Raw genomic sequence first — 72,089 nt, forward strand, 5'->3', positions numbered from 1 at the left:
AAGTAAGATGTTAACAAAAGTAAATACTAATCAATCCATAGTGGATAGTGTATGATTTCTTTGAAACTACATCTGCTGTTTTATTTCAGGTGATGGTGATAAAGAACTTGTTACAGAAAAAACCATTGTGCTTGAGGACATTCACTAAGAGATAGCTTCAAAGATTAACATCAATGTAGATTATGGAGAAAAAGATGTTGAAGTTGATTTTGTTTCAAAGTCGATGAGAGGCAACAAATCAAGAATGAATGAAATGCCAGAGCTGTATCAAGTAGTGGCTGATTATTGCTTTGTGAAGTACTGTGCATTCAAAGGGTAAGTCATGAATTTTTTTAGTTTTAAAAATATTCTATCTACTGTTTATTTGAACCGATATTCTATCTACTTTATTTAATATTTAATAGGAAATTTTGCGAACAACTACCATTTAAATGACCACTTTTGAGAACAACTACCACTTAAAATTTTCTTTTAAAAAAACTACCACAAAAACACAAAAAGTTTGAGTAACACTACCACATTTATTGTCTCCGGCAAGAATCTCCGTTTTTGGGGCATATTTTATAAAATTTCCCTCAAAAAAACCCAAGTTAAATGACAATATTGCACTACATTAACCCTTAATTGGATTAAACACTTCAATTGCCCCAAATCCCCCAATTTCGTAAAAGCCCTAAATTCAATTTTTTTGACCATAAACCCTAAGTTTAAGATTGAATTGAGAAATTACATAAACTATAATGCAAAATTAAAGATAATTGGCCTATAATTGTGTTTTACTATCGAAATCTCTTGTTTTCTATACCACAATTGAATGGAATTTTAAAAACTAGGCTTTTTCAACTGGGAATTCTTGCCGGGAAATAAAATGTGGTAGTGCTACTCAAAGTTTTGGTGACTTTGTGGTAGTTTTTTTAAAAGAAAATCTTAAATGGTAGTTGTTCTCAAAAGTAGTCATTTAAATAGTAGTTTTTGGCAAAATTTCCTATTTAATATTTAATTTACTTTAAATAATATTTTATTTACTATAAACATTTGAATGTGCACAGTGAAGAACTTGTGAAATATGAAGCTCCTCTCATGATGATAAGGGATGACATAGTATCCCTAGCTCCAACAGCCCCTCCCCCCTCAAATGATAAAATCCAATGTAGTTCAATGTTGGTCATTTCTTGTAAATAATTCTCGGTTGAAAGAAGATCCATCATTATTCTTCTTTGGCATTAACCACAACGTAAGCGTTAAATTAAATGGTTAGCTAAATACATAATTAAATGTTTATGATCTAGTTAAGTAACATGTATGTTTAATGTCCTCATCAATACACATAGACCTTTAGAGCTGTCTCTCATGTCACAAGATGCTTCCCAGCTAACTGATAAAACAGATAACTAAGACATGAAGTCTCCTTCAACATACACGGCAAAATGGAATCAGGCATGGTATGGTTGGATGTGCCTCTGTGATGCAAAGGAAAAAGTTATGACAGCTCAGTTGGTATGTTTTATTATTCATGTCAATAAAACTACATTGTAGGGCATTATGATTTTTAATTTGTAGACTAATAAGTGTAATTTTAATGACAGATCTTTGTTCCAATCTATCTGAGTAACCACTATTATTTTGCGAGTGGTTTAGGGTTTAGGGTTTTAGGGTTTTTATGATGAGAAGCATAAGCCTTTCTACAGAATACTAGGATCTATTGTGGTAAGATTTTTTGATTTATCAAAAGTAAATTTATTATCAATATAAAGTAAATGACATTACTATTAAAGTAAATAAGTTTGTATTAAAAGTATACATTATAATGCCTGTAACAAATAAAATAAAATATAAAGTAAAAGATATTCTCATTAAAGTAAATCATAGGTTTTTTTAAAGTAAACTATACTATAAATTTGTTTAACTTATATATTGCTTAACAAATGTTATAGGTGGAAGAAATGTTAAACTTTCTGAAGAGAATTAATCATGAAAAAGTTGATCAAATACTGGAACATGGGTTTGATAAAATTAACTTCAAGTGGAAGACACTAATTAATACTCTTAATTGTGGTGTTTTTTAATGATCCATATGTTGTGTTTTTCTGGAGATACTTTTGATTCTGACCTTGATTTAGCAAATAGGAGAAAGGTGTATCGTGCAGAAATATGTGCTACACTTATTTTAGCAGAGATAAACACTAAGAGAAAAACATCTTGTGAAAAAAGTTTCAAGGTTTAGGGTAGTTAGGAAACTTGAGAAGGAGAAAGGGGTGGAAGATATAATATGTGTTTGTGAATTCTTGAAAAAACACAAGGAAGTAATGAAAAACATTAGCTTGAACTGTCACCAAGTGATTGAGTACTTAACAATCAATGATGATGAAAACTTTCCAAACAAGAGGTTTGTTGTGCCTCCAAAAACTCATAACTGTAGATTTCAATACCTCCGTTAACATTCTGTCATATTTTCCGTTTGTGGGTCCCACTTACTAAACTTCCCTCCCTTTATCCTTTCTTTCTCTTTGATTCTAATTGAATTCCCTCCTTTTGACCCTCTCTCTCTCTCTTTCCCTCTTTGCCCTGTTCCTCCATAATCAAAGCTCCCAACTACATGCATTTACTCCATTGTTGAATCTGAACCACAATTTCTTTCTCTCTCCACTGTCAATTGTTAGGGTTTAATCTTCTTTTTATATTTTTCACTGTACCTTCTCCAATTGACTAAGGCGTGGATTTTGACTAGAAGCACACATCAGCAACTGGGAAAGCCTAGAGCTTGGATTCATCATCTCCATTGACAGAAGTAGGAGAATCTTCTGACAACGACCAGGTATGATTCCTTCAACTTTTTGTACTGGTCCATTAATGGTTTGTTGTGCAATTTTGATGAAATGTTTGGGCATTTTTGGAAAATAATTAAGTAAACCCCAGAATACTGTGTTTGGATTAAATTATGGTTAAAGTATCAATTTTATACAAATCGATTTACAATTCATTGTTAAAGAAGCATGTGGTAGGGTATTTATGTTGTTGCACTTACTGTACTTTATGCTTAAGTGTTATGAATTAATTTAGGTTGTCACATGCTTGTTAAAGTGTTTGGTATTGTTCTTAGTTTGTAGATTACATGATTTATTACTTAATTTGTAGATTAAATCAAATGGATCAACTTGATAACACTGTTGACATTAAGCTAAGACTGTTTGGGGGTTTTGTGTTTAAGAAAAGAAAAAGATAGGGGAATGAGTATCATGTTTATGAGGCTGGTTTTGTGTATTGGAGGTTGGGTGAGCCTCTGTCCTTTATAACAGTGGGGTACTTGAGATGGTTATGTGCTGAAGGCTTTAGGGAAAAGGGGTGGGCAGTCCCTCACATTTATGTCTTATGGTACAAAGAGAAGGGACAAACATGGATGACAAGAAAAAGAAGGTTAGAGGATGATGAGGCTGTAAAGGGATTTGTTGAGGCTAAACACAAAGATGGGCACTTGGAATTGTTCAATACTGTTTCTGAACAAAACCCTGACCAAACAAATCCAATTCAGACTGAAAGCCCAAGTCAAAACCCAAACCCAAAGCTGAGCCCACCCAAAGCCATTGACAGTCTGTTTAAGGTCAACCTACCCCAATCTACAGTTACTGAAAAGTATCCAAACCCCCAATTAAAGCAAAAAGCCCTGCTAAAAACACTTTAAAAAAGCCTTGTACTTCTTTAGTAGTGAGGAGGAGCCCCAGGTGGCAACTATCTAACCCAATAGAAACTGGTACTACTGTGAGTGAGCCAATACTTAGGAGGAGTCCTAGGTTTTCTGAAGGGAGTGATAAGAGGGTGGGAGTTTCAAAGGAGAAGCTCAAACCTGGAATTAATAAAGGGAAAGGGAAGCTCATTGAAGTGGTTGGGTTAGAAAACAGGAGAGACAAATTAGAGGGGAAAGGAAAGGGTAAGTGTCAAAAGAAGCTGTTCATTGATGATGAGGAGATTGATTCTTGATCTTCAAGTGAGGATTTGAGTGATATAAATATAGATTGGAATACAAGAGAGGAGGAAGAAGGTGATTCTGAAGATGAGGGGTTGGATCAGGAAATGGAAAAGAGTTTGGCAATTGTGCAGCCTGGTGGAGTTTCAGGTCAGAGCAGTAAGCAGAAGTTGGACCAGCTTGTTAAAGATATTGGCAGCCTAAGGTTGAACTTAAGGAAGAAGACAGTGATGATGAGGAGCTGAGAAGTGAACATGGGTCTGATGAAGAGCATGATGACAGTCCATGGTTTAGATAGGAGACATATTTCAAGAAACCAATTGTGTTGGTGAAGAATCAGAAGTTCAACAACATTTTGGTGCTTAGGAAAACCCTAAGAACTCATGCAGTTGAAAATAGATTTGAGTTCTATTTCTTGCACATTAACAAGGTGAAACTAACCACTTTCTGTAGGTGGAGATGTGGTTGTGTGTGGGATTCAAAGAGGAGCAAGCTGCCTCTGTGTAATTGTAGTGAGGAAGTTAGGAGGTGCAGGTTCAAGGTGATTGCTAGGCCTCTATTCAAGAGTTGTGCTTGGCAAATTCAGGATCTTAGGTTAGAACATAATTGTATGAGGAGAAACATGAATACAAATGTGACTGCAGAGTACTTAGCCGAAAAATATGTTGAAGAGTGGAGAAGTAATCCCAATTGGAAGACTAACAGCTTTAAGGATAGAGTGTTAAGTGATTTGGGCATTAAAATTGGGTACTACAAGGCATGGCTAGCTAGAGCAAGGGCAAAATTCATGATCTATGGGTCTGCCTCTGAACAGTATGCCATAGTATGGGATTATGGGAAGGCTGTACAGTAGTATAGCCCAAGGGCTATAGTGAATGTGGTGGTTGATTAGCTGGATAGGCCAGAGCCACCTTTGTTCTTAAGGATGATGTGTGCCTGTCTCCATTGGCAAGGGGTTTGTTAAAAGGATGTATGCCACTAATAGGGGTGGATGGATGCCATTTTAAAGGCTCTTACCCTGGTCAGATTTTAGTGCATGTGGGTAAGGATGGGAACAACAATATCTATCCTTTCGCTTGGGCTACTGTGGAGGTTGAGAATAAATAAACCTGGTGTTGGTTCTTGGAATGCTTGAAGCAGAGCCTTGATGATTTAGCAATGGGAGGTGGATTACTTATATGTCAGATAGGCAGAAGGTTAGTTGAGAATCTTCTCATTTTTTCAATTTTTTTAGTTTTTTCTGATTTATGTGTCACTAACGCATTTTGATCTTGTGTGTTAGGGACTACTTGAAGCATTTGAGGAGGTGGTGCCGTTTGCTGAGAAGAGGTTTTGTGTGCGGCATATATGGGCCAATTTCAAACTGCAGTTCACAGGGTCCACATTCAAAGAACTATTTTAGAATGCTACTAGGGCCACTACTTGGGTATGAAAGGCTCTTACCCTTATTATAAAGTCTGAAATTTATTGTTGAATTATGTTCAAAATTGCTTTGGTGGTTATTTAGTTTGATTAGTTATGTCCTTGTTATTCTGGTTTTAATACTGTCCCTTAGTGTGCTAGTATATTGTGTTGGTTTGTTGAAAATTCCTTTGCTTAAGCATGCCATTGTATTGGTATATTGTAGGCTGATTTTGAAATTGCAATGTAATCCATTAGATTCCTTAGTGAGGATGCATATGAGTATCTAGCCAACATCCCTGCCTAACATTGGTCTAGGCATGCCTTTGCCACTAACTGCAAATTCAACATGCTTCTTAACAATATGTGTGAAACCTTCAATGCCTATATTAGAGAAGCTAGGGATAAACTAATCCTAACCCAAATGGAGTGGTTAAGGAGATATGCAATAAAAAGGCATAATGACAAGTGGGAGGGTGTGAAAAAGATACAAGGAAGAGTGATGCCTTATGTGAGTAAGCTGTTTGAAAAAATGGAGAGGGTGGCTAGGCATTGCATAGTACAAGTGTCAAGGGATGATACCTATGAGGTCAACCTAAATGCAGACCAAGTGACAGTTGACCTTCAAAACGGAACTTGCACATGCTATCACTGGCAATTAACTGGCCTCCCTTGTGTGCATGGGTTTTCTTGCATACTTGACAAGAGAACTGATCCAGAAGAGTATGTGGACCACTATTACACAAGGGAGATGTATATTGAGGCATATGATTTACCTTTACAACCTATGCCAGGTCCCAAGCACTGGGAAAAGGTTAAGCTAAAGGAGCCACTACCTCCACCAATGAAAGTGATGCCTGGCAGACCTAAGTTAAAAAAGAGGAAGAAGGAAAGGGGTGAGGGTGTACCTGAGCCAACAGAGGGTAGTACACAAAAAAAGGAAAAAGAGGTGCCAAAAGTGTGCTCAGTTTGGTCACTATGCCAAAACATGCTCCAATGTGCCTGGAGAATTCGCATAGTCTACTTCCCATCCTGACACAAAAGGCAAGGCTGTTTGACAAAGGAATAATCATGTCGTTGAACGACTACACCTAAATCAAATGAATTTATAACGCTCTACTGACCTAATACAAGTATAGGGTAAATAGAGGGGTTGAACCACAGGGAGGCATGCATAAACACCACATTCATTAATTAGGGTCTAAGCTATCTTGGAATAAAAGGTGTGAATAACTAAGAGATCAAACTAAGGATTAAAAAGGACTAAAGATCAATGTAACTAAACACCAAGGGGAGTGGGTAGGCGAGGATGCTATTTGATCATGCAATAACACGAAAGCAAATTGAAAGTGAACTAAGCATACATGAATATCGAAACTAAACCCAATCTAATCTCCTTCCGGAGTTAATTGGCTTCTCCTAACATAGCCTCTATGCTTCCACACTAGAACCATATATTAGGAGGTACAATCAAGAATTATCGATAGGAATGAATCTTAACTAAGTCAACTTCCGTTTCTTGTTAGCAAAGAATCACCTTTGATCAACTAACAATGTGCACTTGCAAGAAGATCAAAGAATATCAAGCATGCAAAGGTTTAATCACAAACAACTCAATCCCAACATTACAAGCATGAACAAATAGCAACTATACCATCCCCACACCCTTGGCTAGGTGACTACTCACAAATCATATTGAGGACAATATCAATCATCAAATCAATAAGCATCAACATGATCAATAAGCAAAGAAGGAAAATAGAAAAAAGCAAACAAAACTAATACAAAAGTAAAGAAAGAGAGTAAGAGATTGCTCATTAATTGAAGATGAAGATTTACAAAGATTCAAACAAGCTCCTTCTTCAATATCCAAGTTCATCAATGAAAATCCACACTTTCTCTCTCTACTAATGAAGTTTCTCTCTCTAGATTAGGGCTAACAATGTCGATAAGATGAAAATAAGCTAATCTCCTTCTAAAAGAGGAGTACGACATATATATAGGTCCACTAAGAAAAAGGAAATAAAGACTCGAATAAAAGAGAAACCCAGCGATGCGCGCCCGCACATAAACACTGCGTACCCGCACAGTCATCTCGTGCGCGCCCTCTCAGATCTCTATGTGCCCGCAGATCCGTGGGTACGGAGAAATGAGACCTATGGATGCGCGCCTTCTCTCAGCTACTGCGCGCTCGCGCATGATGAGTGCGCGCTCGCACACACGTCGCGCACGGGGCGCACAAAACTCTCTGGTTTGGCTCTGTTTCTGCTGCTATTTCGTGCGGGTCCTCACATGGCTGTGCGCTCGCATAGTTCATAGCCGCGCGGCCGCGCATATTTCGCGCACAAGGCGCGCAAATCTCTCTGCCGTGGTTCTGCTCCGGGGACTTAGCTGTGCGGGTTCTCACAGGCAAAATGGAAGAAAAGTGATCTCCTTTCAACGCCGAGATTCGTACAAAATGAAAACAAGAAAAACAGGGAGAAAGACATACAAAAGAAAGAAGAACAAAAAGGTAAGAAAAAGGGGACAAACAAGCTACAAGTAGGGGGAAAAACCCGTAGAAAGAGCTCTCAATTGTGGCATAAATGCCACTCATCAAATTCCCCCACACTTGCTTCTTGCTTGTCCTCAAGGAAAGAAAACTAAGACAAAAGACAACTCGACACGACAAACACAACATGACAAGGTTTAAGGAAATCAATCAAGTACCATGGTGGGAAATGCTCCATTTGGACTCAAACATGGGGACATTCATCAAAGAATACTTACCTTTCTCAATTCAAGAGGGAAAACACGTTTTAAGATGCTAATGGTTGAAGGAGACAAACCTAAGCTAAGCATAGAGAACTAATGATTTCATCCTCCGCCCTAGCCCCATCCAAGACGGTCCACGTTCTCTCCACTTGTTTAAATTCATCCCCTTGTTGGCTCCTCATGATTCCTCGAGGGAACCGGAAAGAAGAATAATTCTATGTGGCACAATGAGGTCATCCCGACATCTCAACTATACATACTCTCTCCATAGGGTTGAAATCTATCTCCCTCCACCGTTCTTTGACCACGCCCCTCTAAAGTCCAAGGGTCTTAACTAGGGTTGTAATGTCATGGCTAGAGGTTAAGGTTGGGAATCAATTTGAAAAATTTGGTAGAAACTCCTAAGTGAAGCATAAGAGTGGCCATCTCTCAAGAACAACATAGGAATTGAACCTAATCTCAAATTTCAACCTTCAATACAAAATACACAACAATACTACACCTCTTTTCATGTTTTTCATTCATCTCATTTTTTTTTTCTTTTTCCTTTCTTTTTTTTTTCTTTTTTCTCGGTTTTCATGAGTTTCAACTTCCTTGCTAAACCTTTTGCACACTATTTTCAAGAATAATCTTCCAAGACCTTATTTGAACCAAATTACACAACTTCCTTGCTCAAAATCAACAGTATCAAACTCGAATCTCACAAGCCGATGCTTCACTAACTACAAGGGTTGGTAGAACATAGGCCGCTAGGTTTGTAATATGGTTTAGTCAAGAAAGGGGAAATAAGGCTCAACATGGCTAGCAAGTGGGTGATTGTAAAATGAAAACCAAATTTGTAACAAAACACAAAGAAAATAAAGAAAAATGAGAAGAAATGCCCTCTTCCTCCTCTAGAGTTATATGGTCACGATCTTGAGAGCTAGATACCAACACAAGGATTAAGACACGCATAGTTAAGGATCCAAAATGCCGCTCACAAAGATGATGGAGGCTTGAACAAATGACGCTCACACGGGATAAAAATAAGCAGCCTAGCCTGTCCTCCACCAACCCGAGGCACCGCCTTTTGGGCGGCTTACAAATACCAACCAAGGGAATCCTATTCACTACGGAGTGCAACACCATCTTACCACTTTCCCGTGAACTAGGGGTTCAAACGTCCTCAAAAGTTCTAAACCGGGCTACCTTAGCTTATAATGTGTCTAATTCAACCCTAAGCACTCTCTAACCGTGTAGACCCTCATCAACTAGGAAGGTAAGCATTCAAAATATGTCATCAAGAAAGCATACAAATCCACGTGTCCAAATGAATGAGGAAATTCACATTAAAAATTTTCACTTGTCATAGTCATGATTGTCACACAAAAGAACAAAGAAAAGCAACACAAAAGGAAGAGGAAGAAATAAAAAAGGATCATAAAAGAGGCATGTAAATCAAATAAATCCCAATCGTCATACAATGATCGTTGATAACAACATCAACGATCCCAGGTTCCTTAGAACCAAATCAAACAACCTCGAACCATTCAACTCCTTCCTAGTCTAACCTAAACTATGCAACCAATCAAAATATTTAAAGAGTTGAGAAGGATTTTTTGTCACCCAATAACGCTTAGAAATCGCAAGTCCACAATCATGAAGCTCCATTGCTTGGAAAAACTTGGGAAATGCGCCAATAAGCCCTACAAAATGTCAAAATCCAAAACAACTCGGAAAATATTTGGTTAGTAGCAAGAGAAATATATACAAATAATTAACAAGAAAACAAAATAAAATAAGAAACTACTAAAGAAAAGGAACAAAGAAAAGAAGAAAAGGTTTGGATTAAGAGGGAATTTGGATTTTCGAAAATGGGAGCCAAAACAACACAAGGTTATCATAAAAAGCGTCATCATTCTATTGAGAAGAGGGGAAGAAAGCTTCCAAAAAGACGCCTATTGGCCATGAATGCGCCCCATAAGAACAAAGCCCTTGAATAAAACAATGAATAAGCACCACCCCACACTTGAATGGAAAACCGTTCTCAGTTTGAGCAAAGTGGAAAATGGGGTGGGAGGAAGGGCTAAATCTCGGCCCGAGGGCCCTAGTCCTCCATGTGGGAACTAGAGCCCTCTCCATACGGACGCCACTCATAGTCGACGTCGATAGGAGGGCCATGGGGGTCCCATCCACCGGTTTAGCCCGGTGGAAAACCACGGTTCCGGTACAAATCTTGTTGATAGTCCGGAAGAGGGTCAAAGGGGGGCATCTCAAGCGGCTCTGATGTGTACATGGGGTACTTAGGATCCCCACGGTAATTACATCCCCCCAGTGCCTTGTAATCATACCCCTTAGAGGTGGGGTAGTTCACATGGGGGGCCCCTTGAGATGAAGGCACGGGCCAATAAGGCCAAACCGGTTGACGGGGAGTCCCGTCAGCATGCGGTTCCTCGTGACAAGGAACCGGCCCCTGTTGGGGCGGAAAGTACGAATAGTTCACTGGAGGGTCAAAATGCCCTTGGTTTACATGCCAATCATAAATGTTGGCATTGTAAATCGAGTGACCATCGGCGACTTCCGTCAACCAGTTTACTTGCATGGTCAAGTTTTGGAAAGCACGTTCATAATTGAAAGAGGAGGAATAAGAAGCCATACCTCCCTCGCTAAAGGAGGGGACGTGCAAACCTTGTTGAGACCCTTCCCCATAATGGAAACCTTGTTGAAAACCTTGTTGTTGAAAACCTTGATGTTGTTGTTGTTGGTGAAATTGTTGTTGTTGTTCTTGAATGATCACATTCTGCTCACCTCCTAGAGCGTTGGGCAAAACACCATTATCTTTAGGAATCTTCTAAACATTCCTAGCATTCCGCTCCAAAGATGTGCGGCTAGGGAAAGGTAGAATGTAATGGTGCTCACGCTCGACGCACCAATCATGGAAGTTGTTGACATCATCGGTTGGTTGAATGAAGACCGACATCCTCATGTACAAGATGTCCACAAATAGATCCTTGTCCCTCCCAATTCTAGTACAAAATGGGAAGAAACGCTCACCCCTAGCTTAGAAGCTATCCTTGTAATCATTCCACCAAGAGCGATCTCTCCCGTCTTGTTACCCGACTTTATGGCCTCGCAACATAACACAAACCAATACCCCATGTTGAGCCGCCCTCTCAACTCCTCCTTAGTGGCGATCCAAAGAGTGAAGAGCTCCTCATGTGAGAGCTTGCTCAAGTCTTGTTTACTGAATACTGCAAACCCCAAGAGGCGGTGAAGAATGCGGAGTACCGGGTGGATGATTTGGCTTGCCACCAAATACCGAGTACTGAACTCAACCATGTCGGTAATTGTTTGCTACCAACGGAATGCATCATACTCGAGAAAGAGTTCGGTGGATGGGGCAAGGAGATCGGCATCGGGGTTGAAGTCCAAAAGTTCATTGAGACGTCTTAGAGACATCTCATGGCGGGTGTTGAAAAGCTGGAAGGAGATTTGGAACTCATTGTTCCCAAGGGGTTCCTTCTCAAAGGAGGCGAGGAACTCATAAGTGGGCTCTTTGAAGGTTGGATGTTCGTGTATGATGAACTCACTCATCCCAAGATTATCTAGAAGGGACCAAAGGTCCTCATCTATACCAAGCGTTGATAGTAGTGCCTAGTTGGGTTTAGCTTGCGCTTGATAAGGGTTTGGTGGATGGGTGAGTGGTGTCGGTTGAAGAATTTCAAGGTGGGAAGAGTTGTTTGATTTTGGTTTTGATTTTGAGAGGAGGTTTGGGGTTCCTCATTTGTTATTCGGGGTTCCTTCCGGCTCCTTCTCCTATTCATCTTAACCAATTCAATTCAAATACCAAAAACACCAAAGAAGTGATCCAACACTCAAGAATACCCAAACTTTACCCACAACAACAACAACAATTGAAGCTTCGACTTAGTGATCTGAAAAGAGGTTAGTAACAACAACCTTCCACAAGAAAAATAGCTCAAGAAGAACAACAAGTATCAACAACAATTCTCAATATCAAGTTGGCAATTACTAAATCACAAAGAGCAATTACTAAGCAATTCTCAATATCAAGTATCAAGAATTCTTAATACTCAACAATTCTCAATTTCAACAATTCTCAATATCACAAGTATCACCAATTCTCAATACTCAATATCAAGTTAACAATTACTAAGAAAATTGCATAATCACAACAATTTCAACAACAATTCTCAATAATCACAAAGAAATACACATCAAATCCCACAATTACTAGCAAAACTATCCTAAATCACAAAAATTCATCTAAGCTAAACCATGCTTAACAATCCTAAAACTTAGCATAATCTAGTAAATTTAAGCCACAAAGTAACAAAGTGTAGGATTATACCACAATTGAAGAGCTTGAACGCCACCAAGAGCACCCACGGACCACCTCTTCGACCACCAACAAGTAGCCCCGAAATAGGTGAAAATTGGGTGTTTTGGAGAGAGAAAGTGATGAATTTTGTGAGGAAAGTGAGGAAATGTAAGGGATTTGATGGAAAATCAAGGTGAGAAGTGAGTTGTGAAGGGATTTGAGGAGTTAGGGCTTGAGTTTGTGAGGAGAAAGATAGAGAATCGTGGAGATGGAGGTTGAAATGGGGATGGAATCGGGGGAAAAAGAAGTTAAATCCCCCGATAACCATGATCTGCGCGCCCGCGCAGGTATATTGCGCGCATGCGCAAGTGCTCTGTGCGCCCGCACAGATAACACACACATGTCGCGCAAAACCTTCTGCCAAATTCCGAATTTTGGCCTTAATTCTGTGCGGGTTCTCCCAAGCCTGCGCGCCCGCACAGATGTCGCGCACAGGGCGCGCATAACTTTCTGCCACTTTCTGCAATTTGAACTTCTCCTGTGTGCGGGTTCTCCCCGGCAACGGCGCCAATTTGACAAAGGAATAATCGTGTCGTTGAACGACTACACCTAAATCAAATGAATTTATAACGCTCTACTGACCTAATACAAGTATAGGGTAAATAGAGGGGTCGAACCACAAGGAGATATGCAGAAACACCGCATTCATTACTTAGGGTCTAAGCTATCTCGGAATAAAAGGTGTGAATAACTAAGAGATCAAACTAAGGATTAAAAAGGACTAAAGATCAATGTAACTAAACACCAAGGGAAGTGGGTAGGCGAGGATGCTATTTGATCATGCAATTACACGAAAGCAAATTGAAAGTGAACTAAGCATACATGAATATTGAAACTAAACCCAATCTAATCTCCTTCCGGAGTTAATTGGCTTCTCCTAACATAGCCTCTATGCTTCCACATTAGAACCATATATTAGGAGGTATAATCAAGAATTATCGATAGGAATGAATCTTAACTAAGTCAACTTCCGTTTCTTGTTAACAAAGAATCACCTTTGATCAACTAACAATGTGCACTTGCAAGAAGATCAAAGAATATCAAGCATGCAAAGGTTTAGTCACAAACAACGCAATCCCAATATTACAAGCATGAACAAATAGCAACTATACCATCCCCACACCCTTGGCTAGGTGACTACTCACAAATCATATTGAAGACAATATCAATCATCAAATAAATAAGTATCAACATGATCAATAAGCAAAGAAGGAAAATAAAAAAAAAAGCAAACAAAACTAAATACAAAAGTAAAGAAAGAGAGTAAGAAATTGCTCATTAATTGAAGATGAAGATTTACAAAGATTCAAACAAGCTCCTTCTTCAATATCCAAGTTCATCAATGACAATCCACACGTTCTCTCTCTACTAACGAAGTTTCTCTCTTTAGATTAGGGCTAACAATGTTGATAAGATGAAAATAAGCTAATCTCCTTCTAAAAGAGGAGTACGACATATATATAGGTCCTCTAAGAAAAAGGAAATAAAGACTCGAATAAAAGAGAAACCCAGCGGTGCGCGCCCGCACATAAACACTGCGCGCCAGCACAGTCATCTTGCGCGCGCCATCTCAGATCTCTGCGCGCCCGCAGATCCGTGGGTACGGAGAAATGAGACCCATGGATGCGCGCCTTCTCTCAGCTACTGCACGCTCGCGCATTATGAGTGTGCGCCAGCACACACGTCGCGCACGGGGCACGCAAAACTCTCTGCTTTGGCTCTGTTTCTGCTGCTATTCCGTGCGGGTTCTCACAGGGCTGCGCGCCCGCACAGTTCATAGGCGCACGCCTGCGCATATGTCGCGCACAAGGCGCGCAAATCTCTCTGCCTTTGTTCTGCTCCGGGGACTTAGCTGCGCGGGTTCTCACAGGCAAAATGGAAGAAAAGTGATCTCCTTTCAACGCCGAGATTCGTACAAAACGAAAACAAGAAAAACAGGGAGAAAGGCATACAAAAGAAAGATGAACAAAAAGGTATGAAAAAGGGGACAAACAAGCTACAAGTAGGGGGAAAAACCCATAGAAAGAGCTCTCAATCGTGGCATAAATGCCACTCATCACTGTTGTGAACACACCATGGGTAGTAGAACAAAAGAGAATAAAAGCAGCAAGGGCTTTAAACAAGGCCAGTTTTGAACATATTCCATGTTCATATGCAGCGAAAGATGATTTGGTTCTTTTTTTAATTGTTGTGACTTTTTTTATGTGTGCCGACTACTCCTGGTGCATCAGCAGGTCCGAACAGCATTGCAAATAAAAAATTCCCACAAGAGGAGGCTAAGAAGAAAGCTATAGCAGCTGCAGCAAAAGCTGCATATCAAAGGCAGCAGCATCAGAGGGAGCAACAACAGCAGCATCTCATGGGGCAGTAGGACCATCTCAGGGAGCTTAGGGTTGCAATAGCATCATCACATAGACCAAACACAAGGTCTAAAAAGTCTGCAGGTGCAGAGCCATACATGTGCAGCCAGGCATCAACAACTACTACAGCAAAGAAAACCACAGCAGCCAGGACAAGCAAGAAAGAAAAAAGTGTTCAGTTAGAACATTGTTAGGTGTGTTCATTTGACAGCAAACAATATGTATTTGGAACCTGTGTATTTTGTGTGTTCAACATATGTATTAGTACTCACTTTTTGTGCTAAGTCACCTTTTGATGAACATATATGTATATAAATATATAACATATCAATGTAATTCAGTACACAAATCAGTCAAGGTTTTCAAATGCAATAATGTTTGAAATTGATAATTTCATTGATTGTGACCAAGTTCACTTGAAAACAGAAGCAACTAACATTAAAAACATTACATCACCATACTTGTGCAGAATGTCCTGGATTCCCTCAAACTCCCCTAAATCAGTTTAATTACTACACTAATTCCTAAAACCATAACAACTACACTAAATGCAACTAATACAACCAAGTAAACTCTGTCAGAAGTGCCATTGCTGCCTGTCATCTTCTTCCTGTCACCAGAAAAGGCCTTGCAATTAGTCTTCAATGTGTCCACTTCATTAAGAAAACACCTCCTTTGCCCAACCAGATCATCAACCTCCCTTTGTAAAGAATTCATCTCAGCTTTCATCAACTTCTTGTCAAGGAACAGCTGGTTGATCACATCTCTTTGCCAATCAGTTTGTTCTGAGTCAACCCATTCAAAACATTTGCATCCCATTGTCTCAGTGTTTGGACCCAAAATTTGCAAGCCTTGCACTTGCGCCCTGGATTGTCCCTTGTCCAAGATGTCAGCCTTACAAGTGGCAATCCACAGTTACACTTCTTCAGTTTAGAGGGAGATTCAGTATTCTAGGACATTTTTACTCCTGCAAATAGCAAAAAAAAAGGGGGGGGCATTAGACACAACAACTACAACAGCAAGACCAGTTACCCACACCAAGCTCACACTAACCTTGTCAAACTGGTGGTTGACCACCAAAATAAGGATAGCCAGGGGGTGGCCAATTCCCATTTTGTTTCTGCCTATACTCCCACATACAGTCTGCCAAGAACCCCGGATCATCAGTGGTGCCAACATGAATGGTGCAGATGTCCTTATTAGGTAGCCTCCTAATCATTTTGAACACATCACCATCATCTTCTAAATCCCTATATTTCCCTTTATAAATATACTGAAATTAGGGAAACAAGATACCTATAGATCCTTCTACTAGATCATCTATTTCACGCAGACGGTATTCAAACTATAGGCATTCATCCATCAAGTTGTCTTTACCTATTTCTAATTCAATGTCAATAACTACCCTCAAGTACTTATATCTGAAAACCACCCTATTCTTAGCCATTCTGCAATAAAATTAAAACAAACATGCAATAAAAAGGCCCAATTTCCGATAAATTACATAATTCAATTTAACGCACAGTTTGCAGTACAATTCACAATTTCATAACATATGAACAACAGTTATAACACAATTTAACACAATTTACCTCAATTCAACTTCAAATTTAGCATTTGAATACAAAATTCCTGAAAGTTGACCTCTTTTTTTTCGCCTCCAACAATGCTTCATAAACGCATCTATAATCTTCGCAAAACCTTCGCAAATTCAACAATGAACTAGAACCCTAACATTAATTCAATTCCTTTCCAAGAATTTCACTGTTTTAATTCCAAATTTTAAACACAATCAAATGGGGAAAAAAAGAAGAACAAAGTCGTTATATAAAAGTGGGGAATTAACCCACTAGCCGTTACAGTGGAACCCACAAATGGAAAATATGACAGAATGTTAACGGAGGTACTGAAATCTACAGTTATGAGTTTTTGGAGGTACCAATTTAAAAAAAAAAATTAAATGGGTACGAATTGTAATTATCCCTATATTTGAGTTACCAAAATCCAATTCTTCCTTAAATAAATATTTGAAATAATCTTGGGATTTTTTTTGCAGGATGCTTTAACTATGTCTTTGAATGCTTAAGGAAAATAGGGAGTAACAAGTCTGCAAAAACTATAGATTGATTGGAGCAATTCACAACCATTGGACTTGAATGTAGCTCAATGTGCAAGACATAGATAAATATTTAAAGTAGAAAAATATATGTTTAAAGTAATAAAATAAAACAGATTTTGTAGACACCCATTTGTGTCTCCCCAAAACCAAACCCAGTGATGAATGCCTTTCGCGTCGAATCGTGATCGAATGAAGTGAAAGTGTGAAAGGTCAAGTATTGCATTTAGTTTTTTTATTAAAATCATTCTTTCTGTTTTCGAAAATTAACTCTATTTTATGAAAATAGCCAATACAGTTTAGTTTTGTTCATTATAAGGGTCAATAATATTGTAGTTGGATGGGGATCGCAATGAGCTTTCCAACGATATACTATAAGCCCAAGCCCGGTTTGATCCTCACATGCGGCCCAATGATCTAGAGGAGGGCCTAATGTCAATTATCATTCCTAGAGCTATTAGGATTGATTATAGCCTTCTAGAACTCTGTAGAAGGTTCTCTTAAATCCTAATAGAATAAGGATTGGTAATTGTGTTTTTATTAGTTTTACTTGGAATAAAATATTGTTTTATGTAAAATTACGTTTTTAGCCTTCGTACGGACCCTACGGATCAATTTTGATTGACAAGTGGACTCCGTGTTGAAAGCGCGTGAAAATCCAAGCTGTCGCCAAACGAAAGGCTTGTCGCCACGTGACAAGTTAGTTTTCTGGTGAAAGCGTGGAGTTTTATTCCTTATCAAAATCTACCTATTTTTCGGACTATTTTCCTATAAATAGGGTCCCTGGACCTCCGTTTTCAATAAACCAATTCTCATTAAGAATTCTTCTCTTCTCTCTTGAGCAATACATGCTTTCTTTCTCTCTCTTTCTAAAGTAGCTTTTCACAAACACAATACCGCATTCACAGGATCTGGAAACACCTAGCCAAGTTCGGAGTTGCTTTCGCCCTAGACGTGAAAGGTTTATACTTTTCTAAGGGTTTGGTCTCAAATCCAATCTAAACTTTTTAACTCTTTCTTTCAATTCTTTAATTTAATTCTTTGATTTTATTATTTTCATTGAAGTTTACTAACGCGTGTATTTTGTTATTAGAAAGAGGTACGAGGCTTCAAAGTAAGTAATTAGCTTACTCCCTATTTTATTTCAATGTACAAAGCATGTTTAGATTTGATAAATTCCTAGTATCATGTTAGGATGTTGTTATTGCTTCCTAGTATCATGTTAGGATGTTATTATTGCTTCCTAGTATCATGTTAGAATGTTATTATTGCTTTCTAGTATCATGTTTAGGGTGCCTCTTATTATTTCTAATATCATGTTAGTATCATGTTAGGGTTAAAGCTTTGATCTTTGATGTATAGTGACATGCTAGGATTTGTTATTAATCTTGTTAGTATCATGCCTAGGATCTTGCTATTGTATTTATGCTTTATTATTAACATGATTATTATTATCATTATTATTATTATTATGATTGTTATGATTATGTTTATTAAATATTATGTTGGTTGATATTTATTATTGTTAATGCTTGATCACGCCTTTTATGCATGTCTAAAGGCAATTTGTACTTTGAATCACGCTTAATAAGATAATTAATAATTTGGTTTAGGCTAATATGATTTTAGTTCAAGTGATCGCCAATAATAGTTTTATTTGTGCATTGATATTTAAATAACATAGATAAACAGGTTTAAGGCTAATATAATGTTTGCATTTTAGTCAAAAAGCGCACATGAATACGAGTAGAATAAAGTAGAGGCCTATTTTATAGGGCGGGTTCTCTCTTTTGTAGATTGGATTCGTACCCTCATCCCCGAACCTTATTTGGTTCTAGACCTTTTGGAGTTGACGATCTCATGGATCGTTAAGGGGTGTAACCTTCACTCTGTGAACGGTTTACAAGTTCCTAAAAGTTGTTGGCGACTCTTTTGCTCTTGTTTCTTTCCCTTTGGACGCCACCATACGTAAGTGTAGGATCACAGTGGGGTTCAAGCTTAGGGTTAGTGCTTGAAATATTCCCTGCAGTTTTTGGCGACTCCACTAGGGAGGAATTCTATTTTAATTCCTAAAATTTATTTTGGCAATGATTTAGAATGAGCAGATGAGACTCGAAAAGTTCTAAGTTTTCATGTGAATAATTTGACTAACATTATTGTCATATGCATAAAAAAGGACCTCATTGGATAGACCATCCGAAATGAGTCAAAGACATAGGATTTTTACACGTAGGAAATTTGAGAAATATCTTTCACAACTAGAATCGAAATAGTACTGCAAAAACTGGAAAATTCTAAGAACACAAAAAGCTGTTGAGGCATGTAGGAACTAGCCTCAGAAAACAGGGCTTGTCGCCTGTAAAGTGCTTCTGTCGTTTAGCGACAGGGGTACTTTTGCGGCGACAGTCCCTGTAGTCTGGCACCAATTTCTTCCAATACTGAGCCAGAAGTCTGCCTACTTGTTTTGACTAGTTCTAGCACCGTTGGCTCGATTCTACTTCCTGATTGAGTTTTTCTCACTTTTCTGAAACCCATATGTGTTCTATATATGGCCATAACCCTCTGGTGGTTCACGCTCCATCTACCCAATCGAACACTCCTGGTAACGACGGGTACATCCGAGTTTGTGAATCCACCAAACCGTGGAAGCAAGTTTTTAACTTGCGGGGTCCCATCCATACGCGCCAACCCTTCCAGAGGTAAGGCTTCCGCGCGATGCATCCAGACTCATAAACATGGACCCTCTTTGACTAACCCATATCCTTGAACTTTAGAGAATTAGAGCCATGGTTAGGTTGCAAACTCATTGCATCATATCGTAACTACTTGACTACTTGTGCATTCTTTGCTTGTGCATAAATTATATGTGGTAACCGTTTGGTTTGACTTGTGATCATAAGTATGCTTAAATAAACTAACCAATGACTAAAGGACTTTGTTTGATTAATTGATTAATTAAATTTAAACTAATGAATATGCCTTAAATCGAGTCATAGTTCCTTTTAGTCAACCCGGATTTTTATTCCCGTATACTGCACAAGCGTCAACTTGTTTTGGTCATAGCCAGAGTTCTAAGAAAAACTATGAGTCATACAACCTATGGATATGTAGCCCCGAGTTTTATCTTTAATTTGGCGTTGGTTTCATCCCAATCAGATTCACAGATCAAAATTTATGACTAAAATACCATAGAATGTCTAGTTTAATGCATATACGTGAGGTCTTAGCTTAGTCTCTGCTTGAGTCTAGTCACATAGTCTAGCCACATGGTCATGACACAAGTCTCAACATGTCACCTACACTCACTAATCGTATCACACACTTTGTGAATATGGTACCATGACCATGTTCTAGGTTCATGCATGAGTCGTTTTTCCGTCATTTGCGTTAAGGGTAGAAATGGCAATGGATCGGATTTGGATCGGGTGGAGCTTCACCCGCATCCATCCATTATCCTAATTGCTCCATCCACATCCATCCGTCATCCGCTTCACCCATCATCCATATCCGTTCGTCCATCATCCGCGGATGAAACGGGTGGAGCGGATGACAAATGGATGAGTACTAAAATGAAAAAAAAAAACTCACATAAACTTTAATTTTCGTTTATTTATATAATAACTTTTTTATTTTATTAATAAAAAAGAAATAATAACAACATATTGTTTGAAAAATTAATTTGCAACAAAAAAAGACAAGTAATTTTCTTGCACATTCTATATTTTATTAGTAAAATTCTTTGATTAATAATTTAATATATCTTAAACAGGTGGGTGGATGGTTAGCGGGTGAAAAAAATACCATCCACATCCGATCCGATCCATCATCCGCTTCATCCGTCATCCGCTTCTCATCCATTTAATTCGGGTTTTCGTCCATTTATTTTATGCGGGTGGAGCGGGTTAGTGGATATCCACTTAATATTGCCATCCCTAGTTGAGGGTCTATCCCATTCCTATTCTCTTCCATATTCTCTTCCTACCCATTGCATGTTGAATAGAGCTTGAGTCAAACTAATTTCCCTTTCCACAGTACTTGGTCAAGGAGAGAAGAGCATTTAACCAAGACAACATTTTTGATAAAACAACTCTAATAATGGCTAGTAAAGAAGAAATCTTTTTAAGTAATAACGCGTCAAGTCTGAAAGAGGACGTTCATGAACTATGGAACACTATTGTCATACTTATGGGTGCGATAGAAGGACTAGCAGACTGGATAACAGGCGTTGAACAAAGTTCTCATTGTCAACACAACTTGAATACTTTCAAAACCATCTATGACATAGGTACAGACATCGAAGATGACCTTGCAAAACCAAAAGCAACTAACAATAGTAACAACAATGGCTGGACAGGAAAGAAGAACGACAATCCTTCTTCTTCCGAAAACACCTACTCTAGTAACAACGTTGGTTCCTTTGACCATAACTGTGTCTTAGCCATGGATAATCGAGGACTTCAAAAGCAACTAAGAAAGGATTTCACCCCTATTGGGATTAGCTACGACGCTGATTTCGATCAACTCCATGCCGAGGGACTCATTACTCCCGTTGGACCTATCCAAGATCCCCCACCTAAGAAGAAATTGCCTAGTTGGAGCCAGAATGCACATTCCAAGTACCATCAAGGTAGAGGCCATACTACTGAGAGCTGTTGGAAGCTAAAGGAGGCAATCCAATATCTAATTGATAATAATAAGCTTTCAATACCTCTAGTTGGCAAGAAAACCGAGTGATGATAAGGCACAAGACAAGAGGCGAGCATTAACGATAAGATTTTGTGACCTCTTTTCTATTTTCTTTTTTATTCCTTTCCCCAATAAGTCTAGCAATAGGCACCTTTTTTTATCCTTAGACTTTATTTTGTAGGTTTTTACTTTTTCTCTTTTAATAAATGAGCATTTTATTTCTTTCATATGATCATTTCATTGCATTGCAAAAAAAAAAAAAAAAAAATGCCGAATTAAGCACAAGGTATACCCATGATTAGAGGCACCCCTTGTAACCATATCATATCACCATTCACCCTTCAAATATACAATCTTTTCTTCATACTCCACTTTGAGCCTCGTTTAACGATAGACCTTTCTTTTTTCAACCTACATCTACCTAACCTTGGGATAGGGATGGTGTGCAACTTATGCAAGTTCGAAGAATAAAAGCTTGAGTAATTCAAAAGATTAAAGATGGAAAAATATAGAAATAATAAAAGTGTACAGAAAGGGCAAGTGTTCCAATGTCTTTGATATGAAAATATCTTTGATAAGAACATGTCTCAGATTGCGTTTCTTATCGAGTGCTCGGTATCGTGCCTGAGAAACATGAATGCCAAGTGAGTGATAGACCGCATGATCGGGATCGCCCACACTTATAAAAATAGAAATGCAAAAGCAAAAGAGAGAAGAAAAAATAAACAAAAAAAAGAGAAAAGAGAGCTCAAAAGAGTAAAAGGCCTCAAGCATAAAAATATAAAGATTCAAAAGCAAGGTTGCACACCTAGGGGGCTTATCTAGGGTCTTGAGCCTTTATTCCCTTCTTCTCTAACCTTTATCCTAACCACGTTATAACCCTTAAAAATACCATTTTGAGGTATACATACAATTGTGCGAGGTTCGGCTAGAGCTACGTTCGGCCTGATTCCTAAAGGATACGTAGGCAACCTCACATTGAGGTGCGGCCGTAATAAAAATGCATTCATATTCACATTCACACACTCACACCATGATCATATCAAGGGATCTCCGATGCTCATCCTTGTCTACTTAGAGCTAGACTTGGGGGCTTGATCCCTACATCATTAGTCTACCTAGCCTAAGAGTCACCATCATTTGACTCTTCTCAAAATAATATTTTTTCCATACACTTAGCCTTTGCAGCCTAACCTAGTGTCACTTGCAAACACTGCACAGATACATGACCAAATGATACTTCCCTTAGGAACCCTTTGTCATGAAATCTTAACACAGCATTGAAGCATACATGCCTTGTCAAAATCACTCATAACTCATCATTAGATCACGAAGTATGAAGTGCTTAGCCTCTGTGCCTAAGTTACCCAAATACTTTCATCATTGAGTCAACAATTGAGATAGCTTAGGAGGAATTAATCCTTGCACCTTTAGTTACAACGTCGACGTATACACTTAACTAAGATCATTCAACATGCACCCTTAAACATTCACTTTGATTCTTTTTCGGGTCTTTCTTTTTCGGGAGTAGTCGGTACCCTCCACAAAAATGACGGAAAATTTTTGCTTTTCTACATTTTTCGAGTCATATGGCAAAATCACAACACAATGCACACACGAGTCACACGTAGTGAGTCATCAATAAATCAAGTTTACACTGTGAGTCATGTCAAGTCATATGTGTCAAACGCTTTAAGTCGAGTCATGTCAAGTCAATGAGTCAAGCAACATTAAGTCTTAGGTCAACCCTAAGATAACTAAAATATGACCAAAGTCCTACAGTCCAAATATAAATGCAGGTATACTAGGATGAGTAACCTTTACAAAAGATTTGAAGCAAAAAAAAAGGACCCAAGCAGCTTAGCAAATCAACTAGAGTTGGCCCGATTGTAGTTGGATTGACGATCGGCCTGACGATAATCAAGCAACAATGGGTCATAATTGCGAATTTCCCAAGATAGAAGATCTCTACGGAAATTAATTTTGACTCGATAAAACCTTAAAGGATAAGGTTTACCACAGAATTTCAAGGTATAGGAAGCTATCACTTCCAAAGAACAAGCAAGCAAGAACATTCCTGAATTTTTGAAAGTTCGGAGTGAAACCGGGCAATGAATAGCAGCAGCAGCGGAAAAATGAAGAAGAAAGGGTGGTATTTTAAAAACCTGACCCTCTCGCCAAACGACAAGGCTGTCGCTTGGCGACAAAGCCTGTCGCCTGGCGACAAGCAGAAAGCGCGGCGCCAAGCGTTTCTGGCTAGCGCTGGAGCGGCGATAGGTCACGTGACCCCATAATATGGGTATGCGGACCTCGTGCAGCAGTGTGGGTTCCTTGGTACGCCAGTTAGCCCATATAAGCAATTGAGATTAGTAATCGATTTGATTACAATCACCTTTAGTGATCGACCTGATAAAAGATCGTCTCACTTAGCTTAAAGCGCCTAAACATTGGTTCATTGCAAAGGCACCAACATAATGGTTCATAAATAGTAGAAGCACAAACATAATGGTTCACAAGCAGCGAAAGCGTGCCGACGTGCTGGCGTAGCAGAATCAATGTTCAAGTGAACTTTAAAGGATTGACAAGCGTTGATCTTCGGTAATTTTCTTCAGAATATTATCACAACAAACTGAAGATGGCTGCAAGCGGTGTTATCTTCGACAGCGTTCCCTAGGTTGTGGAGACTTGTCACAAACAACTGAATATGGTTTCAACGAAGTTATCTTCGATCATGTTCCCTGGCTTGCGGAAGATGGTCACAAAGCGGTAGAAGGTAGTTTCAAGCGAAGTTATCTTCGATCATGTTCCCTGACTTGCGGAGGATGATCATAAAGCGATAGAAGGGAGTTTCAAGAGAAGTTATCTTCGATCATGTGCCCTAGCTTGAGGAAAATGGTCATAAAGCGGAAGAGGATCGTTTCAAGCAAAGCAATCTTTGATTGTGTTCCCTAGCTTGCGGAAGATTATCACATTGAAAATTGGAGGCATTTACAAGCATAGCAGTCTTCAGGCGGGATGGTGTTCTCTAGCTTGTGGAAGGTCGTCAAAACAAAATGCAGCAACAAATTGGTTACCCAGAGACGTGTGCTCGACAGTGCAAGATATGCGTTTCTTAAACTCTCTTTATCTGTTTAACTAACGCTAGTTTGCATGTATTAGCGTTACATGAATGATTCGGGATCGTAGAACGTTCTGAATCATTCTCCGTCCCTATCGATACTTTGACTTTTGTTTTTGAAACATGCGTTTCTCCAAACTCAGTCAAAGTGGGGGCATCTGTAGACACCCATTTGTGTCTCCCCAAAACCAAACCCAGTGATGAATGCCTTTCGCGTCGAATCATAATTGAATGAAGTGAAAGTGTGAAAGGTCAAGTATTGCAGTTAGATTTTTTATTAAATTCTTTCTTTCTGTTTTCGAAAACCAACTCTATTTTATAAAATAGCCAATCCAATTTATTTTTGTTCATGATAAGGGTCTAATAATATTGTAGCTGGATGGGGCTCGCAAAGAGCTTTCCGACGATATATTATAAGCCCAATTCTGATGAATATTGAGGAAGTTATGGCCAAAATACTAAACTGGGCCCGGTTTCATCCTCACATGCGGCCCAATGATCTAGAGGAGGGCCTAATGTCAATTATCATTCCTAGAGCTATTAGGATTGATTATAGCCATCTAGAACTCTGTAGAAGGTTCTCTTAAATCCTAATAGAATAAGGATTGGTAATTGTGTTTTTATTAGTTTTACTTGGAATAAAATATTGTTTTATGTAAAATTACGTTTTTAGCCTTCGTACGGACCTTACGGATCAATTTTGATTGACAAGTGGACTCCGTGTTGAAAGCGCGTGAAAATCCAAGCTGTCGCCAAACGACAGGCTTGTCGCCACGTGACAAGTTAGTTTTCTGGTGAAAGCGTGGAGTTTTATTCCTTATCAAAATCTACCTATTTTTCGGACTATTTTCCTATAAATAGGGTCCCTGGACCTCCGTTTTCAATAAACCAATTCTCATTAAGAATTTTTCTCTTCTCTCTTGAGCAATACATGCTTTCTTTCTCTCTCTTTCTAAACTAGCTTTTCACAAACATAATACCGCATTCACAAGATCTAGAAACACCTAGCCAAGTTCGAAGTTGTCTTCGCCCTAGACGTGAAAGGTTTATACTTTTCTAAGGGTTTGGTCCCAATCCAATCTAAACTTCATAATTCTCTCTTTCAATTCTTTAATTTAATTCTTTGATTATTATTTTCATTTTTTTTTTTGAGAAATGATTATTATTTTCATTGAAGTTTACTAACGCGTGTATTTTGTTATCAGAAAGAGGTACGAGGCTTCAAAGTAAGTAATTAGCTTACTCCCTATTTTATTTCAATGTAAAAAGCATGTTTAGATTTGATAAATTCCTAGTATCATGTTAGGATGTTATTATTGCTTCCTAGTATCATGTTAGGATGTTATTATTGCTTCCTTGTATAATGTTAGGATGTTATTATTGCTTTCTAGTATCATGTTTAGGGTGCCTCTTATTATTTCTTATATCATGTTAGTATCATGTTAGGGTTAAAGCTTTGATCTTTGATGTATAGTGACATGTTAGGATTTGTTATTAATCTTGTTAGTATCATGCCTAGGATCTTGCTATTGTATTTATGCTTTATTATTAACATGATTATTATTATGATTAATATTATTATGATTGTTATGATTATGATTATTAAATATTATGTTGCTTGATATTTATTATTGTTATTGCTTGATTACGCCTTTTATGCATGCATGTCTAAAGGGAATTTGTACTTTGAATCACGCTTAATAAGATAATTATTAATTTGGTTTAGGTTAATAAGATTTTAATTCAAGTGATCGCCAATAATAGTTTTATTTGTGCATTAATATTCAACCAACATAGATAAACAGGTTCAGGGCTAATATAATGTTTGCATGTTAGTCAAAAAGAGCACATGAATACGAGCAGAATAAAGTAAAGGCCTATTTTATAGGGCGGGTTCTCTCTTTTGTAGATTGGATTCGTACCCTCATCCCCGAACCCTATTTAGTTCTAGACGTTTTGGAGTTGACGATCTCATGGATCGTTAAGGGGTGTAACCTTTACCCTGTGAACGGTTTACAAGTTCCTAAAACTTGTTGGCGATTCTTTTGCTCTTGTTTCTTTCCCTTTGGACGCCAACACACGTAAGTGTATGATCACAGTGGGGTTCAAGCTTGGGGTTAGTGCTTGATATATTCCCTACAGCTTTAACGTAAATATGTGTAAAAAAAATTAGTGCAGGTACTTATACCTCCGAAGAAGGAAGATCATAATTTTCTTGCTGTCATAAACTTCAAAGATGAAACAATTGATCATTTAGACAACACTTTATACGAGACTAGTGAAGAATATGAGCCTCTACAGAGTTTTATCTAAGAAACGGTATAGCATCAATAGATAACAAAGTGTCTTTAGATTCATTTTTCAATGTATCATATTATATTAATATTCATTCTATTGCAGATCATACAAATGCAAAAGTTGTTTAAAAAAAGAAAGCATCCAAAGGAAAATGATATGTTGTCCTACAAGCTGAGAATAATTGAACTTCCATTCCAAAAAGAAAGAGAAGAAAATTACTCAGGAAGCTATCTAATGCTGCACATGAAGGTGTATGATGGTGTTAATGGATAGGATTGGGAACCATAAAAGAGATAAATTACCATACTTATTTTTGAAGTCCTTAAATTCTGTAAGTTATCTGGATTAATTACTTAATGCATAATTTATTTAAACTTAAATCAAAGCCGATCATTAAATTGTTATGAATCCTTAACATTAAAAGAAAAGCTTCAAAAACTCTAGACTAGGAGAAATCATTCCCTGGATCCTCAATGCGTAAATGGAAAATAAATTGAAAACTTTATTTTTCATTGGCCAGAATAAATGATTGACAATATAATTAACATTAACAAAGAAAATAAGTAGTATTTAATCACTTAAAAAAAATGAAAACTCATTATTCATTCACATATTTTAACCATCTATAGTGATTTATATATATGAGTAAAAATATGTTCATGTAAGATGTTATTTCAAAAATTAAACTTTTTTTCATGTATACATATATAATAAAATATATTTAAAGTTAAAATTAAACTTCTTTTAATGTATACATATATAATAAATACATTTAAAGTTAAAATTCTACGTGGTAAGCATTATCGGACTGCAAAAAATATAAATTGAATGTCATAAAGTAGAATAATAGTCGAAAACAAATATACATATGAATGGTTGGTTGTACCAAATTCCACAAAATTAAATTAATAAGTATATACAATGAGCGATAACCAGCATCCCCCAAACCCCCCTGAATTGCTTGACCAACTGGTCAGATCCAACAAAAAGCCAAAGAGAAAAATTACACAATACATTTTTGATAGAAATGGTAATGCTATGGCTGACATGGAGGTTGAAGGAATGGGCAATAACCCCACTTCAAATGGTGAATTACAGGCTGCTGGGGCGGGTTTTTCCCATCAACAGCCTCCTCTGAATGGTGTTGGACATAAGTCCTTCAAGGATTTATTGAGAGATACCCAAATTGCTTCCCAGGCTGAATTGGAAATTCAATTTGAAGGAGAGGAGGATGATGTTTCGGATGATGATGAGGCACCAGAAGGGATTGAAGACAGTGATAGATGCCCTATCATTCTTCTTACTAAGGAGGAGAAGAGAGCTATGAGGAAACCTTGGAGGAACACCCTAATTATAAGAATGTTTGATGGCAGTCTTGGTTACATGGGGTTGATGAAAAGATTGAAAAGAAAATGGCAGTTGAAGGGTGAATTAATCCTCACAGATATAGGCTGCAAATATTTCATAGCGAGGTTTAATAATGTGGATGACTACAATTATGTGCTTACTCAAGGACCATGGCTAATAGATGATAAATATCTCACTATTAGAAAATGGACACCAAACTTCATCCCGGAAGAAGCATCCATTAGTGTCTTGACTGTCTGGGTTCGAATTCCGAATCTATCAGTTGAGTATTTTGACAAGGAATTCCTGAAAAAAATTGGAGCAAAGATTGGCAAAGTCATAAGGGTTGACAAATCGACAGCATATGCTGAAAGTGGACAATTCACTCGACTGAGTGTTGAGATAGACCTCTCGAAACCCCTGCTTTCCAAGTTTTGGTTGAAAGGCAAGATATGGAGAGTGCAATATGAAGGCATAAAAATGTTATGTTATAAATGTGGTATGCTCGGCCATGTTGAAGACCAATGTGCATCGAGGCAGCCTTCGGATACTATGATAATTGACAATGTTAATGGTCAGTTAGATGGGGTAGAGCAGCAACATATTGAAGCTAAAGCTAGACCAGAGGAGGTGGACGAATATGGGGATTGGATGTTAGTCAAGAAACCGGGTCGAAAGAGAAACCCGAGAGTGGAAAAACCAGGGTCGGGTATGGGTAAGGATGGTCAAAACCCGGCAAAAAATCAGAGTCAACCCCTTTCAAAAAATGTTACCAAAGTAGCTAATTCTATCGATGGAAGGAAATCTAATTTCGAGATTCTGGCCTCGATGAATGCGGAAGAGGATCAAAATTTGGAGGAATCAATGGGAAAAGATAATTATGCCTTTGCTATAAATTTGGGAAGTGACCAAACTAACAAGGATTTGAATTTATCTATCTCAAATAATGAGAATAATATCCCCACCATAAATCTTGGAGATCAATCCCAAAATTTTTCTAAGAATATTTCCTTTAATTTTGGGAAAAAAGATCAGGAAGTTAGAGGAGGTGGGAAATTTGTTTACAAGAAAAAAGATTCTTCTAAATCACATAAGGCAAGCTCCCAGTCAAACGTGCCTTTGACCCCAATCACTAATATGCTCAACCAAAAAGAACCAAGTCAAAGCCCACAAATTGCCATATCTGAGGGTAAAGAAAACTCGCAAACAATTTTTTCTGAAGCCAACACACAAAAAGAAACAGAGGAAATTCCAGAGGTTGTAGTAGTAAGTTCGAATGATGTCACACAGAAGGAACTCACACATGTTTCCCCCACCTTCGGATGTTATCCAACTAATGGTTCCGACGGACAAGACATTATTCGTGGGACAACCAATGGAGAGACCATATTTGGTCATTGCCGACCCCCTGACGAATGTGTTGGAGGTGAGACTCGAGTCTTGGGAGGAACCGATCCCGGAGCCAATGGAGTTGGTGGTCTACCTTCAGATCCCCAATGAAGTAAGCAGATTATTGAGATTAATCTCAAGTGCATATGTAAGTTCATTACCTTCTACTCCAAGTTTAATGGAAGATACCATGCCTAATTTAGCTCCAAACTCTCTGCCTATTTCATTCATGATTTGGAATGTTCAAGGGGCGGGTAGTCGTGCTTTTATTAGCTCTTTAAAAGAAGTAATTAGGAATAATAAGCCTACAGTTTTTGCTCTTGTTGAAACACATATGGGGGGACAACAAGCTGAAAAAATTGCTAATATTTGTAATTATAATGGTCACACACGAGTAGATGCTCAAGGGTTCAGTGGAGGCATATGGATTTATTGGAAGCAAGACCTTGTGACTGTCGAGCCTATCATTAAGCATAATCAGTTTATTACCATGGATATCAAACGTATAGGTGAGGAACCTTGGTACTTCACGGCCGTTTATGCTAGCCCCAACCCTATGAAAAGACATGATTTATGGAATGAATTAAGGGATTTTGCTTCGTCTCATAATAAACCTTGGATGATTGCCGGAGATTTCAATGATACTCGCTTCTCTCATGAGCGTAGCACAAGTAGCCCTGAGACTTCTAGAAGGGCGAACCGATTTAATGAATGGGTGGAGAGTATGGAACTTCTTGAAATTGAGTTTAGTGGTCCTAATCATACATGGTCTAGGGGAAATTCTATGGATACCTACACTAGTGCAAGGCTCGATAGAGCTTTATGTAATGGGGATTGGAGTCTACGGTTTGCAAATGCTGCGGCAAAAAATCTCCCTGCCATTTCTTCTGATCATTGCCCGATTATTATATCTCCAAATGGTTTTGTTCCTATAGGCTCGGTGAATAAACCGTTCAAATTTCAGGCGGCTTGGCTTACCCATGAGCACTTTCGTGAGTTTATTGAGGAAAAATGGTGCAAAGCTACGCCTCTTGTCCCACAATTACAGAAAATGTCAAAGGAACTTCAAACATGGAATAAGGAGGTGTTCCATAATATTTTAAAAAAAAAGAGAAATCTCCTTGCTCGTATATCAGGTGTCCAACGCTGCCTCTCTGAGCAAAAATCTCGTGATTTAATAAAGCTTGAGTCCAAGCTCCGTAAGGAATTAGATGAGATACTTGAACAAGAGGAGTTGTTGTGGTATCAAAAATCCAGAATTGAGTGGATTAGGGAAGGGGATCGAAATACTTCCTTTTTTCACCTAAGCACAATTGCTAGACGTTGGAGAAATAATATTACGGCTATTAAAGATCAACCGAATGGTGTTTGGCTCTATGATAAGCAGCAAATCCAAGAAAATATTGTTTCCTACTTCAAGACTTTATTCGAAGATGAAGATCAAGAGATTATTGGGCAGCTGCCTTCGGATGTGTTCCCTGAATTTACAACTAGAGATTGGGATTTACTCTCGAGACCTTTTGCTAGATGTGAAGTTGAGAAAGTGGTGTTTGAAATGGGTGCTATGAAAGCCCCGGGTCCGGATGGCTTCCAAGCTCTTTTTTACCAAAAACATTGGGACATCGTGGCGGATAATGTGTATAAAGTAGCTCTTGATGCTTTGAATGGTAAGGGACTCCCGGAAAATTTGAATGACACCTTCATTGTTCTCATTCCAAAAGTGGACAAACCGGAGCTAGCAATGCAATTCCGACCTATTAGCCTTTGTAATGTGGCCTACAAAATTATTACGAAGACGATCGTAAATAGGATCAAACCTATGATGCCCCACTTAACTTCTTGTACTCAAACAAGTTTCGTGCCGGGAAGACAAATAACTGACAATATTGTTATAGTACAAGAAGTGATTCATACTATGAGGAACAAGCAAGGAGGGAAAGGGCTTATGGCTATTAAAATTGATTTTGAAAAAGCTTATGACCGTCTTAAGTGGGATTTTATTAGGGACACTTTGTATGATATTCGGTTCCCCCCTCTCATCATAGACTTGATTATGGAATGTATTACTACTTCAACAATGCAAGTGCTTTGGAATGGTGAACCGACCCAATCTTTCAAGCCGGGCCGTGGTATCCGCCAAGGTGACCCTTTGTCACCTTATATTTTTGTGCTATGCATGGAGAAATTAAATCAGCTCATTGAGGAGACCATAATTCAAAATCTTTGGAAGCCTATTTATGCAAGTCGAAATGGACCAAAGCTATCAAATTTATGCTTTGCTGACGATATTATTTTGTTCGCTGAAGCTACTGTTGATCAAGCCATGGTGATACAAGATTGTTTGGCTCGATTTTGCACAAATTCTGGTCAGAAAGTCAGCTACTCAATGTCTCGTGTATATTTCTCTAATAATATGCACACACAAGATACGGCTGGTATATGTCATGCTCTGGGAATCGATGAAACTGACGATCTAGGGACATATCTTGGAATGGCAACACTCACTAGCAGAGTCACTCGAGACACTTTCGCTCATCTATGTGAAAAGATTGATCGTCGCCTTGCGGGATGGAAATCAAAGTATATTTCTTTAGCGGGAAGAATCACTTTGGCCAAGACAACACTCACCACTATGAGTTCGTATGCTATGCAAACAGCCAAGATCCCTCGTTCAATTTGTGACGATATTGACAAACGCACAAGGCGTTTTATTTGGGGAGGTGATGAGGAGAAGAGACGAATTCACTTGCTATCTTGGGATTGCCTTCAACAACCTAAGGAAAAGGGTGGATTAGGAATAAGATCAGCTCGACAAACCAATGCTGCTTTTTTGACAAAATTGGGTTGGCGTGTACTCACGGAACCAAATGCTCTATGGTCTCGTGTACTAAGGGCAAAATATTGTAAGGGCCGTTGTGATATTGACATGTTTGAGCCAAAGACGAATATGTCAAATGTTTGGAGGGGCATCTCGGAGAATGCGAAGCTTATTTGTGAAGGGTCGAGGGTGGCTGTTAGTAATGGTGCTACAACCCTTTTCTAGGATCACAATTGGGCCTTAAACAAGCCATTGCGAGCTGTTACTATTAGGGACATTCCAGAGCAGTTGGATGGTGCGATTGTTGAGGAGTTATGGGACATCGAGACTGGATGGAAGTGGGACTTAATTGCCGAGCTGCTTCCTGGTGATATCCTAAGACTCATTGAGGCTCATGCCTTGAGAAAGGATCTAACTACAGGGGATCTCTTGTACTGGGGTAGCTCTAAGCAGGGAAAATTTACTATAAAATCTGCTATGCAAATCATTCGAAAAGAAGATGAAATAGGACATGACAACACTTGGAAATTAATCTGGAAAATTAAAGTTCAACAACGAGCAAAGGTTTTCTTGTGGCTAGTCATGCACGATAGGATTATGACAAATGCAAATAGAGTGAAGAGAAGTCTGACCAATAGCCCGTGGTGTCCAAATTGTAACACTCAGGAAGAAACAACTCTTCATGCCCTTCGAGACTGCAGAACAGCTAGAGAAATTTGGAGACAGATTGGAGGCCCTGCAGCAGCTCTTAGCTTTTTTACAGGAACTTTGCAGCAGTGGATTGCTCGAAACATTAAAGTTCAAATAAAAAATGATCGCTCACCTGAAATCTGGCCAACTTATTTTACAATTTCAATTTGGTGGATTTGGAGACGGCGAAATAATGTTGTATTTGGCAAAGCTGATGAAAATCCAATTGATGTGGGTCAATTTTTGCTTACTAAATTCGAGGAAGTATGGAAGGTGTTAGGTGATGGGCAGAGCAGTTCTCAAGCACCAAGAGCTAGACAGGAAATGCTTATCAGGTGGCTGGCTCCTGCTGTAGGATGGCTAGCCTTGAATACTGATGGAGCAGCCAAAGGCTCTCCAGGACCAGCATGTGGAGGGGGTCTGATCAGGGATGCAACTGGGAGGATGCTTCATGCTTATGCAATAAAAATAGGGGTGTGTGATGCTTTCATGGCAGAACTCAAGGCAGTAGAGTATTGGGTAGAGCTGGCTAGACGCATGAGAGCAGCAAAACTGCAGCTACAAATTGACAGTCAGTGTGTAATAGCAGCTCTGACTAATCAAGAAATTAATAGAGGACAAGGATATCATATCATCCAAAGATGCAAGCAGCTGATTGATGAAGGTTCGTGGCAAGTGCAAGTTATTCATGTGTATCGAGAAGCAAATAGGGCGGCGGACTGGTTAGCAAATCATGGAGTCGACCAGAACAACAACATTGAGTTGATTCAATTCCCTCCTATCGAATTAGGACGTATTTTACATGAGGATAGTGTAGGGGTGGCTTTGCCACGTTTAATTTCTGTTTAGTTTTTTATTTTCTCGGGGCTTGCAGCTCCTCATTCGCACCAAAAAAAAAAAAAAAAAAAAAAAAAAAAAAAAAAAAAAAAACATATGAATGGTTGTCATCAACATGGGAATGTTGCAACTTAATTGATACACGCTAAAACAAATTTATAGGCAATAAAATAGACAACGCGTGCACCCCTATATTGTAGCTATAAGTTGAAACTTCGAAATATTAGGAAATTACAGTACAGGAAAAAGATGAACATTTAAATAAACACCCACTAAATATAGGCTTATACCTACCCATCAACCAATTTTTTTGGTATGCGTACACTTAGGGGATAGCTTCCACAAATGAAATTAATGGAAATAAATTATGGATTTTGGTTTCAAGGACAATGGTTTACAGAAAGGAAGGAGTGTAAGGAAAACATCTTCAAATCCCATCAAATTAATACTAGCCTCTGCAAGGAGGCAGTACCTCCATCTTGAATAAAAAATTAATAAAATAAATATATAATAACTTTTTAGAATTTTATTTAAATAAAAACCCCTCTAACCAAGGCTCTTCGCATTAACAATAATATTATTGGAACTATAAAGATTGCCCCATGGACAAAGATGGTTGTTACACGAAGATAGTCTTCTCCGTGGCTCTTTTAGGTATGTTCATTGTCATAGCGGAGGCCAAGGGAGGAGGTGGTGTGAAGGATGGAGATGGTATAAGCGTTATTCCAGCACCTGATGAAAAAACTTTTAATTTAGTAGATTATGATGCCACGGGTGATGGAGAAACAGATGATGTAGAGGTAAATTTATATTTTCGGTGGATCATTATACATGGATTACAAAAAAATAAAAACAAAAATGTTGAACATCAACTAAAATGTTAATAATTTATAAATAGCAAACTATGAAAGTTCAAATATTGAGATTAAAATTATTTGAAATTATAAAGTTGCCATAAGCATAAGTAATTAATTCTCTTATTCTATGGGAAAATGATTGTGTAATATTGATCTTATTTATGCATACTATGATCTTATTCCATGTATTAAAATCACATTAAACTAAAATCTCCAATTCACTTATTATCTAGGAATTTGTAAAATCATAGAGAAATTTGTAGTGCATTGTAGTTTATACTATATATGAAAATAATTATATAAATATATAACATTATTATCTTAGATTAGTTTCTTAGAATATTTAGAATTTTCTGAAGATAATGACAAATTAATTTTATTGTATTTTTTTTTTTTTACTTTTAAGATGTATAAAATGCAAGTACTTATAAATTATTTTCAAACACAATAATTCTAATAATTTCATTTTGTCCAATATATGAGCTTATTAGGAAAACAATTCACTCTCTTGTTTCAAAATGCCTTCTTGATGTCATACAATATTTATAGTAAAACTTATGTGTTATTTTTGCTTTTTTTTTTTCTGCAAAAAATCTAGTAGTTCACCTTCCCAATTGGTAGAAATACTATAAAATGTCTCGATATGGACTTAAATCTTGAGAAATAGAATAGACAAAACCTTCTATATATAATGAAGTCATTATCACAGGCCTTCATGGGAGCATTTAGGGCAGCATGTGATCATCCTGGTAAGGCAAGATTCTTAATTCCTCGAGGACAATTTGCTGTTTCACAAGCAGTATTTGCAGGACCATGTAAAGGTCCTGGCCCTATAGTTGTGCAAATTACAGGAAATGTGAAGGCAATACCTGATATTTCAATGTACCCTGAACCTGAATGGCTGATCTTTGAGCGTATTAATGGTTTAGTGATTTTTGGTGGGGGTACTATTGACGGCCAAGGTGCACAAATGTGGAAATATGCTGACTGTAATCAAAATTCTAATTGTGCACGCCTTCCTTCTGTAAGTAAACTGTGATTTTCTCTTTTCATCCCAATAAATTTTTGTACCATAGTTAAATTACGGAGTATTAATCTAATAAAACTTGAAAAATCATACATTCCGTTTATATGTCCATGTGATAATGCCAAATTGATTTATATAGGTAAAGATATAAATATAAATGTAATATTTGTCTTCATACATTATTAATAATAATGTAATATGTTATCTAAATAAAAAAATGAAGGTGGAATTGAGGGTATCATTTTTAATGTAATACAAATGATAAATTTTTTAAATAAAATTAAATGGTTTTTAAAGTATATATAAAATGGTTGGTTACAAGTAATTAATTAAATTGAATCTTTTATTCCCATGTTTAAGAAATTATATACTTCCTTTATCTATAAGGCCTATAGAGTTTTTGAGATCTTAGTTTTTCCATTGTTATCTACATACTTGCTTTGCATGCGTTCATTTCTTAAAATCCTTTCTACTCTTCTCTATTTAATTTTTGTCAAAGGGATAATGCTTGTTATCCCAATTTGCCCATTAGGTATCTTATCTTACTCATATATTTTTCTAAAAAGTAAATACATTGATTCAAGCATACTATATATTAAAATAATAAATAAATAAATGCTTCCTCTGTTACAAAACATCTGTGATATTATGACTTTTTCATAATTTGCATACACAGCTCTTGAGCATATGCTTTTGTCTCCAAAACTATCTATATTCCATTTTAGTTGACATGTTTTGGCTTTCATCATTATTCACATAAATTATTTTGACTTTATTTTATGATTAATTCTTAATAAAAATAAAACTTTTTTTTTGGAATAGTTAATAAAAATAAAACTAGTGTAGTAAAGTCTTGTTTAATTTGTCTCTACTTCTATTGTTCAAATATCAAGATTTTTTTATAAAAATATTTGATGTACATAATTGAAGATATTATTTGAAGTTATTCATTGACAAACACGCCAAAATGAAATATATCAACTAATGTGAAACGAAATAAGTATTAAAAACAACATTTATTAAATACAATATTGTTGAATTAATTTAATTTTATGTTTTCATAATATCTGATTTAATTGTTTTAATTTGAAATTGGAATTTTATCAAAAATTGTTATATGTTTGTGTTTGACATGTGTGTAAAAGTCAAATTATTGAATTTGAACGAAAAATATGCAGATTCTTACAAAAAGTATTTCATAATATTTTCCTCCTTATGTTTTTTTATTATGTAAATAGGTAAGGGTATTTAATGTAAACAGTTAAAGTGTTACTTCAAAATTGTTTAAATCCTTAAATTATAAAAGGAATAATTGGTTGTATTAATGTAAATATGGGTCATTTGCAAACTATATAGTCCCAACTTTGGGGGTACTGACTTTTATCAGGCGTTATCGGTTATCGAACCTGTAATAGCATGTCATTTTCCACGTATCAACACTCTATATGTCCAAAACATAAAAAATAATAATAATATTAAAAAAAAACCCCAGCCAAACACCCCCAACCGTCGATTTTCCACCCAATCCATGACGTTGGCTGGCCACTCTCACTACTATCCCCCCCTGTGTCGGTTTCCCCCCTCTCCCTGCACCGGTGCTACGACTTACCCCCACGGCCCACATCTCCTTCTTCGACACTTCCCAACAATCGAAACTCCCTAAACCCACCTCCAACACTCCACTCCCTCCACATCGAAACTCCCTTTAAATTACCTCCCTCACCATCGAAAACCTCCAAACACCCCTCCCTGACCATCGAAAACCCTAGCCGCTAGGGTTTCGGGATGAGGGAAGGGCAGTTTCGAGTTTTTGGGAGTTGGGGTTGGGTTTCCTTGGTGGTTGCGTAGGGGATGGAAGTGGGTTTTGGTTCTTGGGATAGGGTTTGGGTTTGGGTTGGGTGGCTCATCGGGATAAGGTAGGTCGCCAGTTGAGGGTGGTGGTGGTTGCGAGCTGGGAGGGTGGAGTTTTTCGGTAGCTAGGAAAGGGATAGGAGGTTTTTTTTTTTTTTTTTTTTTTTTGTAAAAAAAGAATTTTTATTTTTTTGGCCATTTAAATGTTGACATGTGGCAATATATAAAAAAAGGGTTCACCTTTCTTTAGGTCACCGGTCATTTGAACATGATACAGGTCAATACCCCCTAAAGTTGGGATTATTCAGGTATAACCAATAGTTGAGATTAATTAAAGTAAATGGCCCAAAGTTGGGATTAATAATACTAAATTTTTCAATTATAAAATGGAAGGGTTATCAAAGGCCTACTATTTTATCTAATTCATAATTCCCTATTTTTAATTTTTCTTATTTTATCTTTTATAATAATTGAATTTATATAATAAACATGTTTTAATCTGTAGCAAAATTTCTTCTTCATTTTTGATTTTGTAGTCAATTGTTCTTAAAGGTGTTACAAATGCATCCATTAGAAGGATTACAAGCTTAAACCCTATGGGATTCCACTTCTTCATCACCACAAGCAAGAATATTAGATTACAAAGGCTTCATATTACAGCTCCAGAAGACAGTCCAAATACTGATGGTATCCACATCAGCTCTTCAGACCAAGTGAGGGTCTCACGATCGCGTATTGAGACGGGTGATGATTGCATTGGTATTCTCCAAGGATCAACTCGACTTTCCATCAACAAAGTAACATGTGGTCCCGGCCATGGCATCAGGTATAGTTTTATGCAATTTCTATTTCAAATATAGAAGGTATAGTTTTTTTCTTCATACTTCCGTTATTTTCATCTATTTCTTAAAGTTTCTCTAACTAAAAGTTTTCTCAACACCTCATTGTTCAATGCACTTAAAAACACATTATTCTCCCATCTAATCCCCTTCTTCTTTAGTTTTTGATGTTAGACTTAATCAGAAAAAGTTTAATATATTAGACAACGTGAAAGATTTAAATATTCCTCCCATTTCTTATTGATCTTCTGGTATTGTATTTTCGGTGTTTCAAAAAGTTCTTGATTTGAATCTTTTTTCTTTTAAGTATTTTTTTCCAAATTTACCCTCAAACTACAATCAAATTTCCCATTGTACTCCAATAAATGTCATGTGTTTCCATTCATTTGTATATTTTTTCATTGATATTGTTATTAATGATGCTAAGTTGCACATTCCACTCCACTTACCCATATCATATAATTCATCCACATCTCACTGATTTCTCCATAACTCACTATGTCTCTACATTACCTTTGAATTTCTTCATCTTCTTCCTCTTTTAAAGGAGTGAAGAACCCCAAAAAATAATGGTCTCTCTCTCCTCAAATCTAGGGTCAATCATGGTGTTTTTTCTCTGAAATTTTCATTTTTTTTACGCCTCACATAACACCATCTAACAAAAGTCGTTTATCAACTTGTTGATGACTTTCTTCTCCTCATTCATATACTCTATGATATGGATATCTCAAGACTCACAAGGCTCACAAGCTATAATAATATTGGATCTTCAAATTTTAGCAAGAACTAAAGAATTTACTTGAAAATTAAATGGATAGTATTGTAATTCTTGTAAGAGCAGAAGGTCTCTTCCTAGTAGTAACTAGAAGATAATCACAAGATGTAACAAGTGATGTTTTTTTATTAACAATTAAACAATGCAAGCAACACTCAAAAGACTCATTCACAAAACAAAGTACACCAAAAAAAACTTTATTGATATGTGTAGGGAATATTTCAAGCATTACCTTAAACTTGAACCCCACTGTGATCATACACTTAAGCATGCATGGTGGCGTTCAAAGGGAAGGAAACAAGAGCAAAAGAGTCGCCAACAAGTTTTAGGAACTTGTAAACCGTTCACAGGGTGAAGGTTACACCCCTTAACGATTCATGAGATCGTCAACTCCAATAGGTTTAGAACCAATCAGGATTCGGGGATGAGGGTACAAATCCAATCTAAAAGAGAAAGAACCCACCCTATAAAATAGGCATCTACTTTATTCTACTCGTATTCATGTGCGCTTTCTTACTAACATACAATCATTAGGTTAACCCTAAACCTGTTTAATCTATGTTGGTTGAATGTTAATGCACAAATAAATCTATTATTGGCGAACACTTGAATTAAAATCATATTAGCCTAAACCAAATTATTAATTATCTTATTAGGCGTGATTACAAATACAAATTTCCTTTAAAAATGCATAAAAGACGTGATCAAGCAATAACATTAATATATATCAAGCAACATAATATTAATCATAATAATCATCTACATCATCATAATATAATCATAATCATAATACTGCATAATAAAGCTTGATAATAATAGCAAGACCCATATTAATCATAATAATCATCTTCATCATCATAATATAATCATAATCATCATAATGCATAATAAAGCTTGATAATAATAGCAAGACCTTAGGCATGATACTAACATGATTAATAACAAATCCTAGCATGTCACTAAACAATAAAGATCAAAGCTTTAAACCTAACGTGATACTAACATGATATTGGAAAGAATAAAAGGCACCTTAAACATAATACTAGAAAGCATTAAATAACATCCTAACATGATACTAGGAATTAATAAATGATAAACATGATTTCTACAAGAATTGAGCAATAAGATTACATACTTTGATGCCTCGTGCCACTTTCTAATAACAAAATAGACAAGTTAGTAAACTTCAATGAAATAATAAATCAAACAATTAAATTAAATAATTGAAATAAAGAGTTAAAAAGTTTAGACTGAATTTGGGACCAAACCCTCAGAAGGTATCAACCTTTCACGTCTAGGGCGAAGGCAACTTTGAACTTGGCTAGGTGTTTCTAGATCTTGTGAATGCAGAATTATGTTTGCAAAAGGGTTGGTTTAGAAAGAGAGAGAGAGAATCAAGAAATTCTTGATGAGAGTTGATCGAAAACAGAGGTCTAGGACCCTATTTATAGGTTAATAGTCCAGAATCCGATAGAAAATAGTCAGAATTCGAAGAGGAATAAAACTCCACTTCGTCGCCAACAACAAGCTTTGTCGCCAGGCGACAAAATCGTCGCAAGGCGACAAAATCGTCGCAAGGCGACAGGTTTTGTCGAGAGGCGACAAAACTGTCATCTTGCGACGAAAGTGATTTTCAACGCGCTTTCAGTACGGAGTCCCCTTATTAATAAAATTGAGTCGTAAAGTCCGTACGAAGGCTAAAATCGTATTTTCATATAAAACGTTATTTTATTCCAAGTAAAACTCGTATACATAATTATCAACCCTAATCCTTCTAGATGATTCTAGAAGACTATAATCAATCTTAGTAGCTTTAGGAATAATAATAGGCCCTCCCCTATATTATTGGGTCGTATGTAAGGATCAAACCGGGCCCAATTTAGTATTTTGGTCATAACTTCCTCATTATTCATCGGAATTGGGCTTATACTCTATTGTTGCAAAGCTCTTTTTGAGCCATATCCAACTACACTAGTATTGGACCCTTGTCATGGATCAAACTAAACTGGATAGGCTATTTTCATAAAATAGAGTTGGTTTTCGAAAACAGAAAAAAAAAATATTTTTAATAAAAACTAACCGCATCACTAGACTTTTCACACTTTCACTTCATTCGATTATGATTTGTCGCGAAAGGTATTCATCACTAGGTTTGGTTTGGGGAGACACAAATGGGTGTCTACAATATGCATCCATATATATAGGGTGAACTATACAAAGATAAGATAGACTGGAAACTATAATCATAATCCTAAGATAAGATAGAAAACTAAGAACCCTAATCTTAATTATCTCTTAAACATATTTGTAACCAACTAATAACCCTATCTTAAAACCTAAATGCAGGAAAAACCTTTTAACTGAAAGGTAAAAACTCATAGGCAAAAAAACTTATTAATTAATGATAATTAACTTAAGGATAGTGTCGGTTCTCAAAAATTCCATGAATCTTCAAGATTTGCAAGAAAAACGAAAAATTCCTTACAATACAAACAATTGAAGATTATAAGAGTCTTCAGGAAAACCGATATTGGATAATTGCTCCCGCATTACTCTCGCTTCAAATTTTTGAAGATCGAGCCAAAGGATTAACACAGTAATTTTGTTAAACTTGGCCTAAAAAATCTTTGGTTGGGTGTGTTTCCTTTGAACACATTTTCTTTATCTAAATTTCAAAAATTTTGAAAATTTATTGTATGAATATAAAGTGACAATTATCTTTCTATATTTTGGTGTTTACATTTGAAAATCTTCAAATACCTTTTCTCTCTCCTCCAACCTTGAAAATTTTAAGAAGTTTTGGTTTTTAGATTTTTTTTATTCGTATTTGTTGGAGTAATCTGTGTGATCTAATCCCATTGGTTGAATAAGTATATTCTTTAATATATATGATTGGCCAATAACATTAACATGCTAAAGATTGAGTTTAAAATTGTAAAGTCTCTTTGTAGAATCAGGCAAAGGGTGTTAGTAATGATTATATATCCCTACCTTATAAAAAGTAGAAACATACTCTTATGAATAGTGTAATGCCAATTATACCCTTCAAAATGTGTATTTACATACATACCCTCATTAATACGTAGATGCTATTTTAATGAATAGTGTTTAGACAACTATACCCTCTAAAATATTTATGTACTTTTATGCTTTCATAAATGTTAGTTGTCTTGAACATTTATACCACCTAAATATAGTTGATTACATATTTTCTCTTATTGTTTTTTTTTTAAGGAAAAATTTCTCTTATTGTTAATTTAACTAATTTTGTGATTTAAAAGCCAAACCAAAAAAACCTTCAAGATATGGCTAGCTATGACGCGCGCATCGCGCGCGTTAGCTGCCCTAGTAGGAAAAAAAAGCGAACAATATATAAAAGAGCTAGCTCAAAAAAATATGTATTTCATTTTCTGCTTAATTGAGTAACATCCCTTTCCTTAGTTCACATAAAAGATTCCAAATAGGAAGATCAATAAGGAATAGAAGGAGTACTAATTAATTAATAATACAAGCTTGAGAATGCATATTCTAACTGTATAGTTTTATTGGTGATTATCCCTTCAAATAAGACTCACTCAACCTATGCAAATTGAAAACTAATACCAAGTTATCAACAAAATCTTTTACAAATACTTGCACTTAATTCACTAATCCTTATTATAAACTTCTTCATAATTTCACAAAGGTCTATGAAGTACCAAAACAATTTTTACAATGAGTGGAGTTTCTTAAAAACCCAAACTTGACTTACAAATCCCTTCCTCACTATTTCTACATCATTATCTAGCATAAACCAAAGTGCATATGTCAAGTTTTTCTTAGGGGCTACATCTTTATATATATCTCAAAGTAGTTAATACCCTTAATCTTGTTTTACTTCCAACTTAAAAGTTTAGAAAAGTAGTTAATTTTGAGAAAGATTAATCTCCTTTGCAAAACATTATTAGGTCACCAACAACTTTTTAATGATTAAGCTTGAGATAAACACAATGGTATAAGTTATATTTCTAGCTATTCACTAATTTTAATTAAAACTTTGCTAAAAACTCCAGAGATTTCACATATTATAGAGGAAAGAAGAGGTGTCCTTAATTTTTTTAATCTAAACCTCATGCAAAATTAAATTTATATAAAATGTAGTTGTGGTATAAGGCGTGACCTATCCAACATTTTTTCATTTTATAAATTCAAGATTATCATTAGTTCAAAAACTCTAAATCGACAATACCAATAAAATTCATCAAATACATCTTTATAAGAAGCTTATAACTAAAATTTTTATTCTTGTAATGATTGATGGTGTCTTGAAAAACATAATATCCATTATAATTAACCAATAAGCAACAAAGACACATTGATTTGTGACAATAAAATTTACGAATGACTTATCCAAGCATATGATACAAAAGTGTGGACATTCATTTGTCGATCATATTCCAACCAATAGTTAGTCTTAAATAAGATATACTATTTAAGGCAGTCACATTAAGGATTGGAAGATAAAAAGCATGTAGCATTAATTTCCTCTAAATATAATTCTTCTAATACATAAAGTATGTAACACAAGTTAAGAAATAAAGTTCTTGATGATGACTTTTAACAAGCTTATAAAATTTTACCAATGCAATCATCGTAACTAATCACCTGAAATTGAGGATAAACCCGTATAAATATGCATTTTGATAATGAACCATGACAATCCATGTGAAAAATTTTCATGTTCACATTCTGCTTAACTATATAATAAGCTAGTCTTGTTAATTTTTGTGATACTTATTAATGAATAAAAACATCCATCGTTGATGCATCCAAATATGTCATTTATTGGCCCTTATAGTATGATTATTCAATAGACAGTACTACTTAGATACTCCCTTCGTGTTTTTTTAAGTGATACATTTTCCATTTTCGGCCGTGTTTTTTTAAGTGATACATTTCCCTTTTTGGCAAAACAATACATTAAAATATTATATCTCTCTCCTCTCATGGTCCCCACCCAAACCCACTACTACTTTTTTATTATATCTTTCCACTCACATATATTACTTTTCAATAAAATATTAACTCCACTATCTTTCTTTAACAATTTTTTAATACTCCACTACCCCACTTACCTCTTATTTTATTTAAGTCAATTAAATTGCCTAAAACTATGTGCCGGTCAATATGTATCACTTAAAAAAACACGGAGAGAGTATACTAACTTAATAGAAGTAACAAAGCATTTAGTAGATATTTCTCATTTTTATCAATATACTTGAAATATGCTTTCAAGTATTGATAGTTAGTTCAACCACTCTTTCATTTTAGTAAAACAAGGATATGCATAAAGTTATCCTTGACAAATTGACAACTAAATTTAATCTCAACCTCCTTTCAATCTCACTAAATAATTTTTCCTTCATATGTTTCAAAGCTTTAATTATTTAATACACAACATATGTGCTAGATTTTGATACACACGTATCATTACCTCTTCTAGTCCTCTAACATTTCAGATTACACAACATACTGAAGAGATAAAAAATAAAGTAGGGAAATTCTCTTTGGTAAGACTATACTTTTTAATTTTCTCAGTGGTGATTTGTGAAAAATCTTATTATCATTGGTAAACTTGAACTTTTTATAATTTTTCCATGGTGAACTTAATGAAACAATTTAGTTAATTCTTAACCATATTTAACATTTTTTTAATAAAATTCCTAAAATATCCTCACTTAATACACTAAAATCCTTAAAATGTCCTCACTCAAACCCAATATGTTATCATCAAAATCATCATCTTCATCCTCCTCTCTTTCTTCCTCCTACCAACACCGAATAGCCATCATCTTCATCATCAACACACTCTCCTACAACCAATACCGAACAGCCACCGCAATTAATTAACCACCTACCACACCTTGTTCCATGCCACTTTTGCCACGCCACCAAACCACCCTCACTCCCGACACCTCCACCCCCTCCCTTTCTTGCATTTCACATAATTTCTTATTCAATTGTGTAGCTTAGGGTTATAATCGCTTAAAAATTTGCAATTTGGCTTGATATATGTTTGTATGTTTTGATGATGGTGAAGTGAGAGGAAGGACCGAAGGAGAGAGGGTAGAGAAAAGGTCGTCGGCGACTGGCTGGGGATTTCGTGAGGGGGGAAATGTTGTTAGGGTATTCGGGGGGAGAGGGAGGTGGATTTTGGGGAAGGGGGTGCTAGTTCAGGGGGATGTGCGCAACAGAACAGGTGATGTTGGCGCACCGGCGAGGACTAGGCGCCGGCATAGGTTGGAGCAGCTGGAGTGATGGCAGCCTGGTGGCCCAGGAAAATGGGGTGACTTTTTTAAATAGAAAATTATTTCCAAATCATTCGAATGTAAAAAAGGCTTCAAAAAATATTTTAAATGCAAAAAAAAAATAAAAAAAAGTTAACAACAGTTAAATATTTAGTTAAAATTTATCATTAATGTTATAGCTGACTTAATATAAAAAGTTCAAGTTTACCAATGATAATAAGATTTTTCGCAATTTACCACCGAGAAAATTAAAAACTAGGGTGTTACCAAAGAGAATTTCCTAAAAAAGTATAATCTATTTCTGATATCGACATATAAATGATTAATTTAAGAAATTTTAGGGAAAATCATCAACAAACGAATTTATAACTACCTTGTCAAATTTTCATAAGATTTTGAACCACCATTTAGGCTCAAAAAAATTAGAATCACAAGTTTTTACAATTAAAAAATTTCAAAGATCATTAGATACCGCATTATTATTATTCTATCACACCAACCCAACATTACAACCAATGGTAACAAATCCATTATCATTCATATGTTGTACCCACAATCTATTATCTTTTAGACTATAAATTAAGAGTTAGATAATTCAGGGTTTTTCACCATATGCCTCTTAATTTTTTATTTATTCACCATATACCCCTAAAATTTTTTAAATTCATTATATACCATGAGTTTTCACAAAATAACATCATATACCCTTAATGACTAATGATTGTTAATTTCGTAAATCATTAGGATTACGTTAATTATGAATCGAAATCACCCACATTCCTTTTTTCCCACCCCCAAAAAAACCACCCTAAATTTTCTTCTCATCCTCAAAATCAATCATACGAATATGCTTATTGAGATTTGGAGTGGTTTTAGGGGATGGAGAAAGGAGACAAGAGGTTTTGGGGTTGAAGGGAGAGATCTAAGGTGGTTTCAATGAATAATTAACCAAATTCTACTCATCTTATTTTCTTTAGGAGAATATGGTGAATTTTTATAAATTTTCATGGGTATAAGATAAAAAAACGTAGATAATTTAATAATAAAAATATTAGGATTGGTGTGCGCATGAACTATTTGAAAACTAACAAGCAACATATAATTATATATACATACATACATACATACATACATACATATACATATGTGTGTGTGTACATATATATATATATACACATATATATACATATATATGTATATATATGTATATATATATATATATGTATATATATATATATATATATATATATATGTATATATATATATATATATATATATATATATATATATATATGTTGGAGTTGGTAATGCAACCGGAGATATTTGTTCTCATTTGGTTGTAGACTCGTTTCGCAACAATTGATACATGGTCGTGTGTCTAATAGTACACGATCGTGTGATGGCTCTTGCATATGAACCTGACTACACGATCGTGTGTTCTGTCCTACACGACCGTGTGATAGCTCTTACATGTAAACCCAACTACACGGCCGTGTGTTCTTCCCTACACGACCGTGTACTTTTGCGGAAAAGATTTTACCACACGGTCGTGTACCCTCACCTACACGACCGTGTACGACAGCATCAAAGAGGAAGTTTATATTTATTAGGTTTCTTTTGAAGACCTTATAAATATACTACTACTACTTTTCCTTATTCATATATACGTTAATTTCATTATTGAAATACCCTAAACACAAAAACACAAACCTACCCTTTGAGATCTGAACAGTTCTTGAGCAATTCCACGCTTCGGGTTCGGGTACACGAATTACGAAGGAGAGTTGTGTTAAACTTGGGGGGCGTGCGTCATCAGGAAACCTGTACCGGTGGTGGCGTATTTCGCTTCTAAGGCAATGGATTTTGTTCCACGGCGCAACTGTGAGTTTGAGATCTTCGATCAAGTATTTTTTTCCCTTTCATCTTCTCTATTCTGTCATTGGAATCAACAGGTATTTTACCAACAATTTAGAAGCGAAATAGTATTAATTATTATACTGTTGATTCCTGGATTATTCAATTATATATATCGTTTGATCGGGATCGTCGTATGAAATTCATCCACATTATTCGAATTTCAAGAACCCTATTTTATGGGGATTATTTCTTAATCGGCAGTTTGTGAAATCTGTTTACGTAGTTGATCGATTGACTTTCTTAAGAAATTAAGTTCGATCAAACAATTTAATTAAACCAATCTATTAATGTCCCTGTGTTGGAGATCAAGGTGGGTCTTGGTTTATCAAAAAATATTAATCTTATTGTGATTGTGGGACAAGGAATTAAAGGAACGTTAATCCTCTATCTTCCAAGGCTTGTAGACTAGCTGCCTTATTATTTAATTCCTAGCAAAAGGATTTTTAATGGATGGGTAAATGTCAGAGAATGAGTACAACTAATGTACAAAGATCAAAATTCTCTATAATGTAAAGATGGAGTACCAGAGTGGTATTATGGTGGCCAATAGTTAATTTAAGTCAACTGAGATAAAGCACATCAGATAAAGTGGTCGGCCATGGGAGCATGATTCAGGTTCATTGATTGTCTATGCCGTCTATCGACGAGTATGTGGCAGCGAGATCGATTAAGCCTCGTAGCTGTACAAGCATTGTACAACAATGAAAGTCACAACTCGAAGGAGTCGATCATGCTCGACATACCAGGGAAGTTCCTTCTCAGTATATTAATGTTTCAATTTCTAACTTTACATAATATTGGTGTCTATTATTATGTGCCCCTGTTTTATATGCATAAGTTTATTATTATGAGCTATTACAATGCAATGTGGGGATGAGATGAGTTAGTTCTTGAGACTAACTAGTAAGTTAGTTGTACTCTTGTTGCTGAGTGGTATTGAGGAGGAAGGTCTCCGAAAGTAACGTTTATCTGTGGCCTTTTGCTTGTTGGTTTGCGAATAATTTATCTCTGCTAATGTATGTTTGTCCAATGATAATTTACTTATGCTCATGGACTTTAATGTGTTTTGTCCTAGTAGATTAGGGATGATATGTGTTCTATCTTACGATAGTGTGTTGTTGACCTTATTCCTAATCATGGACAATGTTTTGTTGAGCACGGAGTATGTGATAAGCTTGTAAGTGTCCCTTTTTAGATTAAAAGGGGATTTAGAATTATTGTTTCTTTTAATTCTTGTGATCTTATATTAGCTTTGTTCACGAACTTGAAATGTATTTAATTTGCTAGAGGTGTAGCAATTATTTTTCTTGTTGATGGTCTAGATGAGACCAGGTTGATTTCCGTGCTTATTAGCAGAATGAAAAAGGCTTGACGTAGCAAAGCCAGAATGGTCGTGCAAGTTTAAAGTGTAAGTGCCCCACATGAGGTAAGGATGGGAATTAACCTTCCATATGTCTTTAATATCTATTAATATTCTGTGAATGTTAGTATTGTGGGGGGTTACAGATATGTTTCAATTGTTTATTGGCCTGGTGTGTAGTAAGTAATTCACCCAAGTATATGGATGTTACTCCCTATTTTGTTACCCGAGTCATGTTTATTGTCATGTGGTATATGTGATGTGGGGGTTTCCAATTATGAAGAATTGATTTCTATATGTGTTTCACGTAAAGCATGAACGCTTGTGGGACTGTGGGTGATGTGTTTGCTGAATATCTGCTACGTTTATCATGCATGACCGTGATATGTTCAAACCTGTGAAATGTCTCAAGTATATGTTTTCCTATGACATGGCATGTTAGTTTTGCTCATTCATAGAATTTGTTCTTGCTTCCTAAGCTTTATTATGCCAGTAAAGTCGATGAGTTCATCACCTAAGGTGTATTTGATTAAAGCTTGAACTAGTTTTGTATCATCTTGATTTCACTTTCTTGATCGAAAGTTGTATGTAGATGGTTGGTCGTGTGGTATGTTTTCATGTAGTGGTGGATAAACAATCCTGAAAACCATATGAATACGCCTTGATTAACTAGTTGTGGAAAGAAGCATGTTAATGCGAGTTTGCGCTCCTTTGAGTTTATATGCTTGAGAAGAATATATCTTGCCTTGCTATTAGAAATCCATCTGTTGTAAGTATCTTTCAAGGTGAGTTGAAAGGAGGTTGATTGGAAATGAGCTGAAGGTAAGATACTGTGATGTCAGGATTTATACTGTAAGTTTGGTGCTGACCCATCTTTGTGACTCACATGGTTTGTTCTAAGCTTGTCTGTTTTGCAGTAAGGTTGCTTAAGCTTCCTAGCATGATTGATTGTAAATCAAGGGTGTGTATTTAAAACGCATGAACAGGGGACAACTTAGAAGATGAGGTATTTTTACTCATGATGTTATATCCTTTGTGATATGTATGGTGAGTGGGGGTTAGATTTGAGTACCCTAACTTGTTATGTTAAGTTTTTCTTGGCATGTGTGTTGAATTTCTTGATGCATGTGTGATGTTACTATGGTTCGCATTGATAGAGTTCATATGCTAGAATGATCATAAGTTGTTAACTTCACATGCATGTTGTTTATTGAGATAAAGATGTATATGTGTCTCAAAGCCAAGAAACAAATACAAGATTATGAGATAAGCAGAATGGTTCTAGGCAGTATGCCAATGAACTAATAAAGGTACGCATTAATCTCATTTTTGTGATGTAGAGAAAGTATTTTGGTAAATTATATTTATCATGCTTAAGCCAGAGTTATTTTTATGATTTTCCCTTGATGTTTGATTCAAGTGTGCAAATGTTTTGCAATCTATATGATGAATACAATTATTCTTGACGTGAAGTGGTTTTGTTGTGAACTATATTGTTCATTCAGTTTGTCAAAAGAGAAAAATTACTCAATTATTGCTTGAGTTTCAATTAGTACAGGGATGAAGGTTAAAGTGAGAAAGATTCTCAAGTACCTGTCCAGTAAGTTCTAAGAGATGATGATTGAATGAACAACGATGATTAGTTGAACCTCTTCAGTGTATGGTTTTTACATGATGAAAGGTGATGCTCTATTTCTAGTGAGCTGCAAAACAAATTGGTGTACACTATCCATTATGAAGCAAAGTTTCATAAGATTGGATGACGTGTGTCAAGAAAATGATTGTTGCAAAAAGTAATCTCTGGAAGTTTGTCCATTGTGGGGGTAAGTTAATCCTCATGTATGTTCTCTACATTATTTTTCACAAGTGTCTATGTGTGTTGTCAGGAACTACAGATGTAGTGACAGAGTTAGACAAATCTTGTGGAGGTGATACTCATATTAGAGTATGTGAAAGCAAAGAAGAATCAAGCAGGTCCTTATACAAGGATGAAGCACAGGTAAGTGCTTGATTGTCTAAGGGAATATAGTTAAGATCCTGTGGGGTATTTTAAATTATTCCAGAGACAAAGATTTAAAAAGATGAGTCTACGTTTGGAAGTGATCTGGCTTGATAACCCTCTAATTTATATGGTTATGAGATGCTTTGGTAGACTTGTTGCTTGATGTTTACAGGTTGAGCTTTAAGTGCTCTTAATATGTCCATAACCCAGGTTGGGTAGTCAATTGAGACAACTTACATGGACACACCGAAGTGATTTAATTTGTTGAAATTTTGTTCATCTAAATGGGTCTAGAGCCTTGTTTTGGTTGATTCATTGTTGGATTTACACCATTTATGTTTGTTGAATCTATAACTCTTTTTAGTGGTTTGTTGACCAGGTAGATTCAGTAAGGTTGAGCGTAGCTCTTAATGTCATTTGTCCAGTTATTCTTTGAGCAGGGATTGATGATGGTTCTTAAGTGGATTTAAGACCATTAGCCCAGTGGCTCTTAGAGTAGGATTGATAATGACACCGAACGTGGAAGGTTGAGCATTGCTTGCTCTTAATACTACTAGCCCAGTTGCTTGAGAGTAGGGAACGATAGTGATCCTTAAATGACTTAGAATCACTAGCCCAGTTACTACTCAAGTAGGGAATGATAGTGGTACCGAATGACTGAGGTTGGGAGTATCCCTTAATGCATCTAGCCTAAGAGCTCATTGAGTAGTGGATTGATAGATGCACCGTCGAGTTGATAGGGTTGAACTTTACGTTCTTAATGTTCTTATTCCATTGCACAAAGAATCTTGGGTTTGCAAGGTGCTTGAATGTGTTTTAAGCCTGCAGGGAAAGACCCTAGATGTGTTGGGAATGTGTATTTTATACACAGAAGGAACACCTACGTGAGTACGAGGGGTGGCCTCCTTCAAGGGAAAATTGTGGTGTAGTTTTCCTGAAGTACTCATGAGAGCCCAAGGTGTTGGCCAAGACTGGCGGAGTTGCTCAAGTTCAAAAGGTGAAGTATGTGATACATGTTCCTTCCTCGCTCCTGGGAGTTCAAACCTTTGGATACTCACCAGAAGAGTGTTGAATACCTGTGTCACTAAGGCATTAGTTCAAACCTTATGGATACTAGTGCTTAAGTACCTAACCTTTCATTTTACTGTTCAGATTTCATGATCTCATGTCCGTTTGCATTAGTGGGGGATTGTTGGAGTTGGTAATGCAACCGGAGATATTTGTTCTCATTTGGTTGTAGACTCGTTTCGCAACAATTGATACATGGTCGTGTGTCTAATAGTACACGATCGTGTGATGGCTCTTGCATATGAACCTGACTACACGATCGTGTGTTCTGTCCTACACGACCGTGTGATAGCTCTTACATGTAAACCCAACTACACGGCCGTGTGTTCTTCCCTACACGACCGTGTACTTTTGCGGAAAAGATTTTACCACACGGTCGTGTACCCTCACCTACACGACCGTGTACGACAGCATCAAAGAGGAAGTTTATATTTATTAGGTTTCTTTTGAAGACCTTATAAATATACTACTACTACTTTTCCTTATTCATATATACGTTAATTTCATTATTGAAATACCCTAAACACAAAAACACAAACCTACCCTTTGAGATCTGAACAGTTCTTGAGCAATTCCACGCTTCGGGTTCGGGTACACGAATTACGAAGGAGAGTTGTGTTAAACTTGGGGGGCGTGCGTCATCAGGAAACCTGTACCGGTGGTGGCGTATTTCGCTTCTAAGGCAGTGGATTTTGTTCCACGGCGCAACTGTGAGTTTGAGATCTTCGATCAAGTATTTTTTTCCCTTTCATCTTCTCTATTCTGTCATTGGAATCAACAGGTATTTTACCAACAATATATGTATAAATACATATATATATATAGTTATATATATATAGTTATATATATATATAGTTATATGTATATATATATATAACTATATATATATATATAACTATATATATATATATATATATATATATATATATATATATATATATATATATATATATATATATATATATATGTATATATATATAACTATATATATATATGTATATATACATATATAACTATATATATATAACTATATATATAACTATATATATAACTATATATATATATATATATATAACTATATATATATATAACTATATATATATATGTATATATATATATATATGTATATATATATATATATATATATATACATATATATATATAGTTATATATATATAACTATATATATATATATATATATATATATATATATATATATATATAACTATATATATATATGTATATATATATATATATATATATATATATATATATATATATATATATATATATATATATATATATATATATATATATATATATATATATATATATGTGAGCACATTGGTAACTAAATTAACAAATTTTTCCCTAATAACGAGTGTAATTAGAAACCGAACTTTGGCCACCAATATAATAGTCACATAGGCCAAGTAAACTCTTATTACAAAAACAACCAATTCAAGTAAAATCACATATTAAGGATTATATTTATTATTTAGATTTTTAGTGGTAATTTAATTAACAATCATTTTTTATTCCACAATTCATGGATAGAGAAACTGTATAACACAATTCAAAATAGATTTCTACGCAATATAAACTATATATTCAATGTGGAATAGAAAATAATTAAAATTTAAGGTTCGTTAGAGAAAACTGTTAGATCTACTAAATAATAGATGTTGGTTGACTTGGTTCACTTCATAAAAAAATTGGGTAAACATAAAGAGATAGTGTAAGGTTAGGAAGAGAAAAGGTAAGATGAATAACATATGTACTTTCTAAAAAAGAGTAGTAAATGGAAATGTGTGCGGGTTAAAGGTGTAACATACTAGTTTTATTTAGAGCACTCTCATTAATGGTAAAAATATGCCCATGAGGAGAAATTCCTGGTAAAAACCAAAAACATGCATCCCACTCAAGAGCAAAAAGATTAAAAAAAATGTCGATGAGGAAAATCAGAATTGGCCATAGCCATGACACTTTTAAAATGCTACAGTATTAGTGGAGCCCACTAAATAAATCTAAAAGCAACTAATTTAACCAATTTAACATATTTAAAAATAAAAATAAAAAATTACAAACGTTCATAATTTATTTTTCTCTATTATTAAATACCCATTTTGCTATATTTTTATACACTTTGAAAATCATATTTTTCTACTAAATTTTGTTATTATTAAAACTATTATTATTATTGTTAGTAAGTATCCTATTGTTACTTTATATAAATAATATTATTAATTATAATAATAATAGTAATTGGAGAGTATGGTGTGGGTTTTTTTAGCCCATGATTTTGTGAGGATTTGTTAAAATAAAATGCTCATGAGAAAACGTGGAAATAAAAAGTGGAGGGAGAAAGTGGGTAAAGAGAGAATTAAATCTTGTTTTTTTTTACCACGAGTAAGAGCGGTCTTAGATAGAGGACGGGTGCAAATAAATTGTATAAAAAAAAGTGAGTAAGAGAAAATATAATTAAAGGAAAAATGCATTATTGGGACAAATAACATAATTGGGAAGTCAATTGTACGTAGAAGGTTGGTGAAAATAAACTACTCTGAATTTCACATATGTAAATTGACAATTCCCAAAATAAAGCTTTGCATATATATAGTAAATTCTCAATTCTATAGCCTATAAGGCCTAATTTTTTTTTTTTGACAAGATATTTACTTATTCAAAGTTGTTTAAAAGCTAAAATAAATAATAATTTGGATTACATAATAACATAGTGGCAGAGTAAGAACTTTTTTTTTAAGAGGGCCAAACATAATATGTATAGTATATATCGTGCAAAAAAACTAATATTAGAGTATATTGATAATGACAAGAAATTATGAGACCAAAAAGAAAAAGTATTACCGAGCGCTTTCGAATTTAGGAGCTATAAAATGAACTCAATTTTACCCAACACGAACTAAGCTAAAATCATCTAATAGAAAATTTAACAAATAACCAACATCAAGGGGAAGCCAAGTTCCACCCCAACCCCCTTTGATTCTGCTAATTGTAACATGATTATATATATTTTCTCAGTAACAATTTTTTTTTTTCATCTATTGAATTTGACAAAAAAAAATTCCATTTAAGTTGAAATTAGATTTCTATGAATAGTTTTAACTTTATAGCTATATCACATGTGTTTTACAAAAAAGAGAGCGCAATGTATATTATGTTAACCTATTTTTTTTTTTAAAAAAAAAAAGAAATTCAATTCTTCCATCCAGTAATTGTCTCAAAACTTATTAGTGCATAAATCTTTAAGAAATAAGTTGTATGTGGTCAAATTAACTATCGTTATTTTACTAAATTAAATTTGATAGGAGTTAGTAAGATATATCTACATTTGTATTGATATTAATTGAAAAGTAGGTTTGAAAAGGGATGGTGGTTTTAATAGAAAGAAAAATGTAATAATTAAAATCTCGTGTCACTTTGTTATATTAAAAAAATTTGTTTAAATTATCCTAAAACTTAATATGTACTCATTCAAAGAGATATAAGATATGTCAATTAATGCTACACAAATTAATATCTTTAGAATATCTTTTGTGCTATCATTTCTAATATATGTACTTTCTTTTTTCCAAATTAGTTGTCATAAATTGAATTTTGACTAGATTATTAAACTCTACATAGTCATATGATATCTTATTAATCTTCTCTCAGAATATATATATATATATATATATATATATATATATATATATATATATATATATATATATATATAGTAAGCTTTGCTAATGATCATTTAAGTAAAAAAGATGACTTACCATTTTAGTATTGTACATAATGTTAAATTAGCTTTTAGTAATTTGTATTTTGAACAAGACTGAAATAAAAAATTGTAATAAGTACTAAACCTTTAAGTCCAAAGTTTTTTTTTTTTTTTTTTTTTTTTTTTTTTTTTTTTTTTTTTTATCCATGTTAGGCGACTGGTTTATCATATCCTTCCTTTAATATTTGTTAAATAGGTTATTTGAACAGACTTTTGAAATTTTGACTCCTTTTCAAATCCTAATACATTCGATCTCATGCCTTAAGTTGTAGATTAATCATATATCGAAAAACATTATTTAACATATTATTATGAGATATATTTTTTCAATGGAAAGTTTAACATACGTTTATTAAATTTTAGCGTTGGTAGTCTTGGCAAGTATGAAAATGAAGAGGACGTAAAAGGCGTCCAAGTAAAAAACTGCACGCTTCGTGGCACAACCAATGGTATTAGGATAAAAACTTTTCCTTTCAAGCCTAATGTCATTCCAATCAAGGCTTTTGGATTCCTTTTCAAGGACATTGTTATGGAAAGTGTTCAAAATCCAATTATTATAGATCAAGAGTATTGTGGAGGAGGCCATTCTTGTGTGAATGGGGTAAGAATAAATATTTATCAACTATTGATATTTATCTCTTCAATTTTAAAAATTAGAAACATTATCAAAGTATATAATTAAGTAAAGTTTTATTATTAATATAACTAATACCCCTAGCTCCATAATAATTTTCTAAATTAAGGTTGGAAAAAACTACAAAGTAGTTACTTAATACAATAACAAAACTATTGAAAGAATATAAATAAAAATCAACATTACCTTATGATTTTTAACAATTAGTTAAAATGTACATTGATCATCTTAATTATGTTGTACAGCCATCCAAAATAAGGCTTAGTGATATCTTCTTCCACAACATAGGAGGATCAACAACTTCAGCTCAAGCTATTAACATCAAGTGTAGCTCTGCGGTACCATGTCAGAATGTCCATCTCCACAACATTAATTTGATTGGTTTAAAGGGACCATTGTCTGCTTCATGCATTAATGCTAAGATAAACTTCTTTGGACTACAAGTACCAGCTTTGAAGTGTTAAGTTTGATTAACTATATTTTTATATTTAATTTTTTATTCAATTACTTGATTTGATTGATGTTCAAGATGCCGGAATAGAAGTTCAAATTTTAGTAATTTTGAAAAAAAAAACATATTTCCCTAGCTATATATTATCCTTCGAATTCTAATCTACAGTACAAAATCATTAATCATGCCTGTAATTGAATTGAAATTATTTACTTGATTTAAAATCATGTATCCCTGTAGACACCCAATTGTGTCTCCCCAAAACCAAACTCAGTAATGAATACCTTTCACGTCGAAACATAAGCGAACGAAGTGAAAGTGTGAAAAGTCTAGTGTTACGGTTAATTTTTTTTGTTAAAATCTTTCTTTTTGTTTTAAAAAACATGCTCTATTTTATAAAAGCTTCCAATCTAGTTTAGTTTGGTCCATGATAAGGTTCAATAATGATGTAGTTGGATGGGGCTTGAAAAGACCTTCCCAACGATATATTATAAGCCCAATTCCGATGAATAATGAGGAAGTTATGGCCAAAATACTAAACTGGGCCCAAACCGGATTTTACCTACGACTCAATGATCATGAAGAGGGTCCAAAGGTTTGATCCTATTCCTAAAATAATTAGGATTGATTAGAATCTTCTATAAGTTTCTAAAAGATCTTAATTATCCTTTTTTGAAAAGATAACATCATAGAATTTGATTTAAATATAAACTTTCCTGTTTATAAAAACTTTCCTTTTTTAAAGTCCTAATTCTATTCGAATTTAAACATGTTCAAAGACAGTCAGATTTTATTTTCTTGCCTCATATTTTTTTATCCAAATTTTATATGATTGGATAGATCTTGAAATTATCTTTTCAATGATATATTATAATATTAATTCCGAGCTATAACGAAAAAGATATGAAAGAAATACGAAACTCTATTCAAAACTGACACCCTTTCACTATTTCGGCTATATCTTTTTATCTACAAAATATTTTAATCTGATTCTGATTACATTGGAAAGTAGACTTCAAGATCTTTCCAACTACATATTATATGACTTATTTGGACTTTTGGATCAAAAGTTATGATAAAAACATAATCCGCAAAAACTGTCTTTGTCGCCAAACGACAGACTTGTTGCCACACGACAAGGCTTGTCGCCTGGCGACGAGATGAATTTCTGGCGACAAGGTCGGTTTTTTGACGACAGCGTGAAGTTTTATTCCTTATCAAATTCTATGCTTTTCCGGATTGTTTTCTTATAAATTTGGTCCTCGACCTCCGTTTTCAAGCATCAACAATCACCTAATTCTCTCTATTCTCTCTATTCTCTCTCTAAGCAATATAGCTTATTCTTTCCCTCTTGTTTTTCTAAACTAGCTTTTTACAAACACAATACCGCATTCATAAGTTCTTGAAACACCTAGCCAATTTCGAAGTTGCCTTCGTCCTAGACGTGCAAGGTTTATAATTTCTGAGGGTTTGGTCCCAAATCCAGTCTAAACTTTTTAACTCTTTCTTTCAATTCTTTAATTTAATTCTTTGATTTAATTATTCTCATTGAAGTTTACTAACTCGTGTATTTTGTTATTAGAAAGAGGTACGAGGCATCAAAGTATGTGATCTTATTGCTTTATTCTTGTAGAAAGCATGCTTATATTGTTTTAATTCCTAGTATCATGTTAAGATGTTATTATTGCTTCCTAGTATCATGTTTAGGGTGCCTCTTATTATTTCTAATATCATAATATCATGTTAGTACCATGTTAGGTTTAAAGCTTTGATCTCTATTGTTTAGTGACATGCTAGGATTTGTTATTAATCTTGTTAGTATCATGCCTGGGATCTTGCTATTATTATTAGGCTTTAATTTTAATATGATGATTTACATGATTTTGATTATTATTATTATTATGATTATCATGTTGCTTGATTTATATATTATTGTTATTGCTTGATCACGCCTTTTATGCATGTTTAAAGGGAATTTGTATTTGAAATCACGCTTAATAAGATAATTAATAATTTTGGTTTAGGCTAATATGATTTTAATTCAAGTGATCGCTAATAATAGTTTTGTTTGTGCATTAATATTCAACCAACATAGATAAACAGGTTCAGGGTTAATATAATGTTTGCATGTTAGTCAAAAAGCGCACATGAATACGAGTAGAATAAAGTAGAGGCCTATTTTATAGGGCGGGTCCCTTCTTTTGTAGATTGGATTCGTACCCTCATCCCCGAACCCTGTTTGGTTCAAGACCTTATGGAGTTGACGATCTCCTGGATCGTTTAAGGGGTGTAAGCTTCACCTCGTGTTTGGTTTACAAGTTCCTAAAACTTGTTGGCGACTCTTTTGCTCTCTTTTCTTTCCCTTTGGACGCCACCATACTTAAGTGTATGACCACAGTGGGGTTCAAGCTTGGGGTTATGGTGCTTGAAATATTCCCTCATCCCTAACTAATAACACTCGATGACATAACAAATTATCTTAATTGGTTCAAGAGGTGAGGAAGGAAACTCGTTTGATGCGTTATCCAAAGCTATTTCTTAATAAATAATAATGCAAGTTAAATTTGACTCATAATAATCCAAATTCAAGTAGATTAGATTTTTTGATTATCATCATTACAATTTATAACCATTTTATCAAATTCAAACATTCCACTTGTTTTTCCAAGATTTCCAATAATGAACCTTTTACAATCAAGAATAAATGTGTATATAACTCCAATATTGATTTCAAATATTTTCAATAAAAAATCTTATTCAATCAAGTATAAATGTGTATATAACTCCAATAATGTACTGATGGTCAATTCTAGTGCAACACGTATTAAATTGCTCATATAGTCATATTGACATGAATGATGAGCAAAGTTTATAAATTCAATATATGCTCATTTCTACATATAGAAAACATCACAAAACAACAAAATAGATTTTCCTTGTCATTGTGCTTATTTACAAAAAATGAGAAAAAATTAAGACAACACAACCACTAATTTCAATAAGAATTACATATGTAAACCATACAACTTAACACAAATCGAAACCATAAATATATTAATAATGAGCAATGCTTTTTGTACGATCAACAAATATAACAATATTAAGCATAAGACACTACATAAAACAATAACAAAATCTAGGATAATACCTTATTATATAGGATTCTAACTTTGTTCCCTTCAACTTGATTTAGGTACTTTTTTGCAATTTACATGACCTCCAACGGCATCACTACTGGCAATCATATTATCACTTGCTAATTATAAAATTGGAAAAAAAAATGTGTATTTAGATATGTAAACTGAAAAAAACACAAGTAAAACTAAGACTTAACAAATAATTATAATATACTTGTTAATTTTTTTTTTTTTTTAAAAAAAAAAAAACTCTCTCAAATCACAAACCACTATACATTATACAACCTAGGGTATTTTTATTGAAACAAACAACAAATTACACAAAATTATAATCAAATAACACAAAATTTTCTCAAAAACAGTAAATGCAACAATTAGGGTTAACAAAAACGAAATCATATATATGAAAATTAATACCTTTCTAATGAAAGTTAGAAGCTGAGAAAATGTTTTAGGAAAAATTGAAAAGAATAATCTCACCTTTGCTTAACCTTTTGAAAACAGGCAAACCTTTGCATATTTTGGGATTAAACCTACCTTTCATCCCTATTTTCTCATAACAAGCGCTTAACCGTTTTTAAAGTTGGTGACCTAATTTAGAAGGTGACATGCCAAGTGTCACCTTCTCATTGCTCCTTTTTACTTTTAATTTGTTAAAAATTAAAAAAATTAATTAAAACAATTTTTATTTTTTTTAAAAGCCACCCCCACCTATCAACCACCTCTCATTGACCCCGAAACCACATATACCCACCCCTACCACCACCGCCTCGCCACCTTACTTTGGGGTTTGGTGAGTCCGACTCACCGCGGAAACAACCCCACCCGAGGAACCACTCGCAATAATTAAAATCATAAAGCATAAATAATCACAAAGAAAAGATAACGAATCTTACCCTCGAAGCGAGCTTCTCCCAAAACCCGGGGCTCTTACTTGAAAGCTACGAGCACGTCAAGCGCCGCGCCTCCGACGGTATCCACCCACAAAAGGGCGAACACAACTTTAAGGTCTACTACCTTGGGGTTAGCAAGGTTCGACCAAAACCCGAGTGTTATATGAGTTTAAGAGCTTTCCCAAAAATTATGGAATGCTCTTTTTAACTCACACTCAAGCACTTTACTCCAAATCCCAAGGTTGGTATTTATAGAGGAAAGTATGAGTGGGAATTTCTATCCCATCAATGTGGGATCATGAAATTCCTCAAATTAATTTAAAGCTAAATTTAATTAAAATTGCAAACTAATAATAAATCTACAAGTGGCATTACCATGTGAGATGGGTTGGTGAGGACCACATGGAGAGTAGGGGACCATACTTGCTCCCCACTCAATACTCTCCTTGTGCCACATGTCCTCACTTACTTACTCCCATTTTCCATACTTCCCCTTAACCCACGGCCCTATGGCCCGAGCCAAGCCACGAGCCAAGCCCAAGCCCAGCCCGCACCCAGCCCGCACCTAGCCTGCACCCAGCCCGCACCCAGTTGCTGGCGCGGTGCGGCTGCTGCTGTGGCGCGGTGCGGCTGCTGCTGTGGCGCGGTGCGGCTGCGGCTGTGGCGCGGTGCGGCTGCTGCTGTGCCTAGCCGCGGCTGGCCGTGGCTGCTAGCACGGTGCGCTAGCTCGCACCAGCCAGCCATGGCTCGGCTTGGTGCTTGCTAGCCACCTTTGCTAGGACATTTTGCCCCTAGCATTCGGATGCTCGGGGCACTCTGATGCTAGGGGTATTTTTGGGAATATGGTCGATTTATTATTATTTTGCGCGTCTCGTCTTTTATTATTTTGACTCGACTTCCGACGATCGGTTTTGACGCTCTAAGCTCGAATTACCGACGTCTAAATATTTAACACTCGGGCAACGAATTAATTTCTTCCGAATTAATTCGTTGAGTTGGTTCGCATATATTTGCTTGGGTGTGACCCGAAGGTTTCAGTCAAGATTAAGCTGTAATATTAATTATATTAATATTACTGATCAGAAGCGGCCTCCACCCAGGCATTCCGATCACTTGACCTTATTGAATATATTAGCTATCTAATAATTCTGAACCCGCTATCAGAATAATACACTTGTTCGAAGGACACCATTCCTTTCAATCTCCCACTTTCCTTCCGGACAAGTGTGCATTTAGTGTATAGCCCTTATCCTATGTCTCTTCATGAACTATAGAGTAAGATTACTAGTCATCTCTGTTACGTCCAGAAGTGTTTCTCGAAAACCGAGTTTGACTGTCAATAAGCAGATGATCTCTAAAATCCATTTGAGCACGACCATGCATTTTTCACAGTCTCGCTCTTCGAGAGGCCTTGTAAACAACAAGACATGTTCCCTATTGTTAGTAGGGGGACATTTCCAGTCTTGTAATGTAGCTTCTCTTACTAAGAGGACTCACCGCCTGATATCTGTCTTTATAATCCCCAATTACGGCAGATGTTTGGCGGATACCAAAGCGGACCAGTACTCAAACAAGAGATCTCCCACTACTCATGGTCAAAGGAAAAGAGTTTCGATAGTAATAATGAGAAAATACTTATGACGATTTTTAAATCTCTTAAAGTATCCTCATAGGTCGATCTAGTATGGTTCTAAACCAATACCTGTGCAAATGATTTATACCCTCATAGCACAAGAAACAGTGCTACAAATCATACTACACACTAATCTTTGATGGTCATCATTCGTCCATAAAATATGACCTTGATTAGGGATAATTTTTGATTAAAATATTCAATGTTCACTTAATAGGTGTTTCTTTATCCAAGCCATTGACTTGATACCCTATTTTGAATATTTATCAAAATCGAATGGACTCATTATTTAATTCTAAACCACAATTAAATAGTTTTGTGGAATATTTAATTAGAAATATTTTATTCCACTATGAAACTTCACAATGTTTCATCTTATGATAAATGGTTTTTCCCAAATGTTTTGAGAGTAGTAATCTTCATAAAACATTCATAGAAATCACACTCATATTTGATATGCTTGATTTCTTTCATGCAATTATGAATGTTTTCGTTCACTTATTGCATAGGTTTAGTTATAATTACTTTGCAAACCTTAGCATCTTCATTATCCACCATTTCCATAATAAGATGATAAAATTTTGAGAGTGTTAATGGATTACATGTGATTCAGGATTTATTGTCCAAGCAATGGCTCCCACTCATTTTCATGATTTGAGACATTCTACTTGACAACCTACAATCATTAATGTTCAACAACGAACCTTTCCATTTAACATCTATCTTATTATTGCCTTTAAGGCAACAATATTCTCAACATATATTTTAGTAGACTCCTCGATGATGCCTTGCTTGAGTTGTACTCCAAGCGACTCACAACGATTTGGGATACCCTAATCACTTGTGATCATGGAAATTTTCCTTAGATTCCCGCACATCATATATGGATGCACATCCATGTTACCATTCTCAAGCCACAACGCTTCTTGCCTCGTGCTTATAAATGGTTTCCTTGCTAAGGATCTAATCCTTGTTAAGGTTTGTTCTTGCAACATCAAAACTCAAATTATATTTGTTTCCATGCGTCAAGAACTTCATCCTACTACTTATCTAAGTTCTATGGATGTTCTTGACTATAATCTAATGATCTAATACTTAGATTAATGTCGATTGCTATTATATACGTACTTCACATGCTCTAAGCATGTAAGTCATCTGACGATTCCATATCATAGCCTTACATGATGGATTTAATTCTAGAATGATTCTCAATTTTATTCCATCCATGTGACCTTAGCTCATACAGTTACACTGAGTCTTGCCAAATTGTTCGCTATATGATATGATTGAAAGTCTCTTACTAGAGTCTTTCTTGTTTGATTTAGTACTTAGCCTAGCTTATACTTAGTTTAAACATTTACTTAGCTTCATACATATGGGTCGAAAGCCTTTCAAAGTCCTTCATGTTTAACATGGTAATTTCCTTTACTCATTTAAACATTTTAATTAAGTCTATACCATAGAACTTAATTCCCAACATGTACTAAGTATCGTCTTTAGCTCGGTCCATTGTCAAAAATACTTTCAAATCTAAGCATTTAGCATTTGATAGTTGTTTCACAATAGAGTTCGTAAACATCTTGTTGGACCATTACTTTTGCTCCCACTAAACTTCTTGTTCATCAGAATTTCTATGTTTCTCCATAAGTCAATCCTCTTATTAACTTTATGAGAAAACACGTTCCAATTCCTTCATGCAATGCTTCCTTTAATCCCATGACGGATTCCATGCGCTTGCTTTCAAATCTAGCATTATTTAGATTTTCAAAACCCTTAGACTATTTCATAGTCACTTTCGAAATTCCATTTTGGGAAGGCGGTTTTGGTATCTATTTTGCCATATTTCATATGCGCAATTTTGCTAGATCAATCACGAAAAGACTTGAGCATTCCGATTGGTGAATGGGATTTTATTAAAATCAACTCCTTGAAATTAATTATATCCTTTTCAACCAACCTAGCTATGTATGCATATACATTTCCACATTTGTCAGTTTTCTCCTTGAAAACTTATTTGCAATCGATGGGTCTTTCACCTTTCATGCAGATTAATCAAGTTTCAAACATGATTTTCAAACATGGAGTCTATTTCGGATTTTCATGGCTTTTAACCATTATTCGGAATTTGGATTTGTCGTAGCTATCTTACAAGACATTATTCCTTTACTATCTAATAGTAAATAGTATGCTTGTAAGTCATAGGTTTGTTTCTAACTTAATAGAAAATTTATAGGATTCAATCCAAGCCTTTGGTGAATTCTATACCTATACGGGGAAATTGCATCAAACACTGAGTTTTAAGGTGCTTTCAAAGCCCTTTCATTATGTTGATCTTACTCCAACATCTTTAATGTTTTGTGAGTAATGAATTCTCTTTTAAGGCACTTGTAAAGTCCTTTTGAGTATTCTTGATCAAACATTCTCATGAAGTCCTTTAAGGTCTTCTGAGATTCTCAGTTCTAGTTTGTTGCTAAGCTCGATGGTCATCGAGTTCATTTTCCTCCTACTTGTCGTTTTTGAAACGTGTTACTTGAATGCTTACAAAGAGACATGTATATTGTCTTTGGGTAAAAGTTCGTTGTGAAACAAACAGTTAGCTCCTACTTGAGCTATCTTAGTCTTTATTGAGCCATTGAGCTCCCACTGAGTCACCTAGCTCCCACTGAGCCACTTTGCTCCCACTGAGCTAGTGAACTCCCACTTAGACTAAGAGCCTTAGACATATACTTGAAAAGACTTTTAGAAGTTATTTCTATCCATAACTAAATATGGCGTCCTTTCTTAGCTTCGACATTTTGTTTAGTGTAACATTAGTCATTTGTGAAAATCTTTAAGAACTTTATAGGAAGGGTTGTGAACCATCATCGTTCGAGTCATTTTCAAATGACACCGAGGTCTCTGTGAAGACACACCATGTTCTTTGTGAAGTTATTTATGAAAATTTCCATTCATAACTTTGAGATAGTCACGCTTGGCACAAGCAAACATCGCTCGATCTAATCTAGACGTTTTGATATCTTGCCAAGTCGATTCTGTACTTCACTGAACTCTTGAGCTACTCAAGTCAAGTTTGTTCACATTTGATGAATATAGCCATATCCTTTCAAATTCTTTGTGAAACGTTGAAGTAATTGTATATACCAAGAACAATAGCTCTCTGTTTTGTCGGTTTCAACAAGTAAGACTTTCTTGTCTTAGAACGATTCCAATTCGAGCAACTATCAAGAGCCTATCTAATAGAGCCTTGAGTACGTTCTTGTCGATGTGACATTTCTAAAGATGTTTGGAACGCAAATCAAGCCCATGACTTGAACTTAGTGAGTTTATCATGTTAGAGAAATGTTTGTTTATAATCAAGCATTCTTAACTCAACGCTTGGATAACCATCCCATTCAAATAAATCTAGCAACTATTGCTCATTACTTTGAATGTGAGTCTTTCCGTGTGTAAACAGATCAATTGCTGATTATGGAACATAATAACCATTACTTGTTCCAGCCTTTGGCTTAAAAGGTCTTTAAACAAAACATACGACCTTACAACTGATGTAGCTCTTCTTGCTTCATTCTAAGCTTGTAAGTCGATAACTTAGCTTAACTTCAATAGTTTGAGGTCACTATCATAGTGGAACACTCAAGCAGTATCCGATACTTGTGAAGATAACGAATTGCTAAGTAAACTACAATAACATGAACTCATGAGTTGAAATGAAATCTAATTCCTTTTCTTCGTTCCTTCTTTCCTATATTTCTTATCATACAATATCTCATAATCTTACTTGAAGAATAATTTCTTTAAGTACCTTGACTCTTATACTTTGTTAGGCATAATCAAGCACCTAGTGCGCCGTAAAACAAAGTTCCATCTTTTCCATTAATTCTTACTCAAATTACATCAATGAGTCCTACTCAATTATGTATGATGCGAAAAGATACGTTGGTTGTCAAACATTGACAATCTTGAGTTTGCAACTCAATACCTCATGTTTTATCAAAACTACCTAGTATTTTGAATACATGATGTCCAACCGTCCTTTCGGACTTAGTTATAAAAGTCATTTATGAGAATTGTATTTTAGAAATGCTTTTCCTGTCTTTGAGAACTATTCTCAAGGATTTCCTTTACCAATCATGGAAACAATATTATTTGATTTAGAGTACTATGAATATAAGTGCAAAGTATAACCATTTATCAAGAATATAATAAGTTTGAAATTTAATAGCATTCATGCAAACTTCAATCTTATTAAACGTCTTATTTACGCATAAAAATTGTCCCTATTTGGCAAAAATAAGGCGATTCCAAGATCTGAAGAAACAAAGAGTGGTTAAGCATGCTTTGGCTTGTCTTAAACACTCAATCTTCTAGGGTAAGCATTGCCTTGCTAATGGCTCTAAGCCACTCTTGGTTAGACAATCGTCGCATCTAATGCATCTTTGACGATGTATATCTTTTGCCACGGTATGTGAGGACTCCTCACTCATACCGATTAGTTAAACCAAAACCAACGTGCACACCCGGTGCGCCTTATGCCCCTTAGAGAAGTGATGGCACCTCGCTTTGGCGTAGCCTACCATCACCATCGTCCGGTTAGTAAGTGTTGTTTTGGAAAGGCAAGTTTGACTCAATATTATTAAGGACCTAGGATTTCTATGTTGGTTGATTTAAGTGAACTTAACTAATCATCGCAACATCAAGAAAACCTAAACATGCATCTAACGAATAATTCACACATATATATAAGCATAAAATATAAAGCGAAATTATAGATGCATTTTGGCAACTAGCATGACCCCTTGAAATCTTCATATCTTTAAAAGGTCTTCATTTGCAATTCAAGGCTTTGTCTTCCAAGATACGCCGTCTTCAAGACTTAACCAAACTATGCAAAAACTAGTGTCTACAACTAGAAATAATCTAAATATTAAAGTACAAAAATACTTAACGGTGCGTAGACCGTATTTAGATTTACAAAAATACATAACGGCACATAGTCCGTATTTTCTATCCTAGTCGGGTCCCACTAGTTGCCATTTCATAAAACCTGTGAGAGAGAATATATATATTCCATTCATCCATTCACTATTGTGAATGGCCCATGCAATTTACAAAATTAAAACAAGTAAAATGCATTTAAACAATGCGCGCACTAGTAACTAATCTAGGTGGTTAATCCGATTAACACGCCTAATTAAAACTAGTCAAAGTTGTTTAACCGATTATATAATTTACGTCATTAATAATTGAAGCTCCCACTAAATTCCGCATTTCACTTAATTAATCTAATTAATTAAGTCGATAGCACCCAAACTTGTCAAAATGAAATTTTGTCAATGCCGCTCAAAACCGAGGCCTAGCCTCCCAAAATTTTAATTAAAATAAGCAAAATTAATTAAAATAAATAAAACGGCAAAATAATTAACATCAAGCCTACTACGGCTAGTCACCTCACCGCACCAAGCATACGCACACGCCAAAACCACGAACACACGGCCCACGGCACACGGCCGCGAGCTGCTGCCACGGCACAGCCGCGCGTGTGCTGCTGCTGTGCATGGCTGCTGCCGCGCGTGTGGCCCACAAGCGAGGCGGCGCAACCACCTTGGCAGCCACATACGGGCTGCTGTGCAGCCCGGCTCGCCATTGTGGTGCATTGCCTCGTTTTGCGTGCCACAACCTTGGGATTTGATCCCTTTTTCGCGAGACAAAAATAATTAATTCTAAATTAATTTTAGAACTAATTTAGTGAGCAAAATAAAATTTCAAACAAGTCTAACTTAATAAAATTTTTAAAGTGCAATAACCAAAATAATTCCAAGAACCATCTTTAATTAAATTGGTTTAGCTTGGTGCAAAATAAAATTGAGGCAATTTCTCACTTTCAATTTAATCAATTTAAATTAAACTTGAGAATTTGAAAAAGTAAAGGGAAGTTGGAAAAATATGAACTTTAATGTTCAAATGAAAATTCCAACATCTAAATTTTGTGAATCCTTGAAAATTATATCTTCCAACATGAAGATAACCAAATTTCTATCACAAAAATCGAAACTTTATGTTTCCAATCAACTCAAAATGATTAAAACAACAAAGTTCAACACAAAATAACATGGAATTTAGTGGTTTTTAAAGTTTCAATCACTTATCACAAATAAAGATTGAATCTTTGACACTTAGGAAGCCTCAAAATAAAGTTTGCAATTATGTGAAAATAAATTAACCTTTAAGCATCAAATACTACCAAGTAAGTGTGCTTTAAGGAGAGATAAAAATGCAGAAAATAATGCAAATAATCAACCATATAATCAACAATTTATGCCATTAATTTCAAGGTTAGAAAAGACTTAAAATTTTTCGTCAAAAACGAAAAACCCCTCGAAAAAGGCATTTCTGGTCAGAATTTGGCTAAAATCACAGTCCCATGGGATAAAATCCTTTCCAGAACACGTTTTCCACCCAAAATTCACTAGTCTTGGGCAAAAATCTGGGTTCTGGGCCAAACTCGACATTAAAAACGGTTTCAAATAAATAAAACTGAGCTACTAATCTAATTAGCAATATAAACCAGAAAAATAAGCCAAAATAAACCTTGAAAAAACATGATTATAAAAATAAACGAGCGGGGCTTTGATACCGCTGTTGGGGTTTGGTGAGTCCGACTCACCGCGGAAACAACCCCACCCGAGGAACCACTCGCAATAATTAAAATCATAAAGCATAAATAATCACAAAGAAAAGATAACGAATCTTACCATCGAAGCGAGCTTCGCCCAAAATCCGGGGCTCTTACTTGAAAGCTACGAGCACGTCAAGCATCACGCCTCCGACGGTATCCACCCACAAAAGGGCGAACACAACTTTAAGGTCTACTACCTTGGGGTTAGCAAGGTCCGACCAAAACCCGAGTGTTATATGAGTTTAAGAGCTTTCCCAAAAATTATGGAATGCTCTTTTTAACTCCCACTCAAGCACTTTACTCCAAATTCCAAGGTTGGTATTTATAGAGGAAAGTATGAGTGGGAATTTCTATCCCATCAATGTGGGATCATGAAATTCCTCAAATTAATTTAAAGCTAAATAAAATTAAAATTGCAAACTAATAATAAATCTACAAGTGGCATTACCATGTGAGATGGGTTGGTGAGGACCACATGGAGAGTAGGGGACCATACTTGCTCCCCACTCAATACTCTCCTTGTGCCACATGTCCTCACTCACTTACTCCCATTTTCCATACTTCCCCTTAACCCACGGCCCTATGGCCCGAGCCAAGCCACGAGCCAAGCCCGAGCCCGGCCCCGAGCCCAGCCCTCACCCAGCCCGCACCCAGCTACTGTTGTGGCGCGGTGCGGCTGCTGCTGTGCCTAGCCGCGGCTGGCCGTGGCTGCTAGCACGGTGCGCTAGCTCGCACCAGCCAGCCATGGCTCGGCTTGGTGCTTGCTAGCCACCTTTGCTAGGACATTTTGACCCTAGCATTCGGATGCTCGGGGCACTCCGATGCTAGGGGTTTTTTTAGGAATATGGTCGATTTATTATTATTTTGCGCGTCTCGTCTTTTATTATTTTGACTCGACTTCTGACGATCAGTTTTGACGCTCTAAGCTCGAATTACCGACGTCTAAATATTTAACACTCGGGCGACGAATTAATTTCTTCCGAATTAATTCGTCGAGTTGGTTCGCATATATTTGCTTGGGTGTGACCCGAAGGGTTCAGTCAAGATTAAGCTGTAATATTAGTTATATTAATATTACTGATCGGAAGCGGCCTCCACCCAGGCATTCCGATCACTTGACCTTACTGAATATATTAGCTTTCTAATAATTCTGAACCCGCTATCAGAATAATACACTTGTTCGAAGGACACCATTCCTTTCACTTACCTTCAAAACTTAACCAAAAAACCACCTATCTTTGTGCTGCTCGGCGTGTGCAAGACTCACCCGCCGCATACCCTTTTCATCCGTTGCCCCCTCCGCCAAAAAACCAACCCCTAGCCATGAATACCCCCACCCCATCGAGCATCACCAACCCTAAAATGAACCCCACCACAAACCACCTCCCCACTGACGAGCCACCAAAATGAAATTCAAACCCAAAAAACTCAAAATGAAACCAAACCCGGAGATAAAATAACATAATGAAGCATCCATCTTTGTCTAAACTTAGGTTTAATTGAGCTGAAATGAAATAATATAAGTACCTATCAACTTAACACATAATTATCAGCAAAAGTAAACAATAACCCAAAATATCATAACATTTTCATTCATGCATTTCATCGAACAATTGGTGTGCAACACAAGTTATATAGTTCCCTGAGCTAAAAAAATCAAATAAAATCATTCCATTAAATAACAACAATCTAAATCAATCCCAACTCAATTAATAGCAATAATCCCTAATTAGAAACCTAACTTATCGAAAATCAAAATTCGAGGAATATGTAGTAGGTTTAGACAACAATGAAGACGGTGGTTTTTTGGGTGAAATGAAATGAGAGAGAGAGAGTGAAAGAGAGAGAGAGAGAGAGAGAGAGAGAGAGAGAGAGAGAGAGAGAGAGAGAGAGAGAGAGAGAGAGAGAGAAGGGAGGTAGGGAGCCAGGAAGGAAAGGGGAAGAAGAAATAAGATAGTTGTATTATTTTTACTTTATTTATTTCAATTTCCTTTTTTATTTATAGGTAAAAAGAGTTGTTTTGAGAAAATAGGAGTGAAAGGTGGGCTTATTACCAGATTATGCAAAGGTAGGTCGACTTGTTTAGAGTGGATCGAGAAAAAGTAAGATTACTTTTTTCAATTTTCCCAATTTTTTTTATTAAAGATGAAAATAAGACAAGAAATGCATAATTGAAGACGAAAATAAGAGATCAAAAGAAAGAAATTTATACCACAATTGAAGATGAAAGAGAGGAAAATCTATACTGTATATTAAAAGGCGTTCCTTTTAAAGGAACAGTGCCATGTGGCACCCTTCAAAGTATGTTGATCCGTGCCATTTATGGCACCTTTAAGCTATGTTTTCTTTATATTTCTATGCTCATTTTTAGTCGTTTCTGTCGTGTTTATAGAGAATAATGCCCGATTTGGGTTATTTTGTGTTAGTTAAGAGAAATGCATGCTTTTAATGGTTTTCTTATCATTTTATTCATTTCTCGGCTATTTCTCTCGCTTCTCCGTTTCTTTGTGTTGTTTGTAGGTACATCGCGGGCTATATGCATGGAAATTGAAAATAGCACCCACTAGCATCAATATGCACTTTTCGGAATTGAATTTGAGTTTGAAACAAAGGAAAACGAATGATTGCAAAGTATCAAATAGGACCTTTGTGCATTGTTTCAGCCATATCTCAATTTCTACAGATCGGATTGATGCGATTCAAGTTGGGTTGGAAACTAGACTTAAAGAGCTTTCCAAT

The 72,089-nt window shown here is 35.6% G+C and overlaps 1 protein-coding gene across 1 annotated transcript; it reads left to right on the top strand.

The window, feature by feature from the left end:
• The first annotated feature begins 34,758 nt into the window (after positions 1 to 34,758).
• On the top strand, positions 34,759 to 57,024 carry LOC145607037 (exopolygalacturonase-like). The gene is made up of 5 exons (XM_081662822.1): positions 34,759 to 34,956; positions 35,723 to 36,037; positions 38,428 to 38,717; positions 56,290 to 56,527; positions 56,806 to 57,024. The coding sequence occupies exons 1-5, from the start codon at positions 34,759 to 34,761 to the stop codon at positions 57,022 to 57,024; spliced, it is 1,260 nt and encodes a 419-aa protein (XP_081518948.1).
• The last annotated feature ends 15,065 nt before the right edge of the window (positions 57,025 to 72,089 follow it).

The sequence above is a fragment of the Chenopodium album genome, chromosome 23 (assembly GCF_948465745.1).
Source record: "Chenopodium album chromosome 23, dcCheAlbu1.1, whole genome shotgun sequence".
In the NCBI taxonomy this organism is placed as follows: domain Eukaryota; kingdom Viridiplantae; phylum Streptophyta; class Magnoliopsida; order Caryophyllales; family Amaranthaceae; genus Chenopodium; species Chenopodium album.

Excerpts from the sequence above, each read along its gene's own strand:
- LOC145607037 (XM_081662822.1), top strand. The coding sequence starts at position 34,759 with ATGGACAAAGATGGTTGTTACACGAAGATAGTCTTCTCCGTGGCTCTT. Across the intron at positions 34,957-35,722 it reads GAGAAACAGATGATGTAGAG|GCCTTCATGGGAGCATTTAG; the intron begins GTAAATTTATAT and ends TCATTATCACAG. Across the intron at positions 36,038-38,427 it reads ATTGTGCACGCCTTCCTTCT|TCAATTGTTCTTAAAGGTGT; the intron begins GTAAGTAAACTG and ends TTGATTTTGTAG.